General features: G+C 49.3%; 1 protein-coding gene across 2 annotated transcripts; it reads right to left on the bottom strand.

The window, feature by feature from the left end:
• Positions 1 to 302: 302 nt before the first annotated feature.
• On the bottom strand, positions 303 to 29424 carry STAM (signal transducing adaptor molecule). Of its 2 annotated transcripts, none has more exons than XM_078871151.1 (14): positions 29234 to 29424; positions 26276 to 26360; positions 22525 to 22600; positions 22054 to 22149; positions 21205 to 21351; positions 19725 to 19815; positions 19034 to 19256; positions 13817 to 13911; positions 11401 to 11492; positions 10164 to 10251; positions 8505 to 8559; positions 7346 to 7493; positions 5133 to 5314; positions 303 to 3569 (listed from the first exon to the last, which is right to left on the bottom strand). In XM_078871151.1, the coding sequence occupies exons 1-14, from the start codon at positions 29271 to 29273 to the stop codon at positions 3350 to 3352; spliced, it is 1638 nt and encodes a 545-aa protein (XP_078727277.1). In that variant the 5' UTR covers positions 29274 to 29424; the 3' UTR covers positions 303 to 3349. The 2 variants fall into 2 exon arrangements, with proteins under 2 accessions (XP_078727277.1, XP_078727278.1); XM_078871152.1 differs by having other exon boundaries at positions 5133 to 5311.
• Positions 29425 to 60948: the final 31524 nt, after the last annotated feature.

Genomic DNA, 60948 nt, shown 5'->3' with positions numbered 1-60948 from the left:
GGGAAGTCGAACTCGTGATGATACTGTTGGTTTTTGTCGTTAGGCTTTTAGTGGGATCGTTTTTAATTTTGGAGTAACTCCCATCATTAAGCAGGTCCAGGATTTTGTTGTATGAATCTTTATCCATGATGACCGTGGCATTGCCCTTGTCTGCCGAGAGGATGACTATATCATCTCTCTTTTTTAAATTCGCGAGAATATAGTTACCAGTTTCCCAGTTGTGGTTTGACAGCCCTAGTCAAAAGCTTTTCTAGTTCCAAGTGTGATTCGATGAAACTTACAAAAGCAATCGGCTGCGAGAGTAGTTTTCTAAATTTATTCGTCTCAAGTCTTTGTCAAAATGTTTCATGATGAAATTAGTCATGGATCTTAAGCGAGTTCTACATTTGTTTTCGCGAATACAAGTAAAATTATACATACAGAAGTCGGACACCCAAAAGTACACAGGCAGTCAATTCCTGGAGCTTCTTACAGAGGCGCAATTAAACACTGCACAGCGAGGTGTATGATATTCACCATCGGCTCGGACATTATGTATATACATTACATCTTTAAATACATCTCTTCAGTTGTATGCCAGTCGTTCCATCGGGATAGCTCAGGCTATGGATTAGCCCAACCGTTTCCCCACAAGGGCTTCCTGCAATTGTACAAGAGGCATTGAATTTCCACAGTATTACCAAGTTCAGATTTGGGTCACACCATCAGTGCCGGAATTAATATAGTTAGCAATGTCACCTTTCACAAATAATGGAAAAAAGCACATTCCACCAATACACATCGATGCAGCCAAAAGCTCGTCGAAATAAATGCGGTTGATAATTAAAACCTTAAAAGTCGCGATATTAATCAATGGTTATAGCTCAATTGGTAAGGCATTGTTAACTTTTGGGGGAATCTTACAAATAATAAAGGCAGAATACTACCGATACGGAGAGTGTCATGCGGTACATGGTTTGCAGGCTACGACCAGGCTGACACACGAATATTAAAAAGACCACTCAGGTTGCCAGGGGTCAACTCAAATCCCAACGCGACTTGAATCTCTTCATCTCAGCCAGGGTTTCGAGTGTCCCCATTGCTATGTCAGGGACGCGTGTCACGTAGATGCGCCACCACACAATGGACACTCGGTTGCTGTGCACCGAAGACCAAGAGACACAAACGGCTAGTGTGGCAGTGAAGCCTGTGAAAAATGTACCCACAAATCTCTCGTGGGTTTACACACAGCAGTAATCATCGCCCCTACTGGCAGACTAATGCCATAATGGGGCAGCTGCAACCTGGTGCGTCCTTTCGAATGTGTTCATGAGATGCGAGTCACTTATCATGTGTACAGCACTGCGGAGAGGCCCCGTAGTGAAGGAGGGCAGCTCTGCCAAATACAAACAAATATCATTCTCATGATTGGGACATCACCGGAATGCACCTAACCTCGTCGCATCTTAGAAGCCAAGCAGGAGCTGCGGGGTTGTGGGTGGCAGAAAGCAATGCAGCAACATCCATTGTACCGTCCTATGCCCACCTTCACCAAGCCGCACTGACCAGTGTGGTGAAATCTGGTAACATAACCCCCACGATCCCCATGGAGTAGAGAGGTCCTCGTCCAGCAGTGGTCCGCATGTGCGCATGTAGTGGTGAGCGCATATAGTGGTGAGCACACCTTCGCCAGCGCATTCACCGGCGCCCGCTGAGCAGCGTGTGCCAACACCGTGGCCACGTCACCGGCTCTTTAACGCGCCTCGTACTTTGGTAAAGCACCTTGCCGAGGTGCGGTTATGCTGCCACGCACTGAGCGCACGTGCACACTCGTCCGTGTAGAGTAGAAGCAGCGGTAGAGTTGTCAGCTTGAGCCACAACATTATCAGTGACCCAAGGTCCACAACGCAATCACAGTTTGGACAAAGCACCCAGGCGCAACTCGCGACGCTACACAAAAAACAGCGGGACGTGCAATACAGGGAAGAGGTGGAGGAGAGGAGATCGTATTCTTGAGAGCCCAGACTTGAGCAGGAGAATTGTCAGCATAGACAGCTGGGGGAATGGGAATTCAGAACTATGGAGGCAGCAGAGGAGAATAAACAACTTCCCACCGAGTGAAGTTTAACCTGCGCTCGTGATAGGAGGTCTTGGTTGCTCATGCATAGAGCGCATGAATGGGAGTAAGAGGAAGGCAAGGGGGAGGAGGTGGGGGGGTGCGGGATGAGAGAGAGAAGTAGGCAGTAACGAGGCTATAGAGAATCTTGAAGACGGCGAGTGGGAGCTGGTGAAGGGATCGGAGTATTGGGGTAACATGCTCTTGACAGCGGCATGTTGGGTCATCTGGAGGTTGCAGGCAATGGATTTACCTTGAAGATCTGCAGCTGTCAAGACGTGAAGACATGGATGAGGGACTCGGCAGGAAGCTTGAGCAGAGCAGTGGCGGACGTGGGAGATGTGGCGCAGATTGAGCAATGAGTTCAATAATTGGCATTGTGCACCAGCGGCCATGCAATGGCCATATGTGCCTCTGGCCGAACCCTGGCTGGAGCAACGTACATCAGCACTGGGAGGATAGAAGCGGGCAAGTGTGGTGCATGCACGTGGTGCTGGACAAACAGGTTGCTTGCTCGCGGCCCTACCCAACACGTTCTGTCCAAGTGAAAATGGGATTTACGAGTGGTGTGCGTGTACAGGAAACGAAGGCGCATGTTACACGGAGGTGGAGATGTGAGGCGGAGAAACTTTTACTGCAATCACATGCGAGAGGAGGAGCAGCGCAGGCTATCGTCATACTCCGAGGGCTGCATACTCGGCAGTCACTGCAGCAAGGGTCCCAACCGCTGCTCTGCAGCGCAGTGGCTATGTACAAGTTCCGTTTTAATCACAAATCGTCAATTTGCTTGCTTTTTAAAACACACCGATTCAAATCTGGCCTACAGTTTAATCAGGCATAGTGTTACTGATAGACAGGGTGCCCCGTGGTGCAGCATTCACCTGATGTGTCTTATTACACAACTGTATAACAGTGGCAACAGAGGGCTACACGCATGCACACACGCGCACCACAAACACACACATACGCACGCGTTCAGGGCATGATCAACATGGCAGCTTCAATACAAAGACTCCTTTCAAAGAAAGTGACTGCGGCTTATATACTCCCTACTTTCCGCTATCGCCATCAAACATCAACCGTCACCCTAAGGCATGCCACTCACTCGACTTGATTTCCGTGAAGACAACGAGAGGACAGAGAGAGATGTCTACACAGATGTTAACTTCTCTCCAGATATGGTGTTGCCTACAAAGAAAGCCGAGGTTCTCCCAGAGCGTGAGACAGGAGGGCTGCTGGGCCCCAGAGGGGGCTCTAGAGCAGGGGCTGCTGCTGCTGCGTATACAGGGCCTGCGGCGGGGGCTGCACCGGCTGCACGGCATGCGGTGCGTTGTGCAGGCTGCTGTAAGCGGGCCCTGGGAACGTGCCGGCCACGCCGCCGGCTGGGAGGCTCCCGGGAGGGAACCCCGTGGCCTCTACTCCGACAGGGCCCGGCTGCCCCATGTACACAACGTGGCCTGCGCCGGGCAGGGCACTGCAACAAGACGACAGCGGGACGCACACGCACACACACAGCACCCACATTCACCGTCGCCATGGGATACGCACAGCACATGAGACAAGGAACTGTGATAAAAATGTACAGAAGTCACCCGAAGCTCTCTCACACATACACCTGGGGCTTCAGGGTTGTAGAATCAAAGTGGTGCTGGTCACACAAAGCCTAGGTATTATTGACGATGATTGCTTTTGATAAGAGTGCCCTTTAAGCCAGGGTAGTCTTGGAGCGCTGTACACGTGGTAAGCGATTTATATCTCATCTCAAACATTTGAAAAGGCACACCCAGTGACAGCTGTCTCTCTGGGCATACGATGACAGCACCTGACTTGCAGATGGGCATGAGACGGCCAGTAGCGGTAGCGCATACATCGCTCATTGCAGTAATAATCAGGCAGCCCTGATTATTACTATGGGGTGTATTCGCCATAGAAATACAGTCTGCTTCACAGTGGATATTAAAGATCATTTAATGTTGTTTTAAAGAGTAGGCCATTGTGTGCTGGCGGCATGGTCCAAATTTGCCAAATATAACAAATTAGCTACAAATTACTCAACTGGAATTACACAGAGAAAAAAAATCACTCCCTACTGTCAAATTACTGCAGGCATTGTCTGTGAAACAAAGCGTCTTCGTAATAGCCTTGGGCGTTAGCAATGGCAAGAATACCAAAAGTACTAAATTATAAAAAAAAAATATTATAACAGTGCAAGGGCCAGAGTGGATATGGGTACCACCTAACATCTTAACATTTCAGTCACACCGATTACTTAGCTCGGACAAATAACTTTTGTGAACCATAATGAAATTATTTTTCATAAACTTCAAAAGCGATCCAAGGTGATTACTGAGTATGTAAACAGAGTCAAACACAACTGCAAGTGAGGTTATCGTAAAGAACCCACGGCTTAGAACTGCGATTTGCATGGGAAAGTAACCAAGGCCGTACAAAGCAATACAATTCCTGGTGTTTGGGTCATTCGCGGGGATTGAGTGAGAATCAGGTGAGTTTTGTGTCCTCGGTACGGCGCACTTTAGTGCTGTGGGGCATCTAAAATGTCGAGGTGATGTCAACAAGTCAAACAGAGGCCGAGCCAGAGCCGAGTCTCACTGAGAATATGGCCCAAGTGACGCATCCTGCACCCATGTTGAGGACTCAGTCTAGTAGACTGACTCTTCCGTCTCATCCATCACACCGTGTCCAACCATTGCCACACTGCAGGTCACAACATATTCCCTCACTCAAACACCCACCCATCCAATTACTCACACTCATTCACTCACTCCTCACCACACTGCAGTTCAATACACATCACTTGCAGCTTCTTCCCTTACACTGCTCCACTTTGGATTCCCTCCAATTATCTTTTTTCCCCAAGCTCAATTTGCTAAATGCATTACCCTTTTTGCTATTACACATATGATAGTGCTGTTTGTTACTGAACATTTGGCGTGTTGGACCATTGGACCTGTGCTCAGCAACTGTGTAAAAAAAGTGTGTGTGGTAGCCAACGCCGCCGGCGGTGCTTCACACTTACTTGGTGTAGGCGTGGCCGGGTTGGCTCCCCCCCGGGCCCAGGGTGGGAGGCAGTGAGGCAGCACTTGGACCCTGGCCGCCATCGGCAGGTCCAGGATAGTTATGAGCCGTGCCCGGCACCATGTATCCGCCACCACCGCCAGCGCCAGCAGCAGGGCCACTGTACGGCTGCTGCTGCTGCTGCTAGTGCCAAGTCACACACACACACATGGGGACAGGAACGTGGTGTCAAAAGTCAAAAGTGATTTCTCGCTCAAACGTGAGTTGAGGTGAGGCTGTGACGTGGCCCAGCGGTAGGGCGTTCGCCGCTTGTTGCAGAGGTTCGCAGTTCGAATCCAGCAGGTTGCCCTGGTTATTACTGCAGGTGAATTAACCAGAGAAAAATGCATGTCGTCTGTTTCAGTGGACCTTAAGAGATCCCCTGACATCGTTCTAAAGGAGAAGGCCATTGTGTGCCAACGCCAAGTATACAATTTGGCAAATTCGAAATATTATCCTCAAATTATTCAATTGGGATCACACACAGCAGTAATTATTGGCCGCCAGTGGCAGCGAATGAGCGTTTGGAGGCCAGGTGCCCACAGGGACAGCAAGTGACGTTTTGCATGTAAAGGGTTCTGAGACGCCCGGCCTGAAGGGCGCTCTATCAAAAACAAATCATTGTCATTTCCTCTCATGTGTACAGCCCTGAGCCAGTGGTGGAAATTCTACATTCATACGGTGGAGTGAGTCGATCCATAGGACAACCACTGTTGACAAAGTGGCACTGATTTTTCTACCCCGGAGGGATGATGGGCTGAGTCGATCCCCAATCAGAATTTGAACTTGCAACCTTCAGATTGCGAGCCGCTTGCTCTAGCGCAGAATCACGCGGCCCCTTCGAGTACGAGAGTGTTACAATAGACATGTGGATGCTATGTTCGCCCGGCCTTACGCCACAGAGCTCACAGTCAGCTCACGCGCACAATACGTGTTACTCAGCCGGAGGAACTTGACACCGACATTTTGAATGTAGCACGGAAGCTCAAAACACTTCGGAAGTGCTCTTGAACGAAACAACACAGCATCGCGAGCGAGGGGGCTGCCGTGGTGGATTCAATGGTGAGCGCACTGGACATTAATGTTGTACAGAAGCAACATTTATGAAACCCCGCCACCACCACCACCACCATCTCTACCCTCCCAGCGATATAAATGGGTACACTGTAGTCAGTTGATCTACAGGTTGCGTGTGGTGGTGGTAGAGTGTGGGTACTCTTGCAATACATCTGGGCCAGCGTGGAAGAGTAAGCCAAATACCCTCTATAAGGGCTCTCTACAGCTCCCTCTAGTGTAGGCCACTCCGCCAGCAGTGGTGTAGATAGGGAATTGCAGGGCTGCCCTCTCGTGCAGTAGAAGACACGGGCAGTGGGTGTGACACTCTGGTGGCCCTGATTGAAGCCAGTTTCCACAGCGATTCTCCCCGCCGCTCTTCCTGGCTCTGAACAATAACTCAGTACGTTTGGTTTTATTTCCATTCTTACAGCGTAATGAGATCATCGCAAAGGAGCTGCTGTGTTTCACACAGCCTGCAGTAATTTCACAGTAGGGGGTAATGTTGCTGTGTGTGATCCTAACTTAGCAATTTGCAGCTTATTCTTCAAAGTTTGTCAATTTTGACCGTGTTGCCGGCACACAATGGCCTACTCTTTATGAATGCGATCATAGGATATTTAACGGCCACTGTGAGTGAGTTTTACACACACCGCAGCAGTAACCACGGCGGTCAGAATCAGAATATCGAAATCAGAATATTTGTTTATACTGGATGAATCTGATGAGCAATGAAGCTCAGATGTTCGTCAGGAGCGAACGCACGACCGCTGCGACGTCAGAGTGACGCGAGTATGACGTCAGCATCTCCTGAATCAAGCGAGGGCCTCCACCCGTGCGCGGTGCCGAGCGCACGTGGGACCGGTGGCGAGGCCCGGTGTGTGCAGCCAGGGCCGCCCGTAAGGGTGGTGCGAGGCTCAGGGCAAATCCCACCGTGTGAGTCCCCGACGCCTTCAAACTAAACCAGAGGTATTCCATCTGGCACCACTGTGACGTGGATGTGCAGAGCTCACCAAAGCGCGGTGGATCGGGGCGGTCGCCCCGATTAGCTGCTACCCTCGGGATGCCTCTGAATGCAGCCTGCACCTCGAATTCTGCTCCTTGGGCTTTGCCCCCCCTCACCTGCGAGTAGTAGTGCTGCTGCTGCGGCTGCAGGGACGGCTGCACCTTCCCATAGACGCCATAGCCGGGGGCCTCATTCATGAGCTGGTTGTACAGCTCAAACGCTTCCATCACCTTCACGTTAATGTCCGACAGCTCAGAGTGTTTCCTGCGAACATCAAACAAAACAGTTTAACACATAGGCTTTCGCGACCAACATCATCCATAATACCTGCACAGGTATTATGGATCAAACATAACAGCGGCTCGGCTCCACGGCTCCACTGGCGGTTTTGGGGGTAGCGTTCGTGTTGCGATTGTGCCGGGTAATCGATCCGATGATTTAAATTGACTCTTGCACCCATGGCGCTTGCGCTGGATCGTCTGAAAAATAATCAATTGCTTTTTTAATTACACTGATCACGCTCACACTGTACGATAGTCAACCTCTAGACTTTGAGTGTGCTCAATACAGAACACGCGACACGGACGATAACAGTGAGACAGCACAAATGGGATGAAGCATTGATTCTGAAATTTATATTTCTACAGACCATGGAGGTGAGTGGGAGGGGAGACAGGTTAATCACTGCCATAGTTTTACAGTGAGAGGAGGAGCTGAGTTATCTGAGAAATCTCAACATCAGGCCTAGCCAGGGGAATTACAACATTTCCGAATTATACTTGTTTCAGATTGATAAAAAAACAGGACGTGACATTGATAACACAACATCAGTTTCTCCGTTCCCGACAAAAACAGTGTCATGTAATGTCTAATGACGTCACATGCATAGAGTATCTGTGTGGGTTTGTGTCTCGGTGCGAGTCTATGGGTTTCTATGCAAGTCTGTGCCTAGGTTTAAGTCTACTGGGCATCTGTGAAAAAGAGCTTTATAGAACATTGGATATACATTCCTCCAGTACAAATATATATTCTAAGTCTTCTAAATATTCTGATGTTTCTCTTTGTGAATCTATAGGTCTCTGTGTGAACTTGTGTCCACGGCTAACAATCTCTGAGGGCACAGGTGGTAGACCCTCGCTGGGATGTGATGCCAGCAGCTAGAATCCAGATATGGAATTACAGAATTAGTTGCTCCTCAATTCTATCCATGCAGGAGAGATTGATAAGAGATAGGGATTGTGCAAAGTGTATGCTTCAATCAAAAGGGGTACGCACCGGTCAATGTCCTCCAGCTTTTGGTCGATCAGAGGCCCCATGTGCTGGCATGACTCTAACGCAGAGCAGCACACAGGGAGAGCCAGTGAGAGCACGTGCGAGTCTCAGTCAGTGGTGTCAGGTCGCCATTTCATGAATATCCAAATCCACGTCACAGCTTAAGTTGACATGTAAAATTCAGCTGTCAATATCGTGGTCAATAATTGGTTTTGCCATGTGTAATTATTTGACCAAATTTGTGTCGCAAGAACCTGCCACCACCCGACCCGACCGTTACTGTTTCAGCTCACTTTCTCGCTCACCCACTCGCTCACCCACCCTCCCACCTACCCCACTCACCGATTCACTCACTCACTCATCGATAAAATTATAGAACACTTGTCACAACCACATTTAGTGATTAGATTAACGACCTTTCGCTTGAAACTGCGTCGAGCATCTCCAGAGATAAGATTCAGGAAGTAAAAAAAACAAGCCAGGAAGTCAGAACTGTGTCACCTGACCTCACAGGAATATACCAACCAATCAGATTTAATCTAGATATTAACCATTGCAAATTGATGTATTTTAATGCTATTTTGCTTTATCTGAGCTAACTGACTAGCATGGCATGCATTATTCATAGTGGATCATGTTGGCTGTGAAACCCTCCATGTCAAGGATGGTCTCACTGCACAAGTAACCTTGGAGTCTGCGTGTGGCCTCGGCGAAGGAGCTCATCACGACAGACAGACACACATCTCGGTGCCTCCCTCTCTAGAGCAGCAGCCTGAGGTGGTTCCTACTGCAGTCAGCAGCCTCAAGCTAGTGCTGGAAATTCCACATTCTTACGGCAGGGGACAGTATCTTCATTGGACAACTGCCGTTGACTGAAAGTTTGGGTAAGGTTGCCGTTTAGCTGCTGCTGCCGATGCTGTCGCTGTTTCTGCTGTAACTCAGTAGTGGTCAATACACCAAGCAATCGGATCATCCATTCAGATGACTCGCAACGGGCTCTGTGATCCACCAGCAATGCTCTGACCAACAATATGGATTTAACCCTGTAATATACGACAGACATACAGCAAAAGTGCCATCTATTGGAAGATGTTATGATGATTTAATGCATGAATTCTTAAGTCACAGATTGTTATTCGTCATTAGCCATCACGAAAATTGTTTCCTGTTTATGTTCGTGTTTGCTCTTATGAGTCTTGAGATGCACAACAAAATATTTTCTGATCAACCACCCATGGGTCGGGATCTACTGCTGCTGCTAGAGGAGTGTACTTTACCGAAAGAACCAAAGAATAATTCCTGCAGTCACGAAAGCTCCAAAATTAAGAGTGTGTGTATGGAGGAAGACTTGCGTACTGTGTAGAGCGAAGAGCACAGCCGTGATACAAAGCGTTTAAAAGCTGATGAGCGAAAATAAAGGACAGGCGCTGCAGTAGTAGCTAAAGACTACGGGCAGTGGAAGTGCTATTGGCCAAATATCCGAACGTTGCAAAATGCCCTCTCTTTACTCAATTGGGATATAACACAAGGCAACATCGCCATCCTGCGGAAATCTGGCAGGAACTTCCCGAAATAGAGAAGCTTGGTGGGGCTTTCCTAGGTAAATGAGCGTAACAACAATAATAATTAACAACAAGTGGCAGCACGGTGCCAGCGCCGTACCCTCCAAATAGAGCAGCTCAGGGGGGTCGGGGCGCTCGTCGGCCGGGTCGGCGCTCTGCAACATCCTCAGCAATGTGTCCATCTTCTCCTGAGCACACACACACAAAGGTTCCCCATGTAGCTGTTAACACGTTTTCTTGGTTCTTTCGTGACTTTACCGAAAGAACCAAGAACATGAATCCCTGCAGTCACGAAAGCTTTAAATCGAAATGTTAACACGTTGTTGGGGGGCAAGCGTGAGCAGCAATGAAGGTGGACATGGTGCACAAGGGGGTGGTGTGGTCGACACCACGCCCGGCCACCTTTTTCTGTGGACAGCAGAGTGGTGCAGTGGTAACACTCGGTGGTGAGAAGTTAACTACCTCGACTGCTTTACAGGAAGTCGTGGGTTCGATCCCAACCCTGATGCCTGTATATTTGGAGCTTGCGTGTTCTCCCTGCGGTCGCGTGGATTTTATCCGGGTCCTCTGGTTTTTCCCTCCACATTTAGAACCATTTATTCCGAGTATTTGGCTGCTATAAATTTCCACATGATAAGCTACATCGCTGAGTTGTCATTTGTGGCCAGGTCGCTTCTGGAAAAAAGAGCTATATAGCTCAGTGGGCATTAGCTGGTAAAATTAAAACAAAACATTTAGTTTAAAAAAAGTCATGGGTTCAATTCCTGACTAGGGCACCTCTCTGTGTGGAGTATGTATGGTCTCCCCATGTTCCACATGGATTTCCTCTGAGTTTTCCACTTTTCTCCAATAGCTAAACACATCCAGTGTAACTGGCATTGGACAAACATCCCAATGCTGAAAATTTACCTTGCAAATTACTCAACTGGGATCACACAACAAAAGCAACATCGCACCTACTGCAAAAAACTTGGCAGGACACGCCTGAAAGATAGTTGAGAATTAGCAAGGCTTTCTGGTAAACAATAATAATTAACCAGTACTGGCTGAGCATTTGCGTGGGATCCACGGTTGGGGTGGAGGGTGGGTGGGTAGAGGCATGACGTTCGCGCGACGCATGCACCCGGCTCAACGCTGTGGGATGCGGGTGACGACATCATGCAGATGTGTGCTGTGACGTCACCACCACGCACTTGCCTGCTCGCGTGCCAGCCAGCAATGTCTTTTTTACATATTTTACACAGTGCAGACAGGCCATCATCCATCAGTGGGCTGAGAATGGGCTGCACAAGTGCAACGCGTGTGGCAAGGTGAGCTGGCTCGGGAGAGGTGCTCACTTCATCGATGAACAAGGGCTCGGGCTCCGGCTCGATGGCTTCCACCTTCACCTCGTCGCTGAACTGTACCGTTTTCTTCTCGGTCTTTACGGCTGTTAAAACAACAATGCAGCCGCCTCACACCCTCTCACACTGAGTCACACTCACTCCATCACGATCTCACACTCACTCATCGTCTTACACTCACTCACATACTCTCACACTCAACTCATTCACGTAATTACACGATCGCTTCCGCTCAAGCTCTCACACTAACTCACTCAACAATAACCATTGTTTGCCACTAGTCGCGGTGATGTTACCATAGCGCTTGTGCCAGGCTAGGTGTACTTTGAGGGCACATGAAGTGTTGAGGATTCGCTGGCAGGTTTCAGAAAGGATCCAGGTGCCATGGGTTGACTGAGATTGTCAGTAGATGCACCACCTGTGCTCCCCACTGTGCCAACTTGCTGTGTTTTAGCCATTTGGTGCTTTGCTCTTTGTTGTGAATGTCGCTCCTCCATCCTCCATCATTGCTGGAGGGCGAGTGCCTCCAATTAGCCAGGAGGATCCTTCACGAACCTCTTACACAGAGCTCGATCTTGACACCACTGGTACCAGTCATCGGCAAGTCCAATCAGCTCCACATTATTTTGTATCACATCAGTCCATCTCTTCCTTAGCCCGTGCCATGCCCGTTTAGCCCCATCTATCCAGCCAACATGCGTGCTACAAGGGCAGCAAGGTGGCGACATGTTATCTCCTTTACCTGGTATGCAGAAAGGCGTGAGTCTGACACCTGTCTGTTTGGAGTTTGTGTGTTCTCCCCGTGGTCTCATGTATTTTTCTCTGGGTCCTACGTTTTTTCCCTCAACATGTAAAAACATGCGTTTTAGTTTATTTAGTTGCTATCAATCTCCACATGACACGCCACTTCATTGAGCTATCATTTGTGGCCAGTTTGCTTCTGAAAAAGAACTATTAGCTCAGTGGGCTTTACCTGGTAAACTAAAAATAGTTTAAAATAAATAGATAATTGTTTTGAGCTGACTTTGTTGAACTATCATTTGTGGCCAGGTTACTTCTGAAAAATACCTATCAAGTCAGTGAGCTTTACCAGGTGAATAACATAGTTTAGTTTTAGCTTAGTTCAAGACCCAGGCAATGCATCTTGCTTGCCGGAGGAACTCACCGATTGGACTGTGTCCAGATCTTTCAAGGATCCTTGAGTTCCTCACACAATCCAAGTTTGGTTAAACCCAGAATGGATCGTACGCAGACCAGTCTAAATGTTTCAAACTGGCGTAGATATTCCTTGAGGGCATAACTGTGCTGAGTAGACCCATAGTTTTTTATGAAGCAATCGACCAGTTGGCTTCCACACGGCATTAAAAAGCTGATGAAAAAATGCCTCTCGACTGATTCAGAGACCTCTACTGCCAAACTGGAGCCGGTTGTAAGCACGTTGCCCAGGTATGGAAACTTCTCCACTCTTTCCACAACTGCCCCATCACTCATGGGGAGTGGAGGGCGGGGATTATTCGATGAGATAAAATACCTAGGCAGGTGGTTTGTTTTTGTGGGGCTGATGGTAAGGCCCCTTCTCTTATAATAACATGCTTCACATTCATCAGCAGGGTCTGCCACTCCTACTTAGAAGGATTGGGGTTCTGCAAGCCTCTCCTCAGCATGTCTGACAAGGTTATGTTGAATAATCCTTGGCAGGACCGTTCCCGGCCTCACACTGAGCAGGGAGATGCTCTGGTAGTTGTTGCCATCAGTGCGATCCCCCTTTTTTCACTGAAAATCACTGACTGATTCTCACTCTCATGCTCAAACGCTTTCTCTGCAGAACAGGGGGAGAACATAAAAAAATCCTCTCACTCGGTCACTCACTCTCTCACTCACTCACTCTCTCACTCTCTCACTCTCTCACTCACTCACTCACTCTGTCACTCACTCGGTCACTCACTCTGCAGCATAAAAGGAAAACACACAAACTCCATGCAGAATTGAGTCAGGAATCAACCTCAGGCGCTTCTTGCTGTGAGGGATGAGTGTTGGGCCAGGTTACCAGCCTTGGTCTCGCAGTTTCTGGTGAGCACGTGAATTATAATCCACTGCCATTCACAGGAAGGGAGCGAGGTGACCCGTGCTGCCCCATGCTTTCCCATGCTGTCCCGTGCTGACCCGGGCTGACTCATGCTCTCCCGTGCTGATCCTTACTAACCTGCATTGATCCTTGGTAACCCGTTGCTGTCCCATACCAACCCGTGCTGTCCCGAGCCGACCCATGCTGTCCCGTACTGATCCTTTCTAACCCGTTGCTGTCCCATACCAACCCGTGCTGTCCCGTGCTGATCCTTTCTAACCCGTGCTGTCCCGTACTGACCCGTGCTGTCCCGTGGGATGGGAGAGGCGGACGCTCTCTACTCACGGGCTTCCGGCTCGGCCGTCAGGTCGGCTGAGACGAAGTTTGATGGGAACAGCCCCGATCCCTTGTGGGTCTCGCCCTTCCACCAGTTGGGGTCACTGCAGACACAGGCATGAACAATATAAAATTACTCGCCTTTTGCCCGTCCAAGGACGGGTGTATTGCAGTAAATCTGAAATTTGCAAGCGAAAAGCAGACCGCGACGTGATATTCATTGCATCCATTTGTGTACAATTTGTAAGGCCGCAGTGACACAGACTTATTTCATTTAAAGGTTATAATCCCTTGTTCATCATGACGTCCTTTTTACTTCTATGTCTTAAAAGCGTTAGGGAGATCGCATGACGTGAGGGTTCTGCCTTTGTAGTGAGGGTTATAAGTTGATGCTGAGGAGGGGGGGGGAGGCGCCTCGCTCCCCCCATGTGGAGTGACGTCACCTGCTAATTATTAATGGGGGGGTGGGGGGTGTCCATTTGGAGGACGTCACCCGTTAATGATTATTAATGAGGGGGGGGGGGGTCCATGTGGAGGACGTAACCGGTTCATGATTATTAATGAGGGGGGCTGGTGGACGTGGAGTGACGTCACGCGCGGGACACACAGACATTCTTGGCTCATTATAGTAGTAAATAATCACGTTGTGTTGTACATTTGGCATTCTCGCTATTGTTTTCATAGCGCATGGCTAGCATCACGAAGACAGGCGATGCTGGTGACCTTTTTAATAATGTATTGGGAGTAACCCCTGCTCAGCTCATACAATTTCCTACACGCCTGTCCAAACATTGAACAAATTTAGTTTCCAGCCTATCCACGAAAGTAATGTTCTGAAACAACTTTCCTATCTCAAAGGGTCCTCCTCTACCGGAGCAGATAGTATTCCCGTCTTTGCTTTGCTAACTGTTGGTCACCTAATATACAAACCTATAGCCCATATTTTCAACCTGTCCATCAAAGAAGCATCAGTACCTCTAGAATGGAAACATTCCTATGTTTGTCCACTTCACAAAGGGGGCCCTAAAGATGATCCAAATAACTACCAACCTATCTAAATTTTGTCCCCGTTAAATTATTGAACTACCAAATTAGCAGTTTCCTGTCCAACAACAATCTCTTACATCGAAACCAATCTGGGTTCCGAAAAAAATACAGCATCAAATCTGCTGCATTAGACTCTCTGAATCACATTTAATAAGCAGTAATGTGCCAGTCTATTTCTTGACTTGTCCAAAGCCTTTGATACAGTCGACCACAACATCCTGCTAAGTAAACTAAGTTGCCTCTGTTTCTCCAAACCCGCAGTGGAATGGTTAAAAAATTACCTCTCTTCTCGCACCCAAACTGTATTCATAGATGGCTGGAGGTCAAACAGTGTTTAGATAACAAAAGGGGTTCCCACAGGGTTCCATCATCGGCCCCCTCTTGTTCTCTCTTTATGTCAATGACTTGGGTACTGACCTTGATCATTCCAAGGTAAATTTTTTGCAGATGACACAATACTGATTACTGCTGGCCGCTCTCCAGATGACGTGATTGCTAAGCTCCAGGGTGATTTCAACAAACTACAACGTCTGCTAGTTGCTCTTAAACTAGTCCTGAATACCTCCAAAACCAAGGTGCTATGCTTCTCACCAGGACTAAAGCAGGAAGTATTTTTTTCCCCAATTACATTCCTTAAATAATTATCAAATAGAGCAAGTCAATATCTATAAGTATCTTGGGCTCATCCTTGAATCAAAACTGATTTTTCAAGATCACATTGATTATATTGGTAAAAATACAAAAAAAAATTCTGTATCGACACAAGCACTGCTTCCCCCCTATGTTCCGTTTGGAATTGATAAAAGCTACCATACTGTCTCTACTTGATTACTGTGACATCGTATATAAATCAGCCCCCAGTACTATACTGAAGAAGCTTGACTCAATTTATCACTCGGCCTTAAGATTTGCATTGAACTGCCCATATAGGACACACCACTGCGATCTCTACATTGGGTCAAACTTAACATCTCTTAATGATCGAAGGCTTGTGCATCAGATCTTATGTATTCACGATGTACTTACAAAAAAATCCGCAGACTACCTGCTGGATCTCCTCACTGTTTCGAAGAACAAACGTGACCTAAGGTCTTCGCTCATTTACCAGCTTCACATTCCTTATTGCCGTATAAATACTGGAGGAAGGGCTTTTGCTATTGATGCGCCCAGGGTCTGGAATGCTATCGCCAATAAACTGCAACTTGGATCACTACCTGTGAGATCTTCACTCAAAACTACTCTAGAGGAGTTGAACACCCCTAACTGTCACTGCTATTCAATGGCCTGAAATCAAATGTATCGCTGCAAAGTATGATCTTGAGTTTTGACTATAGTGTGCTTATCTTTAAAGGTAAATTGAATTTTTTTGATACTCCGACTGATGTTCCTGCTGTTGTGGAGTGACTCATGCAGCCAGCTATGGCTGCAGGGTTTGGTAGTATATGTTGTTTATGTCGTTTATTGTGAAAATTCGGTCACAGTTCCTATGATCACTGTCTCATTGCTTTCATGGCTTTATTTTGGTGATTTCGAAAAGGTTTTGGTTTAGCCATATTTGATTGTTGTAGTACAGAGTTAGACTGATAACTTTAATCTAAATTGTCGTATGGTTGTTATTGTTTGACTTGCATCCCACTGGGATTTTTGCACGCATCGTTGATATACGGTGCTTTTTCTGGAAGACTTTGCTGTTTTTTCCAGGATTTTTCTGTTGCGCGTAGTCACTTTAAGATGTTTCTTGTTCATGTTTTCGTTTGTTGCGGTTGCACCCGATTCAAGAGCCGAATGGCTCACAGGGCTATACCTAATAACTGAACTGATGTCACCAGCGACAAAGCAGAGAAAGAGCATTCACTATCGGATGATGTCGATTGAGGTGCATTTATTCATTGCGAGACTCGGCCAGCATCAGCATCAAATACAGGTGACAAAGACCTTGCTTGAGGTGTAGGGATTCTTACGGAGCTCCAAGTTGAGAAAAACACTTATTTTTATATTGTGGATACTACAATGGTTACTGCGGTAGGCGCCGTATTCATTATTGTAAAAAAATATAACAGGCTTTACACTTTCCGGCAATAATGCAGATGTTAAGATGTAGTAGTTACTGCAGTCTTGATTTAAAGCTTTCGTGACTGCAGGAATTCATATTCTTGGGTCTTTTGGTAGTCACATAGATAGGTTCAAAGAAAATAAAAATTCACAATAAACTACGACGTTTCGATCGCAACACAAGCTGTCGTCTTCAGGAAAAGGGGGGTTAGCTTCCAAGGCAAACTGTTTATACAGGTAGGAACTACAGTTCCACACTGCCCACCAGGTATTATTTGTCTGTCTGTCGTGCATGGCCCCGCCCCACCAGAGCCCTTCCATTGGCTCGGGGGCGCCGACCAATGGGAGCGGTGGGTTGGTAGAGGGGGGGGTTAGTGGTGGGGGGGGGCACCGCCGCGACTCGGGCCAATGAGGAGACGGGCGATGTTTAATTCACAAAATGGAACTGGGGGAGGGTGGATCCATTCATGAAATGGAAGCCTTGAAAAGAAAAAAGCAAATCTTTTTGCCTCGTGTTTCTTTCAACATTCCCAGCCTTAAGGTGATTCAGTTGGGGGTGGGAGGGGTGGGGCTGGGTGGAGAGGGGAGGGTGAGGAGGGGCTGGGTGGGGAGGGAGGGGCTGGGTGGGGAGGGGCTGGGTGGGGAGAGTGGGGCTGGGTGGGGAGGGAAAGGTGGGGAGGGGCTGGGTGGGGAGGGTGAGGCTGGGTGGGGGGTGGGAGGGGTGGGGGGGTGGGAGGGGTGGAGCTGGGTGGGGAGGGGCTGGTCACCCCGTGGTGCCCTTATAAAACTCAACGTATAACCTACACACTACACTATACACGATACACTACACTTATACAGGTAGGAACAACAGCTTCCACACTGCCCAGCAGGGATTATTTGTCTGTCTGTCATGCATCAATGCGCTGTCCAACCAAGTTCCTACCTGCCCACTCCGAAGGAACGTGTTTAGGGTTTGTAGTGGGCGTAGCCCAAATGTCAGCAGCCAATGATAATGTAAGTGGTGGACAGCCAACCCGACGGTGGTTGGTTTTCCACCAATTAAAGGGCTGCCAGGTGAAAATTAGCATGTTAAAGAGAGATTAGCATGTTAATGGGATATCGCAGCGCCGCAACCAAGGGGTCGGCGCGCGAAGTGACTGTGAAAGCGCAAGTTTGAAATGGGCGTAAAGCACAACTAACATCGGAAGGTGGTAGGATGGGAACATCATAGCCAAATATGACTTAAACTGGTTGATAACGTCCTTCCAATGATTGCTCAGTTTGTACCAATCTTATCAGTTGAAATTGTGTCTGTTTGATCAAATTGATTTCTTTAAGACGAAGGTACTTTGCAAGCCCACTGGCTATCAACAAAGATTCGTTCATGAAGCCATCCATATATATAGACACAGACACAATTTCAACCGAGAAGATGGGTACAAACTGAGCAATAATTGGAAGGACGTTATCAACCAGTTTAAGTTATAATTGGCTATAATGTTCCCATCCGACCACCTTCCGATGTTGGTTGTGCTTTACGCCCATTTCAAACTTGCGCTTTCACAGTCACTTTGTGCGCCGACCCCTTGGTTGCTGCGCTCTCCCATTAACATGCTAATCTCTCTTTAACATGCTAATTTTCACCTGGCAGCCCTTTGATTGGTGGAAAACCAACCACCGTTGGGTTGGCTGCCCACCACTTACATTATCATTGGCTGCTGACATTTGGGCTATGCCCATTTTAAACCCTTATAAACAGTTTGCCTTGGAAGATAACCCCCCTTTTCCTGAAGACAACCGCTTGTGTTGTGATAGAAACGTCGTAGTCTTTTGTTATTTTTAGTTATTTTCTTTGAACCTATCTACGTGACTTTACCGAAAGACCCAAGAATATAGTTACTGCAGTGGTCACTGTAAAAGTGCCTTTAATAGTGTATATGTAGTTTGTCTCTTAACTGTGATTCTTAAATGTGCTATTGTTAGTTTTAATGTTATGTCAGAAAGACTTAGTCTGTGTGCTTTCCAATTGCGTGGGTGAAAAGTGGGCTACGTTTTTTTGCCCAATCCTGGCCAGCTGGCCCGACAAACTAAATAAACAAACATGATCGTTGAATGCTCGTTGTTGTAGGTGTTGTAGGCAGTCACCTGTCATCCAGCACGGAGATGACGTCGCCGGCGCGGAACGTCAGCTCGTTGTCCTCCGCCGCCTCGAAGTCGTACATGGCACGCACCTTGCGCGCGTCACCAGCGGCGCTGCGGGCCAGCGCGGCGCCACCCAGTGCCGTCGCCGTGGGGTACAGCGAGGCCCCCGCACTCACGGGGGTCCCCACTGCCAACCCCGTGGTCTCCTTCAACGACAGCTCGATGGCTGTGGGCGCAGAGCGTGGACATTGTTTGAGCCGTGGCTGCTGCTGCTGCTACTGATGTGACACTCGTAGCAGCTATAGCAACAAGCTACATTGGCTACAACAGTAGCATCAGTTAGAACAGCATCAGCTAGAACAGCAACCACAGTTACAGCAGCAAAAATTACATTGGCAGCAACTACAGGAGCAGCAGCTACAACAGCAGCAGCAGCTACAACAACATCAGCTACAACAGCATTGTTAAACGCTCACACACCAATATATTACGAGACTATCCTCATCTCTTGAGATCTCTCCTGGTTAAATAAAATACTCTCAAATCCATTCCACTGACAGAGCTGTGACCAACAACACCCGGATACAACGGAGAAGTTGAAAAGCCGGCAGTGGCGATCATCGCGCTCAGAGCCAAGCGAGTGGTGACCTCAGCAGTGTGGGACGGGAGAGAGGCCCCAGTCGCCCGTACTCACCCTTGGCGAGGTCGTCTTCCTCCTGCTTGGCCGTGACGGTGCCGGGGTCCTTAGGCACCAGCGCCGGACTCGCCTTCGCCTGCTCCGCAGCCTGGAGCACAGCAAACGGGCACGGCCACCACACGGATCACATGGACGCAAGGGCACGGGCATGGCGACCACATGTACACGCGGGCACTGTGACCACACAGGTCACGCGGACACACTGGTACGGCAACCACACGGGTCACCTGGACACACGGGCACCGCATGGGTCACACAGACAAACGGGCATGGCCACCACACGGTTGACCTGGATACACGGGCACGGTCACTACATGGGTCTTGCAGACACATGGGCATGGCCACCACACGGGTGACCTGGACACACGGGCACGGCCACCACACGGGACATGCGGACGCGACCACATGGATCACGCAGACACACGGGCTGCTGGCATGGCCCAGTAGTAGCATGCTCGCTACTTGCTGCAGGGGTTCATAATTCATATCCAGGAGGCTGCCCTGGTTAATACTATAGTGGATAATGGGAGTATAATGCTACGCGGCGCCGTCTGTTTCACAGTCAACGTTAAAAGATTCCGTGACGAAAAATAGGCTGTGGCTGGACCCTCTTAAAAAAGTCTTGAGACTCCGTGAGGCTTTTCTGTGCCAACAAGTGTTACAAATATAATATAATAATATCATGGGACCTTTTTTGCCAATATCAAAGTATGAAAAATAAGAATAGGGTTTCCCCTTTTCTGGCAATAAAACAGGAGGTATACTCTCCTCTTTAATTTTTTCTATCTATGTGACTTTACCAGAGAGTATGGATTCCTGCAGTCCCGATAGCTTCAAATCAAAACAGGAGGTGTTAAGATTTTCAAACACCAAATAGATTATATCTTTTTGCAAAGCATCAAGTCTGCATTGACCACACGTACTTGTGGTGAAGATGCAAACAAACATGCTCTGATAAGACATACATTGTCTTTGAAACTGATTGGCCTACACCAGAGACAGCCTTCTCGATTGCCTAGTCTCACCACCATCAGACCAGAGAATAGCTGCTCAACCTGAGCTATAAATGCTCTGATACTTGCATTGTCTCTGTACTGTTCGCCTAATCAATAAAATCCCAATGTAGCGTGGAATCGGCTCTTTGGATTTCCTCTCCACGAGCGTCTACTCTGTGCCTCGTCTCTAGTCACACCCTGTGTCCCCGTATCTCACTTCACCGCAGCCAAATATTGTAAATTTATGTTTCTAAATGTGGAGGGAAAAACCAGACATGGAGAAAAATCCACGCGACCACGAGGAGATCATGCAAACTCCAAATATACAGCAGGCGTCAAGGGTTGGGATCGAACCCACAACCTTCTGTATATACCAGGTGAGGGAGTTAACATCTTGCCACTCAATCTCGCCCTGCTCTCTGTGCCCCACGCCACTGGCCAGCGACCGTGCGTGGGGGGTGCATGGGGGACGCGTGTGGGACCTGTGAGCCAGGGGCAGGGAAGGCCACGCCCTGATCCTTCAGGTTCTTGATCATGGCGGCAATGAGGCTGAGCTGTGGGTCGTTTTTGAACTCCTCGGCCCACTCCATCATCAGGGCTTTCAGCTTCTCACCCACCTTGGGGTGAGCCTGTGCACACACACGCCGGTCCAAGCACTCAGTAGTACAAAATCCAACTGAGAACAGACGCAAACGTCATGCCGTGTCGACGGCCTTCATGGGCGAGTCGCAGACACGGTCCCTCGCTTGGGGAACATGAAGCAGGTGGTCACTTGGCCCAGAGGGAGTCCGGTCGAGATTCACAGTTCGAATCGGGCAGGCCGCTCTGGTTATTACTGCAGTATGTGCATATAAACCGTCAGACATTGCGTTATGGTCCAAATTTGCCAGATTTGAAAAATAATATGGCAAATGACTTAATTGTTATAGTTGAATGGGGTGCGTTTCTCTGAAATTAGGGGAATCAATCATGCCACAACATCACATCAACACAACACCATCACACCACCATATCATACATCACATCATCAAACCACATCACCAAACTACTATCACGGTGCACCATCACATACATCATCACGACATCGCGTCACACCACACCATCACGTCCCAGCGTATATTCACATGGGGGCCATCATGTCGGTGTTATCTATATGGTGATGGTTCTGTCTGGATGTCAGCTGTTGCTGTGTGACAGCACGCAGGGATTATTGTATTTTACGTTTACAACATGTGCACATACATACTCACATCGCACCTCTGATTAACATGTTTGGCTATGTACGGTGCGAAAGAAGTTCAACATACATGCACATACATAAGTGTGCTCACCTTGTTAAGGACGTTGTTTACTTCATTTGCAAATTCCCTTGAACAGACTTCCAAGTGAAAGATCTTCCCACAGTTGGACACACAGGCCCCCAGGAGCTGCAGAGGTGCAACACACACACACTCACTTACGGTGGGGCCATGGGAGCACGGCACGGCATACGCACACACATACTCACGGTGGGGCTATGGGAACCCATCACGGCACACATACACTCACGGAGGGGCCACGGAAGCCTGCCACGGAACACACACACTCACTCACGGTGGGGACACAGGAACCCATGGCATACTTCACACACTTGTGTCACTTACTCACCTGGGCAGGGGAAAAATATTATGCATTACGCGCTATGCATGCATCACACTCTGCAGGTATTCCAAGCAGAGAGGCCCCAGAGAACGTGTCACTATATCACCGCCTCCAGGCGGTGCACACGGTAGCCTCACACGACACAGGCAGAGAGTACTCACAGTCAACGCCTGCATGGCCACGTGAGGAACCTTGTTATTCACTCTCTTCATGGTCGCCCGGAGGCAGTCTTTGGGCCTGTAAAGCAAAGACAAAAACCCCCCCTATAGACTTTAACAGACTATGAGGGCAAATGCTGTTAGGGAGCAGCTATAAAGGCCAGCATGGCACATGAGGAGGTGGGTGGCCAACACCACGCCCGGCCACCTTTCTCCCCAGTGATAATATTTACACACCGCACCAGGTACTCATTTGTGGATGAGTCAACCTAGGGGAGGCCCAGCACTGGTTCAGATAATCATCACCGGTGTTGGCCGTGAGCGGGAATCGAACTCGGGTCACTGGGTTCGTAGCACGCAAACAGCTGCATTACTGCTCCCCTGTGTGTGCCTATAAAGCAAGCGCACACACACATACAATATCTTACAGCCTTAGAACATGTATAAGGTTAGTGCCAAATACATACACATTTGAAACTGTGTTTCAAAACTGTTAACCTTACCCATGTACCAATAGTTACAATTTAAGTGCAATGTCTTGGTGTGGTATTGGATTGTTGTTGTTTTTCTGCCGTGCCAAATCTTGAGTTTGGTGTTGACAAATCTGCAGGAATGTATGTACAGTAATCCCTCGCCACTTCGCGGTTCAAGTTTCGCGGCCTCAGTGCATCGCGGATTTTTCAAAAATATTCATCGAAAAATAAAAAAATACCGCCATATCGGCAGCCGTATTGCGGAAAGCAGCGTTGTTTCATCGTGATGCGCGAGAGAAACGGTTTCCCAGGATGCCAGACATTTTATTACTTCCCTTCTACGTGACTTTACCGAAAGAACCAAGAAGAGAAACTCTCTCAGAGGCTTTGTACATACTGTACCCACGGGCACTCAGACAAGGCACGTGATTAGTTCCCGGCGCGAGATCGACGAATGAGAGCACGAGTGCATGTACAGTATCCCGTGAGCTGATTGGCTGCGCATCATCGCATCCTCTCCCAGCTTCTTCCCTTGTTGTATCTCGCCACTCTCGTTCACGCTGTCAACTGTGTCTCGCGTATCTTAGTGTTGTGTTCGAAATTAACTGGTGAGTGTAGAACACCATAATACGTATCATATGAGAGAGAGAGTGAATGTATAATATTAAGGTTTTACAATTAAATAGATTTAAGTAAAATATATGTGAGTGAGTGAATGTATAATATTAAGGTTTTATAATTAAATAGATTTAAGTAAAATATATATATAAAATATAAATATACATATTTTAAACATTCTGGTACCCACACACACATATACGGAAATTCCTAGGGGGGCCAATCCTACTTCGCGGATTTTCACCTATCGCGAGGGGTTCCGGTCCCCATTAACCGCGATAAACGAGGGATCACTGTAGTAGTTTAAGTTTAACTTGAATGTTCTATTTATATGTAATTATTTACTTTTAGTGACTTGCTTGATTTTTCTCTCTCTTACTCTCATATTGCTTCTTGCATTGTTTATTGATGTAACTTGCTTACCCACCCCTACTGGACATCTGTAAAGGAGCGCTTCATAGCTCATTAGATTCCTTCAGTCTAAAGTAAAGATTGTGATTCTGATAAACTCATTCAGGGGGTTGGCCAACATCCCATCATAAGACCACGGAGCTTTGGAAATTGTGCCATAGGTTCTGACTTCCTTCACCCGTTAAAAGTTCTACAGTTTTTGGTGATGCAAACGCATGACAGGGTTATATACAAGTTAAAATGGATATTATTATTAGAGGTTTGACATGACAGGTTTACGTAGCAATGATCTCCACTGTACCTCTGGAAATGTTATGCCACGGAACATGTGCACGTATGGGAATAGTAGCGACACCACCACCACAAAAGCAGCAGCTACACAGAAACTGCCACAATTCTTTGTCCAAGCGCTTTTCTAAATTAATCTCACTGTGCAAAACCAGCATGCGCTCCCAGACATTGGTGTTAAGCTGAATCAGCACACTCAGCAAGCAACACACATTATATGTGGTATGAACTCGGTAATGAAGCTCAAAGCAAAGAGGGCATTGCAGATGAAGATGCCATAGATGCCATCATGGTTCACAATCGCCCACTTCTGCAAGATCCCACTGCTCTGCCCACCCACCCCACTCCCCAGACATCCAGCAACCATCCCGGCAACCTCACCACCACCATCTGGCCGGCTTTAGGTCACACTAGCTTTACTACCCGGCTTCGCCCGAGACTTGGATTCTTGTCTTGGATTAATACATGGCCTACACGGAGGGTTGGGGGGGGGATGCGTGATGTCAGCAGGGACACTGCGTAACACTTCCGCATGCGGGTGACATCACAGATGTGATGTCACCGTTCACTTGCCGTGCAAAATATATCCATTATTGCGCACCCCCCCCCCCTCCAAAATACAAAAGTCTATTTTTATACTTTTTGCATTGTGTACAGTCTGGAAGCTACCCACATGCCAAATTTAAAGTTTGTTGCATGTTGGGAAGTATGCGAAACATTTCGAACAGATACACATATTCACAAATTTCCCTTTTAATATATATAGACTAGCCTTACTACCCGGCTTCGCCCGGGACTTGGATTCACCATGCCCGGCCACGATGTTCACACACCACACCAGTTACTCGTTTGAGGCTGAGTCGACCTAGGGGAGACCCAGGACCGGTTAAAATAATCGTCACCGGTGGTGGCCGTGAGCAGGAATCGAACTCGGGTCGCCGGGTTCGTAGCGCAGCGCACTAGCCACTACACTACACTGTGTTACGCTTCCACATGCGCGAGTCACACGACAGATTTGACGTAACAGCTCACTTGCCGTGCAAAAAATATATGCATTATTGAGCTCACCCCCCCCCCCCCCCCAAAAGTGTATTTTTATCATTTTTGCATGGTGTACAGTCTGGAAAGTACCCACATGGCAAATTTCAAGTTTGTTGCATGTCGGAAAGCACGCTAAACATTTTGAACAGACACACATAATCACAACTTTGCCTTTTATATATATGGAGATAACTCTGGGTGCCACTCTACTAATGCCCATCTCAAAATACCCTCCCGCATCCTGCGAACCAACCTGACCCATAGCAACCTCCTCTCCCTGGTTATATCTACAGGGCTTTCACACCACAATCTATTCTCCACCCTCCAAGTTGTTTACTCTGCGATCCCCTCTGGGTCGATTTACATTTCTTCTGGAGGAATCCTATAGAAAATTAGCGCACGTTCTCTGGGTGGTGGAACGGACTGGAAAACAGTGGAATGTTAGAAGTACGCGTGTGTTTAAATGGATTCACATCCGCATCTCAGATACAGTACGATCACACTGAGGCACTCAATGTGCCACCGCCAATATGTCCTTGTCGAACAACACACATGCCCAGAAGATATGGCTCCGTCAGATCTCTGTCCCTCAATATAAATCAGAGGTATTAGTTACAGAACCCATCGGCCGCTCGGCCTTCTGGGAGTGCATAATTTCGGAAGCATTCATTCAATGCAAACAAACTCTGGACTGGTTTCGAAAGAGTTTCATCAGCAGTCAGGTTTACCTTGAATCAATGCTAGTTGACTGGCGATGTTACAGGCAACGACCCTTTCTTTCAGGTATGCTCCTAGTTTGATGCAAAATGATACAATACATTTGTCATTGCATAGATCACTGCATTGACCAGTGAGTGATGTGGGCGGTATAATGTCGGTTACAATCCTCATGTGGAGCCCAAGGGGCCACGGTTCTCCCTCACCCTTGCGGAGAATGTCCAATCTTGTCACAGACGTCGAGAATCAGAGCCCAGTCCTCCGTTGTATTCAGTTCACTGGTCGCTTTTTCTGCACAGGCCAGAACCAGCAGCCCACACACAGTGAGACACGGTACCCATGAATGAGACAACACACACACATGCACAGCCCATTGTGCCAATCACCTGCTGGATGAGAGCATTCCCACACCACGTGGATCGTGGATTGTATTTGACCATACTTCACCACGCTGGTCATTACAGGCTTGTGAAAGTGAGGAACATAGACATTGGAGGATTGTACAGTACAACAATGGATTGTGCTGCCTACAACTTAGGCCTTTGATGAAATTTTCCTCATGTCCCCCCTGAGTGTCGTGGGTTCCAGTGGCGAAGCGGTGGTCGTGTTGGCACAGGAAGAGCGCGTTGATGGGTCTGGGTGTTTCCGTGACCCTCACAGCCCCGTGACCCTCACACCCCCTACACCCCCGTGACCCTCACACCCCTTACACCCCAGTGACCCTCACACCCCCTACACCCCCATGACCCTTACACCCCCTACACCCCCATGACCCTCACACCCCCTACACCCCCATGACCCTCATACCCCTTACATCCCCGTGACCCTCACACCCCCTACACCCCCATGACCCTCACACCCCCATGACCCTCATACCCCCCACACCCCCGTGACCCTCATACCCCCCACACCCCCATGACCCTCACACCCCCGTGACCCTCACACCCCCTACACCCCAGTGACCCTCACACCCCCCACACCCCCCACACCCCCGTGACCCTCACACCCCCTACACCCCCGTGACCCTCATACCCCCTACACCCCCGTGACCCTCACACCCCCTACACCCCCATGACCCTCACACCCCCTACACCCCCATGACCCTCACACCCCCCACACCCCCATGATCCTCACACCCCCTACACCCCCATGACCCTAACACCTCCTACACCCCCGTGACTAGGCCTCGGCAAGGTAAGGTAAATTACATTTTTTACCGGGTAAAATGGTGAAGGTAAAGGTTTCGACATGCCAAGGGGTAAGGTAAAGGGTAGGGTAAGGTAGCTCAAAAGAATTACCTGGTAGGGTAAATGTAGCGCGAATAATTACCCGGTAAATACAGTAGCTTGTTTACCGATAACAGCTCCATGGCACAGTCCGTGGCCTCCATTATAAATTGCGATAATTGATGTCGGACCAGATGGAGACGGTCCACGTTCTTGAGATAGAGGTAATAGAGGACGATGATGCCAGCAACTGCATTTTTGGGGTTGCTGCGAACAGCAATCGAAAGAGGCAGCGGCATGCGTTCCCGTGGGAGCACACGCACCATTGGATGGAGGGTGATTCCAATGTACAGCACGCACTGCCGCAAGTGGTTTTCCACCCACACGAACGCGTCGGGGTGGAAAACCCACATCAAGAAGCACAACGTGCTCGCCCCAGGCAGCGAGGTCGGGACGTCGGCATCGGCTGCCTGAAGGTTCCGTCTAACTGGGCCGGAGCGGCGCAGAATCTTATTGCCTGTCGCTCGTCCGAGGACGATGGCAATGACGAACTTGATCAGGTTGTTGATGAGATCGCCATCGACCAAGACGACTGGGATGAGGAGGTTATGGAGGACGGTGTCGTCGACAGCCTCAACGCCTGATTCGAGAGTATTCAATATGTATAAAGCGCTCTACCTAGCATTTATCGTTATAAACCTTTTTCATGTGTTGTACCCCAGTAATTTCCCTGTAAACGGGTAATTTGTATGGGATAAAGGTAAAAGGTAGGGTAAAGGTAGGTTCGTTGCTTTTTACCTTTTACCTTACCTGCTAAAGGGTAAAAGGTAGGGTAGAGCGATTGTATTGTGGTAAGGTAAAAGGTAGGGTAAAGTTTGTCTTGTTTTTTTACCGTTGAACTTTTACCTTACCTTGCCGAGGGCTACCCGTGACCCTCACACCCCCGTGACCCTCACACCCCCTACACCCCCATGACCCTCACACCCCCTACACCCCCATGACCCTCACACCCCCCAGACCCCCATGATCCTCACACCCCCCAGACACTCACACCCCCTACACCCCCATGACCCTCACACCCCCCAGACCCTCACACCCCCTACACCCCCGTGACCCTCACACCCCCGTGACCCTCACACCCCCCACACCCCCGTGACGTGGGTCTGCCCCTGTGCATCAGAGGCTGTCACCGCATGCGTGATGCAGTGGCTGCTGTATCCTAAGCAAGGTCCGGGTGTCTACGAGTCTGAGGGTCGGGGGTTCTGGAGACAAGGGAATGGTGGGGCCGATATGGAAGATTTATCCCATCCACAAGACGGTCAGCCCCTCGTAGACAACTGCCAGCACAGAAAGGCGCCGAGAAATGGAGAAACACAGAGACGTGGAGACAACCACACGGGGACACGGAAACATGACGAGGAGACATGGGGACACGGGAGAAATGAAGCGAAGACATGGATACTAGGGGATGCCGGGAACAAGGAGACATAGGGATACGGACACACGGGGACAAAGGGGACACGGGAGACGTGAAACGGAGACACGGAAACATGGCAAGGGGACCAGAGGACAGGGAGACACGGACACATGCTGCCACTATCGCACTGTGCATAACACAGCATTGTGCTAGGACTGTTATCAATATTGCCGTGGCTGTTGTTGTGGATGGCGTTGTTACAAACGCCACTGCAGTGGTGCGAGTGGAATCACCCTGATTATGAAGTGTGAGTGTACACGTATGGGGGTGGTTGTTGGTGTTGTTGCTGTACACGTATGGAGGTTGTTGGTGTTGTTGTTGCTGTACACGTATGGGGTTGTTGTTGCTGTACACGTATGGGGGTGGTTGTTGTTGCTGTACACGTATGGGTGGGTGGTGGTGGTGTTGTGCTGCTCTCCACCCCCTCCACTCGCCAGGATCCGGGCCCGTCTTGTTCTTACCCACGTCCGCGTCGAACGGGTTGGATGTGAACAGCGGCATCTTCTCCTCGTCTCCTCCTCCCCCCCCTCCTTGTCACCCCTCCTCGTCACCTCGTCTTCTCTCCTCCACGTCTCCCCTTCTCGTCCTCGTCGTCGTCGTCTCCCCTCTCGTCTCCTCCTCCTTGTCTCGCCAGCCCCGGGTCTCCAGGCGCGATCCGCGAATCGATGGCGAAACAAAGCCCCGACTCCACTGTCGATTCCCAAGCGAGTGCAGGTTCCCCATTGAAATCGTAACGATCCGGCCGCGCGCGTGAGCCAATCGTCCGATTCGAGAAGCGCGTTCGCGTGAGCCTCGGTTTTGTTTTCCCCCCCCCCGCAAAATCGATTCCCGATATGGTGTCGGATCGATTGCCGCCCACTGTAGGGTTTGTCGTTTAGTGTATCGATTCTGTTATTCCTTCAATCGATGCACATGTCATCGCGGTTTACGATTCGATTCGCACATTCTCTACTGCTGGACGTTACACTTGCATCGATTCCCATCACGATCCACCCGGTAGACCAAACACGCGAATCGATTCCCGACGGGTGGCGTAGCATCAGGGGGGCGTGGCATCCCCCACGGTTTCGATTCACTCCAACTTGATTCCATTCCTCGCGGGACTGCATTGCTCCCCTTTAAACTCGCTGATTCATCCCACTTCGTTAATCGACTGCGCGCCGAATTCCAGAATCGATTCCTCGCGTGGCGTTCCATAGTGCAGGGCTCCGAGCGGGCCCAGCAACAGAGACAGCAAACGGCTGAAGACGCCGGTCAATAACAATCACAGGACGATGGCCCTTGTACGTGCGATAGATTAGGGCCGTTGCCCACGAAACGTTGCCCAGTGTACGTGCTAAGGCCACTCGCTCGATGTTTTTTCAGACTGAGTCACTGACCACTCCTGGATATCACGCAGACGACCTCCAGCAAGTCTACCAAAACTGAAATACATGTACGTTAATTTCCTTCTCCCCTCCACCCTGTCCTACACCTCATTCCCTTCCCCCTCACTCCTCCTGTCTCCTCTGCCCGCGACCTCGGGCTCATCTTCAACTCTCCCTCTACAACTGGATCTCTGCTACTGTCCGCACTCGTCACTGGCACCGATTCAGCATTGGCAAATCCGTCCCCTCATCTCGCTCTCTGCTGCTAAACTCCCGGTTCACTCCCTCGTCTTCACTCACCTTGACTACTGCAACTCTTGATAATTGTTTTTTTACCCTTTTATCTGGCAACAAAATTGACACCTTTTTTTTTTACAAAGAGTCATGTTTGCATTGACCACAATACCTGCAGTCGGAATGCAAACAAAAAACACAACTCTGGTAATGTATGCACTGTCCTTTAAATTGATTGGTCCACACCCGAGACAGCTTTCCATAGAGCCCAGTCTCACATGGTGTTGGACCAGATGACGCCAAAAGGCGCACAACTCAAAGACTGCACCATCAGAGTATGAGAGCTCGGGGTTAGCATTTACACCATTGGAACCTCATTTGCCAGTAGCAAAATATGATCATTGTTTTTTACCCTTTTATCTGGCAAGTAACTATATACACTTGGAGGGGTGAACACCACAGGTGACTTTACATACTGGATGGGATAACTACTACAGTGAGGGAAAAAAGTATTTGATCCCCTGCTGATTTTGTACGTTTGCCCACTGACAAAGAAATGATGAGTCTATAATTTTAATGGTAGGTTTATTTGAACAGTGAGAGACAGAATAACAACAAAATCCAGAAAAACGCATTTCAAAAATGTTGTAAATTGATTTGCATAAATATCGATTTAAAGCTTTTGTGACTGCAGGGATTCATCTTCTTGGTTCTTTCGGTAAAGTCACGTAGAAGGGAAGTAATAAAATAATAAAAATAATAAAATCTCACGATGTTTCGGCCACAACGCAAGCAGCCGTCCTCAGGTGAAAACCAGGTCTGTCGAGGCGACAGCGTCTGAATGAAACAGCACACGTGCTTGGAGCATAAGCTGGGTTGGAAGGGGGGAAAAGGGCGCCTTGACAAAAGAATATGCATATCAAGAGGAATTTAGCATATTTATGGGAAATGCAGGTATGTGATTAGTACTACTTATGCCCGTGCATTATGCAGGATTAGCAGCATCAAAGGGAGGGGATATGGGAAATGAACTGCTCAACGATGGCAGCTATACAAAAATAAAAAGAGACCCCACCAACAGCCTCGTCTCTAAAACCAACCAAATAATTTCTGATTCAACCACATTAATTGATCAGACCAAACAGTTCTCGTTGAAACCTTCTGCAGCCAGGCCACCAAGATTATATGGCTTGCCAAAGATACATAAAGAAGATACAGCTCTTTGTCCCATTGTCTCTACGATCAACTCCCCCACATACAAACTGGATCGTTTTCTGTCTGAAATCCTACTGCCTTTCACTGGAAAAACCACCTCTGCGGTACTAAACTCTACTGACCTGGTATCGACAATCAAGGGGATTTCCCTGTCCCCAGACGACCTGCTTGTCAGTTTTGATGTGATTTCCTTATTCACCAAAGTTCCTGTACCTGACACCATCGCAATCATTGAAGACTTGGTTCATCAAAGACTGAATGCTGGGGTACCCCCCCTGGTGAGACACTGCTTAACCAATACATACTTCACCTTGAATGGAACTTTCTACAAGCAAACTGAGGGAACCCCAATGGGCTCCCCCCTATCTCCGGTTGTAGCCAACGTCTTCATGGAGAAATTTGAGACTGACGCCATCCAGACTGCCACTCTACGCCCGACCTTATAGAAGAGGTACATAGATGACACTTTTGTCATCTGGCCACATGGCCGGCCTGCTCTGGACCAATTTATCGACCACATCAATTCCATACACCCAGCCATCAGATTCACCATGGAAGTCGAAAAAGATGGCAAGCTACCCTTTTTGGATGTCCTAATTAAAAGGAGACCTGATGGTTCAATGAGCCACTCTGTCTACAGGAAAGCCACCCATACGGATGCTTACCTAAAACCGGATTCCCACCACCATCCATCCCAGAAGAATTCCCTCATCAAGACTCTATACCATAGAGCCCAATGCATTTCTGACCAGGAACACATTGCCAGTGAACTCAAACACGTACGCCAAGCTCTTAAGGCTAATGGTTACTCCGACTACACAATCCGCAAAGCCATCACTCCAACCATCAAGAAGGATCCTGTTGAGGAGCCTCTCAAGACCATCACCTTACTCTACATTGCTGGGGTCACAAAAAAGATCTCCAAAATCCTGATTAAACACAAGATCCAGGTCCGATTCAACACAGTACATAAAAACTGTGATCTGGTCCCATCAGTAAAATATGTGGTTCCAGACATACAATACCCTGGCGTCTACAAACTAAGTTGCCTCTGTGGTAGCAGTTACATTGGAGAAACCAAACGACATGTCTCGGACCGCATCCGTGAACATAAAGCAGACTTGAAACACGGTAAGACAAACACCTCAGCCGTGGCAGACCACTGTTACAATTCAGTGGGCTCACATGATATTGACTTCTCCAAGACAGAGGTTCTCTGCAAGCCATCTGGCTACCATGAGAGATTCGTTCATGAGGCGATCCACATATACAAACACAGAGACAATTTTAACCGAGAAGATGGATTCCGGCTTAGCAATCATTGAAAGTACGTAATAAACCATTTCGGATCTTAATTGATTGTGTTCACGTTTACGTTGACTTTCAGACCGCGTTCCACTCACTGGCATTGTATTCTCCGCAGGGAATGGATTCTTTGCTCCGCTGCAAGTTTCCCATCGATACTCACCCATTGACATATTTCGTTGCTTCCTCTTAGTATCTTTCACACGACGGTCAATGGTACAGTGTATAATAACAAATAGTATAACATTTATATGCTTAATACAATGTACAAAGTAATATATAGTATCGTAATTGTATAGTCAATATACAGCAGTGTGATATACATTAGGGGGGTAGAATAATACATAGTGTAATATTACAATGTATAAGGTATAGGGTGGTTTATAGCAATACAGTATATAATTTAACGTTGGGTTTATCTATGGCAGTATAGAGTACGGTGTAGACTCGTGTGATGTAAGAGAATAAAGTTTAGATGAAAGCATATTATATATTTATCACGACGCAGAATTGTAATGTATTACTTACTGTTAGTAACTCAGCTTATTGTAGAGTATATTTAGTATACTGATGATACTATGTAGTTTATACTTTAGTTGTTTACGTGGTGGTTTTAGTTACTGCAGCTACATACTATTAACACCCCTTCCCTTTATTAATGCTACCCCTATCCCCCTCCCTTTGATGCTGCTAATCCTGCATAATGCATGGGCATAAGTAGTGTAATACCGTTGAGGACTCTTGGACACCCGGGGTTGAGGCACACGTATTTATTCCGCAACAGTTGTCACAACCGCGGACATACAATACTGGAGGGGGTATCGGCCCCCTCACCCGGCTAGCTGGGAATACACTGCTAGCTATCTCTGACCTACCTCCTAGTCCTCCACTAACGGGCTAGGGGAGGCTGTCTGGCCCGACACTGGTAAGTCGGGCTACGGTACCCGGAGTCCCAGAGCACTAGCTCTGGTTCTCGGGACCACGCCGCTGGCTCGGTCCTGCGCGGCCCTGACAAGGGCGGCGTCCCAGGGGAGTCCAGGGCTCTAGCTAGACGATCTTCGGTCTTCACTGGTTTAGCTTTAACATTCTGCCCCGAGCCCTCTGATACATCCCCCTTTATACTCAACCCCCGCTGAGGGGTGGGGCCCCGGGCTGCCTGGTGCGGACGTCGTTGAGAGCACCCCCCCCCCGTGCACTCACGTAGCCCCGCCCACTGTGTTTGTTTCCCATAAGCTGCCATGCATAACGGCTCTCTCTCTAACACCCCTACATCACCCCCCCCCCCCCCCCCGCATAGCTTGCAGCCGTCCCGGCTGCCAACATACAAAAAAAACGACAATAAAAGCGCATTTACCCCCTGACCGCGCGTGTGCCTCACTATTTTTCAACAATAACAAGAACAACACAACAAGAACGCAACAGCAAGAAGAGAAAACAACCCGACGCACCCCCCCGATTAAATACGAATTCCGTAAAAACAGTCTATACACAATTTGCAGGGAACCCACCACACACACAACACGCAATGAACACAACCTATGTACACATCTTCCAGCCTCACAACAGTCTGCGCATTTTAGCGCGTGTCCGTGCAGCGGGCCCCTCACACGGGGTAACCCCGGGTGGTGGACCGTCAGGTGGCAACTGTCCGTCTCGGAGTGAGTCCTCATCCGACGCCGCGTGACCCTTGGCATCCCCAGGAGGGGTGATCGGGCGTGAGCCCGTCATTCCTGATGCACCTGGAGGTGGCACAGCCGGCAAGGCATTAGGTGAGCGCGACGGAGACGGACCCAGTGAGTCGGTCGACCCCCCACATGTTTGGCCACGCGTGTGTGAAGTGGGGATGTGTACCGCAACGAAGGGTTTTAATCTAGAGGGGTGGACGAACCACCGCCGCTTCCCCCATTTGATGCGCACGCACTGCGGTCGCAAAACCTCGACCACCTCCACAGGGCCCCGCCACGGCCGCACCAGCTTAGAGGAGGTTGCGAGTGGCACCTGGGGACAGTGCAGCCATGCCTTGTCCCCCGGCTTCCACTACAGCATGTGCGCCCGACCCAGTCTGAGCCGCTCATTCGCTTTCTGACGGAGGTCAGAGTTTTGCATGGCAGCATCCCGTGCCTCTGTCAATTTGGCCAAATTAAATTTTACATGGTCAGCCAATTGAGTTTTTCCCTGAGGCGCGGGGATCTGCAGCTGGGCACGAACAGGCGGGTCAGGTTCGCGGCCGTACATGAGGTAGAAGGGTGAAAATCCCGTAGCTGCGTGGGGGGCCATCCGGTACGCCGCCAATACCCCTTGAATTTGCAAGTCCCAATCGGTCTGTGAGTCCGACACCTGCTGTGACAACATTGACGCGATGGTCCGATGCAGACGCTCGACCATCCCGTCAGTCTGCGGGTGATACGGGGAGGTACGAATTTTCTTCGTGCCCAGGAGCTCACAGACTTCTTTGAGCAATTTACCGGAAACATTTTTGCCCTGGTCGGTCAGCAGCCGCTCCGGAGCACCTTTGTCCAGGACATAACCCTGAACAAAGGCCTCCACGATGGCTGCTGCCGACTGGTTGGCAAGGGGCCAGGCCATAGGCCAGCATGTAAAATACTCCACACCAGTTAACAAATATCTATTGCCCCTGGGTGTGGCGGGGAATGGGCCCAAAATATCCAGCGCGACGAGTTCGTTAACTCTGGACACTTTGATTGACTGCAAGGGTGGGTTAGACACACGTGCTGGCGGTTTTCGTTGCGCGCACCGAGGGCATGACCCCAGTAAATCCCCGACATCCTTCGTCATGCCTGGCCAAAAATAATCGAGTTGGAGTAAGGCGAGGGTCTTTTGGGTCCCCAGGTGTAGGAGGCGCTCATGTGCGGCCCACACCGCCTTGCCCCACAACCCCGAAGGGACCACCAGCCGATGTCGATGGGATTTTCCGTCCCAGTGCATCAGCAGACCATGCACCAATTCCCATGCGTCGGCATCACCCCTGCCCTGCCCAGCACAGCCGACGCGACGACGCAACCCGAGGAGAGAGGTATCCTCCATCTGGAGGCGCCCCCATTCATTGACGGGCATCCCCAACAAGGAATCTTTTCCCTGTTGTGCGATTGAATTTGGAACCAATGTTTCGTCGTGGCCGGCGGCCGCCAGGACCGGAACCGGTATGTCCCCTGCTGGCCTGCAACGTCCCGACCCCAGGAGGCATGCACATTCGGAGGTGGTTGGCATGCGCGACAGAGCGTCAGCATTTGTGTGGCGAACGCCCTTACGGTAGGTGGTTTCAAAATCAAAATCCTGGAGGATCTCCAACCATCGGGACAATTCTCCCGATGGCTGTTGAACTCGCAGGGCGTACTGCAGTGCCGCATGATCTGTGCGGACGGTGAAATGCCGACCGTACAGATATGGGCGATACTGTTGGATGAAATAGACAATTGCCAACAGTTCCCGACGGGTGACACAATATCTTTGCTCCGCCGGAGACAACACCCGACTGCCGTACGCAACCACCCGTTCCACGCCGTCAACCACCTGGGAAAGCACTCCCCCAATACCTGTGTTGCTCGCATCGGTGTCGAGCAAAAAAGGCTTAGAAAAATCGGGGTAACTCAAGGGAGGAGCTTTTACCAGGGCGTCCCGAAGGGAGCAGAAAGCAGCCTCCTCCTCCTGACCCCAGTGGAACCGAACCCCTTTTGATGTTAAAGCGTGTAGGGGTTTCGCAATCGTCGCAAAATCTGCGACGAAACGTCGGTAATACGATGCGAAGCCAATAAAACTCCTGACCTCTCCCACCGAGGTGGGAGTCGGCCAGGAGCTGACGCACTGCGTTTTGGCGGGATCGGTAGCAATACCTGAGCGCCCCACAATGTGTCCCAAATAACGCACCGAATCACGTAACAGATGACATTTTTGGGGTTTGAATTTCAAATTAGCAGCCCGCATCTTTAGGAAAACCGCCCGCAACCTCTGGAGATGTTCGTCAAAAGTTTTACTAAAGACGATAACGTCATCCAAATAAATCAGGCACGAATCCCATTGCAATCCAGCCAAAACCAATTCCATCAAACGCTGGAAAGTTGCCGGCGCTGAGTGGAGTCCCATCGGCAACCGGTTGAATTGGAACAGGCCGTGCGGCGTACGGAAAGCAGTTTTAGGCTTTGAATCATCGTCCAGAGGAAGCTGCCAGAATCCCGAAAGTAAATCCAATGTGGAGAAGAATCGCGCTCCCGCCAAGGCGTCCAGCGATTCGTCCATCCGTGGGAGCGGGTATGCGTCGGCAACCGAAATTTTGTTAAGGCGCCGAAAATCAACGCAAAACCGCAACGAGCCGTCCTGCTTTTTAACCAGGACGATCGGCGCTCCCCAAGGGCTGGTGGAAGGAGAAATGATGTCGGCGGCTAACATGTCATCAATAGCCGATTTGACATGGTCCTTTTTGGCAGGACTTAACCGAAACGGATTCTGGCGTATTGGCGCGCTGTCACCCGTATCAATATGGTGACGCAGCAGATGAGTGCAACCCAAATCGTATTTGTCCCGACTGAAAACGTCGGAAAATTCCCGCAGTAGCGTTTTAAGCTGTTGACGCTCTGAATTTGACAGGTCCGTCGATCCCGCACAAAGCGCCTCGAGCCACCCTTCATCGCTGTCCGAATGTGGTCGCGGCGCAGGGACAGCACTCACGTGATTCGCGACGGGTTCCTCACAGGGCACCGGCGTCGCGTGAGCAAGCACGGTCCCCTGCAGGACCACCACCGTCTGCGAGCCCACATTGAGGACCGCGATGAAGGGGTCTCCGTCCCCTCTTACTATGGTCGGGGCCGGAAGTAAATGAGGTCCACTAACCCCGGCCCTAGATGGCCCCAGCAGAACCCCTTGGGCCCCAATGCCCTTAGCGAAGGGCCGCCGAAGTTTCAAAGGAACCAACATTTGTGCCCCCGGAGGAACGCGCACCGTTCTATCTACAAACGCCGGCACCGTTGCGAACGCCGTCCGACTCGTACCGGGGGATGGCAGAAACGCCATGCGTCGGCCCGACGGGAGCTCAATGCATCCCTGGTCGATTAATATCCTAATCGGCATTTTGGCCAGGAAGTCCGTCCCCAGCAGGCACGGAACCGCCAGCGAGGAGGAAACAAAAATCGGCCCAGACAATTTAATATCCCCGATACAAATTAGGGCTCGAATCTGTCCGATGATGCCAAGTGAGCCCCCGTTAGCAGCAAAGAATGACACGTTAACAGGCATCAAAGGACGGCTCTGGGCAGGGAGAATATTGTAAATTAACTCCGAAATAATGGTCGCCGATGCTCCTGTATCGACCAGGATGCGCACCTCGACCCCGTCGATGTGCCCCACAACGGCCGACGACCCCGACGACGCGGCTACAACGCGATGGGCCAACACGGACCACTGGCTGGGTTCAATCTGAGTACCCAGAGCGGTGCGTGTTGGTGCGATGGTGCGCGATATTGGCCCCCCAATCGGTGCGGTGTATGAGTGTGTGGCGGGTGTGTGCGTGGGCCAAACATGTGAGGTGCCGCGACTCGCCGGGTTATGATGATGGAGCTTGGGAAGAGGGCCGGCGTCCCGTCGAGGTGTCGTCCCGCGCTGCCGAGGAGAGCGGCACCCCGAGGCGACATGGCCCCGGATGCCGCAGTTGTAGCAGCGCGGGAGCGCTGGTGACGACGACGGATGATCGGGATGGCTCGAGCCGCCCCGGTCCGCCCGTACTCCCGCTCCCTGCCGCCGTTGATGGTCGATGGCGCAGATCTCCTCCGCCGGGAGGGTGGCTGCGGCCACGGTACGCCCGCTCGCCGCCTTGCTGGCCTTGCGTCGTTGCGCGAGCAGGTTTGCGTGGAGGAGTCGTGCTGCTTGGAGGGAGCACATTTCCACGTCGTCCTGTGCGACGATGACGATCTCCAAGTCGTCCGCCAGCAGAAGTATCTTCTCTGTAACCATGGCGTCGACACCTTCGTTGTCCATCCGTGGAAAGACCGCCTTTGCCAGTGCCAGGAGGCTTGTGCGGTACGCCAGAGGCGACTCCTTTGCCCCCCGCTGGCGATCGTAGAAGAGTTGGCGACAGTCTGACGGCGGACCGTAAACTGCAGCCAGCACCTGCATCGCCGTCTGCAGCGTAGAGCGCCTCTCCTTCGGTGCCGATGTTAAAGTGGCGAGGGCGTCGCTGTCGAGGAGTGCTGGCAGCGCGCGGAGAGCCTTGGCGTCCGTCCACTTCGCCATCTCCTGGTGAGCGAGGAAGCGCCGCTGGAAGCCGCCCCAGTCGCCTTCCTCGCCCACAAATTCTTTGAGTGGAGGCAGTCGCTGATGTAGCGCAGCGGCTGCCGCAGAAGGTCGCCCTTCCTCGTCCCCCTCACCCGGCTCTGCTTCGGCGCGCACGACCGATGGCATCGCCGGTCGCACCCGTGGTGACGTCCCGTCTGTTGGCGATGACGCGGCAGGTACTGTATGCCCGCCGTTAGACGCGATGCTCAGGCCGGCCACGCCCTCAACTGCAGCTGCGGTGATGGCGGGATTTTCAAATTGGTGTTCCGCCGAAATGGCAGGAAGGCGCTGTGGTCGTCGGCTTTCGTCGCCCCGTGGCGGTCCAGCAGCCCCCAGCTGAGTGATGTGGTCCAGCATGCTAGCAGCGGCGTGCAGCAGCTCCATCAGCTTGGCGTGCGCCTGCCTCAGCCCCTCTGCCGACACCTCTCCACCCTCCTGTTGCTGCGGCGTAGCCGTATCTGGCCCCGACTGCTCCGTGCTCTCTTCACCCGTCCCGGGCTCTCCGACTGCAGCGGTGTCCTCCGCCCCCGGTATCCTGACCCGAGCTGACCGGCGCGTGTCCATGTTCATAGATTTTTACTTCTGACACCAGATGTAATACCGTTGAGGACTCTTGGACACCCGGGGTTGAGGCACACGTATTTATTCCGCAACAGTTGTCACAACCGCGGACATACAATACTGGAGGGGGTATCGGCCCCCTCACCCGGCTAGCTGGGAATACACTGCTAGCTATCTCTGACCTACCTCCTAGTCCTCCACTAACGGGCTAGGGGAGGCTGTCTGGCCCGACACTGGTAAGTCGGGCTACGGTACCCGGAGTCCCAGAGCACTAGCTCTGGTTCTCGGGACCACGCCGCTGGCTCGGTCCTGCGCGGCCCTGACAAGGGCGGCGTCCCAGGGGAGTCCAGGGCTCTAGCTAGACGATCTTCGGTCTTCACTGGTTTAGCTTTAACATTCTGCCCCGAGCCCTCTGATACATCCCCCTTTATACTCAACCCCCGCTGAGGGGTGGGGCCCCGGGCTGCCTGGTGCGGACGTCGTTGAGAGCACCCCCCCCCCGTGCACTCATGTAGCCCCGCCCACTGTGTTTGTTTCCCATAAGCTGCCATGCATAACGGCTCTCTCTCTAACACCCCTACAGTAGTACTAATCACATACCTGCATTACCCATATCCCCTCCCTTTGATGCTGCTAATCCTGCATAATGCACGGGCATAAGTAGTACTAATCACATACCTGCATTTCCCATATCCCCTCCCTTTGATGCTGCTAATCCTGCATAATGCACGGGCATAAGTAGTACTAATCACATACCTGCATTTCCCATATCCCCTCCCTTTGATGCTGCTAATCCTGCATAATGCACGGGCATAAGTAGTACAAATCACATACCTGCCTTTCCCATAAATATGCTAAATTCCTCTTGATATGCATATTCTTTTGTCAAGGCGCCCCTTTTCTCCCCTTCCAACCCAGCTTATATATATGCTCCAAGCGCGTGTGCTGTTTCATTCAGACGCTGTCGCCTCGACAGACCTGGTTTTCACCAGACAGACCTGGTTTTCACCAGGTCTGTCGAGGCGTTGTGGCCGAAACGTCGTGAGAATGATTTTATTATGTTTTATATTTGTTTTTTTATTACTTCCCTTCTACGTGACTTTACCGAAAGAACCAAGACGAATTGATTTGCATTTTAGTGAGGGAAATAAGTATTTGACCCCCTCTAAATCAGAAAGATTTCTGGCTCCCAGGTGTCTTTTATACAGGTAACGAGCTGAGATTAGCAGCACATTCTTAAAGGGAGTGCTCATAATCTCAGCTTGTTACCTGTATAAAAGACACCTGTTCACAGAACAAATGAATCAGATTCCAAACTCTCCACCATGGCCAAGACCAAAGAGCTCTCCAAGGATGTCAGGGACAAGATTATAGACCTGCACAAGGCTGGAATGGGCTACAAGACCATCGCCAAGCAGCTTGGTGAGGTGACAACAGTTGGTGCGATTATTCGCAAATGAAAGAAACACAAAAGAACTGACAATCTCCGTCTGCCTGGGGCTCCATGCAAGATCTCATCTCATGGAGTTGCAATGATCATGAGAACGGTGAGGAATCAGCCCAGAACTACATGGGAGGATCTTGTCAATGATCTCAAGGCAGCTGGGACCATAGTCACCAAGAAAACAGTTGGTAACACACTACGCCTTGAAGAACTGAAATCCTGCAGTGCCCGCAAGGTCCCCCTGCTCAAGAAAGCACATATACATGCCCGTCTGAAGTTTGCCAATGAACATCTGAATGATTCAGAGGACAACTGGGTAAAGTTGTGGTCAGATGAGACCAAAATGGAGCTCTTTGGCATCAACTCAACTCGCCGTGTTTGGAGGAGGAGGAATGCTGCCTATGACCCCAAGAACACCATCCCCACCGTCAAACATGGAGGTGGAAACATTATTCTTTGGGGGTGTTTTTCTGCTAAGAGGACAGGACAACTTCACCGCATCAAAGGGACGATGGACGGGGCCATGTACCGTCAAATCTTGGGCGAGAACCTCCTTCCCTTAGCCAGGGCATTGAAAATGGGTCGTGGATGGGTATTCCAGCATGACAATGACCCAAAACACACGGCCAAGGCAACAAAGGAGTGGCTCAAGAAGAAGCACATTAAGGTCCTGGAGTGGCCTAGCCAGTCTCCAGACCTTATGCCCATAGAAAATCTATGGAGGGAGCTGAAGGTTCGAGTTGCCAAACGTCAGCCTCGAAACCTTAATGACTTGGAGAAGATCTGCAAAGAGGAGTGGAACAAAATCCCTCCTGAGATGTGTGCAAACCTGGTGACCAACTACAAGAAACGTCTGACCTCTGTGATTGCCAACAAGGGTTTTGCCACCAAGTACTAAGTCATGTTTTGCAGAGGGGTCAAATACTTTTTTCCCTCATTAAAATGCAAATCAATGCATAACCTTTTTGACATGCGTTTTTCTGAATCTTTTTTGTTGTTATTCTGTCTCTCACTGTTCAAATAAACCTACCATTAACATTATAGACTGATCATTTCTTTGTCAGTGGGCAAACGTACAAAACAGCAGGGGATCAAATACTTTTTTCCCTCACTGTAAATCGGACCAGGACAGCCAACACGCTGCCTGGTCCACGTGCGTGAAGACCGGAGACCGAGGACCTACGAAGACAGGATTTCTTCCCAGAAGTGAACAACCACGATCAAAGACGGGATTCGGATATTATCCGCTGCGGCGTAGCCAGGACCGCCCTTGGCCACGCCCCTTTTCCAGATCCTTCTCGAAGTCAGTTCATTCTGTATAACAGGACAGTTTGAAGGGCATCATATTTTGGCAAGCCGTTTGTTATTTGACTTACCATAACTAGCTATTCCTTTATTTTAGCTAGTTGCCCATTTTCCCTAGCTAGCTGACCATATGATTCAGCTTGTTAACAGAAATGAGTTAGTTAGCTGCCATTTTTTGCCAGCTAGCTGCCCTTACAACCAAATAAGCTGCACTAAAAAGCCAGAGCTTAGTTAGCCGTTGACAAATCAATTATAAAAAATACACCGCGGTTTTGTGAAACGTAAAAAAAAGATGCCAAAAGCTATATTTTTTCATACACTAATGCATATATAAGAGACCCAATCCATACTTAAAGATTAAGGAAAATCCCATTCATTTTGTCCATAGACCGTCTGTTTTTAGATCCACAGAAGTAGATAATGTTAACGTTGATATGCAAATTGTCGAGAGCTCTTACGAGGTCTTTTTTACCCTTCCCCATCGATGGGGGTGTGGCATATGTGCATATTCTCCACCAAATCATTTCACTGACTTATCAGAAACATTTGTTGGTTGTTCAGCCAATGAAAAAAAAGTTATCTTTTGAATTTCAAGCAACATTATTCTCTCTGTGTCAGGCAGGTATATAAGACATTTCTTGGTAGGAAAACAAGAGCCTTTTTAAAGGCTATTTCAACATTCCCTCCGAAGGGCTATCTTCATAATAGCCTTTTTAAAGGGTTAGTGTCTTTTATGTGCTTTTCTATTTTTTTCTTTTATCTACTCAAAGTTGCCTTTAGGACTATAAAATACTACCACTCGATTGTATTTTCCAACAACAGTGTTTGAAGGGTGTTGTCATTATTAATATATTAATTTAATTATTATTTAATAACTATTGAGATATGCTATAAATATATTCATACAAATGGCATATTATTTCTGAAATATAAACCACAAACGTTGGAATAGTGGTGCTTCCAAAAGGAAAGCCAAAAAAGAAAAGACAAGAGAGGCAGTTTTCCTTAAAAGTGTTCCACTCATTGCCAACTTCTTTCAAAAACCCTCTGATAGTAATAATGATGACAGCAGCACTATTGTCAGCTGTGAGGAAGGAACTAGCACGAGTTCAGTTTCCGGTAATGTCACTCCCCCAGAGCCATCCTTTGAAGGCGAACCCTCAACAGCTAATGGTATACAAGAACCATCATTTCCACCTCAGGAGCAGTTGGGCAGTTCACAAGAATCAAATCAGCAACCAAGCCATTCCTGGTGCTATGAGGTCACTGACCCTGCATTATGGCAAAGCACTTCCAGTGACATTGTTAAGTCAGTGCTTATTGAAAGAGGAGCAGTCCCCTTCCAAAACCGCAGTGAAAAATACCCAGCTTCAGACTATAAGTTTTAACAATGAACGTCTGAACTATATGTTGCCAAATGGGCAGAAGGTTTTTAGACAGTGGCTCTTGTACTCACTCTCAACAAGTTGTGTGTACTGTTTTGCATGCAAACTGTTCTCTAGCAAGCTCGGTGGCTTTAGTCAGGGGTTTAGTTACTGGAAGCACTCTGAAAGAATAGGGGAACACGAAAAGAGGGCAGAACACAGATCATGCATGCTTGCCTTGCACCAGCGGACAAAGGGCAGTGCTATAGATGCAGATCTCATGCAGCAACTTGATGGGGAACGTAAATACTGGAGGGACATTTTGAAAAGAGTTGTAGCAGTGATTAAGTTCTTGTTTGAAAGAGGACTTGCGTTTAGGGGAGATGATGAATGGTTTGGGTCAACCCATAACGGTAATTTCCTTGGCATCCTAGAATTGCTATCACAATTTGACCAATTCTTAACTGAACATATTAAATAGTTTGGCGGAAAAGGAAGAGGCACATTGTCCTATTTGTCATCGACAATATGTGAAGAACTCATTGAGCTAATAGGTCCGAAAACTCGCCAAACAATAGCAGATGAGATTCGGGATGCCTAATATTTTTCAATAATTGTTGACTACACCCCAGACCTGTCATATGTAGACCAATTGACGTTCATATTCCGGTTTGTTAACAGCAGCAGATATGTGGTGGAGCGATTCCTGGGCTTTGAGCCAATTGAGAGCAACAGTGGTAAAAGTTTAGCAGACTGTGTGACTTTGATGGTGGAGGGCCTTGGATTTGACCTCTCAAACTGTAGAGGTCAGTCATATGACAATGCAAGCAACATGTCAGGAAAATGCAATGAGCTACAGGCCCACCTGAAACAAAAAAACCTCTGATAAAGTATGTGCCTTGCGCAGCGCATTCACTTGACTTAGTTGGTGTTAACACCTTAGACGGCAGTAGCCCAGAGGCTGACGAGTTTTTTTAACATGTTGCAGTTACTGTACACATTTTGCTCTTCATCCACACACAGATGGGGGAAAGTTTTTCGGAAGACAGATGTCAGACTGACATTCAAATCGCTGTCCAGTACTCGGTGGAGTGCTCGGGCAGAGTCAACCAAGGCACTGTGGAGAAATTAGAGAGGCCTTCGGTGGTATGTGCAATGATGATAATGAGAAAAGAGATATTCCAATTGAGGCCACTGGACTATGTGCTATATTGGAAACCATAGAGATGGTGTTCATGGCACATTTCTGGGACGTCATACTTGACCAGTTCTACGCTACAAGCATGCACCTACAGAAAAGTGACATTGACATCTCTATAGCAGTACAGCTTTTGTCTTCGTTGAAGGATTTTGTGGCGGGACAGCGAGACCAGTTTGATGCTTTTGAAAGGGCAGCCTTAAATGTGACAGGTGTCTCTCAGTCAAATAAGCACGATCTTCAGCGAAAGAGGAACCACAAAACATTTGCAGCTGAGAGCTCAGAGCCTGGTGTGACACTTGAGGGGACGGGGAAGTTCAAAATGTAAACATTTTATGTGGTCATTGATAAACTAGTGGATATTGAATATCGCTTGAACGCTTACAAGCGTTTGACCAGTCTCTTTGGAGTTCTGTTTATTTCAGATCAGGTGTCTAACATACTCTTTGTTTTTTTCGGTAAAGTCACGTAGGTAAAAAATAAAATAAAATAAATGAAAACTAAAATTTTACTTACGTGACTTTACCGAAAAAGCCAAAGAGTATGAATCCTTGCAGTCACGAAAGCTTCAAATCTAGGTGTCTAACAGTGATGCCATAGTGGAAAAGGTAAATGCACTCTCCGCTGCATATCCATCAGACCTGGACATTAACTTTTCCAATTAACTCATCCAATTCAAGTCTTTCATGTCTGACTCTGAGGGTGAGAAGTGCCCAACTAAATTGCTTGAGGCGTTGCAGGCACTTAATCTGCAGTCAGTGTTCCCCAATGTTTTCGTGGCACTTCTGATTTGCCCGGGTCAAAAAGACACACACACATCGACTTACACACACTTACAGACATCGACCCACACACAAAAACACAGCGACTTACACACACACATACACACATATGGACTCACACACACAGACATCGACTTTAACTACACACACATGGAGTTACACACACATATCGACGTACACGCATACAGCGACTCACACACACATACGTAGGCAACCACACACATCGACCTAAACACACATATGGACTTACACAGGGCGTTGTGTGTGTGAGTCTGTGTGTGTGTAAGTCGATGTGTGTGCATGGCTCCCTGTGTGTGTGTGTAAGTCGATGTGTGTGCATGGCTCCCTGTGTGTGTGTGTAAGTCAATGTGTGTGTGTCTTAGTCGATATCGACTCGCACACACACATCAACCTACAAACACATAAACATCGAGTTAAACGCACACATGAACTCACACACACACATCGACTGACAGACGCATCGACTGACACACATTGACTCGCACACACACATGGACTTATGCACACACGTGGACTTACACAACAACAACCGCCATTTGCCACTAAGAGGCGGTGACGTCACCACGCTCTTGTACCACATTCACATCGACACACACACACAAACGTCGACGCGCACACAGACGCATCGACTCGCGCACACACACACACACAAAGGACTCACACGGACACAATGACATAGGCACACACATTAAAAAAACAAGTAAATTGTGAAAAATGAGTTGTCTGCACACAAACATAATGATTCTTATAAATGCACACAAACAATATTATGTGAATATTTCCAAGGTTATGTAAATGATACGTTTTTTTACGTACGTGTGTTTAGCAAAAGAAGCAAGAAAATGAAATAATATTTGTCTGCACGCAAAAAAAGTAACTTAGTGTTTCCAAGGTGATTAATTAAATAATAGGTTTCTAGCTACGTGAGGTTAGTGAAAGAAGCAATACAAAAAAGGTGTCTGCACACAAACAAAATGATTATTATATTTCCAAACCAATTTGTTTTAATATCATTGTTCTATGTACGTGAGTTTAGCGAAAGAAGCACTACAATTGTACTTAACATTACCGTGGTGAGGCCTAGTCCCGTGCAGAACCCGGGTGGAGTGGGCTGGGCCACTCCACCCGCCCGCGCTACAATAATTACTATCGAAGCGCTATATAATATTAATGTAGGGACTCTATAGCAGTAACTGCACGCAATGGGGTGGGGGGGGGGGGGGTACCTACTTGACTTTACCGAAAGAACCAAAGAGTAGGGGTACATAACATATTGAAGAATTAACCTCAGCGTTTTGCGTGAAAATGTCCCCCTCACCCAGACCGACTTGGTAAAAGCCGTCCCCCCCACCGAACGCGTGTGACTTGGTATGATCGAGCGTGTGCCATTTAGTACATAAATAAACGCAAACTGCATAAAATCGTAATTAAAAGTTGATAGATGGGAAAAAGGAATAGCGCTTGCTCACGGCGGGGCTTACGGCATGGTACCTGGCTATTTTTTTACATGAACCCCACCGTTGGAGAGCCAAGCGCGCGAACCACACAACAACAGCCATTCGCCACTAAGTGGGGGTGACGTCACCACGACGGTTGTGTCTTTCCATGTGCACCTTGAGGCCACGTGAAGTGTCGAACGCCCGCTGGCAGGAGGTCATGGGGCAAACCCAGGTGCCACGGGTCGACTGACTGAGATGATCGAGATTACTGGCTGATGCACCACCTGTGCCCCCTACTGTGCCAAATTGCTGTGCTTTAGCCACCCGGCGCTCCGCTCGTTGGTGTGAGCGTCGCTTCTCCACCCTCTTGTTGTTGGACGGTGACTGTCTCCAACTGCCCAGTAGCGTCCTTCACGAACCTCCTCCACAGAGGCCGATCTTGACACCGCTGGTACCAGTCATCGTCAAGTCCACTCAGCTCTACATCCTCCTGTACCACATCACTCCATCTCTTCTCTAGCCCGTGCCGTGCCCGTTTAGCCCCCTCGATCCGGCCGAAACAAAGCTGTTTGGGCATGTGGTGATTGGGCATGCGGGCTACATGGCCCAGCCAACACAGCCTTGCCTACCGGAGGTGCTCACCGATGGGAATTTGTCCAGATCTTTCGAGGATTTGTGAGCTCCTCACACAATCCAGCCTGGTTAAACGCAGGATTGATCGTAGGCAGGCCAGCCTAAATGTTTATAACCGGCGAATATGTTCCATTAGGGGGGGTCCACGTTTCGCAAGCGTAGAGAATGGAGGGAATGACTGTGGCCGGGAAGACCCGAAGCTTCGTGCAAAACGACAGACCAGGTAGCGTCCACACAGCATTATGCAACCGATGAAAAGATAATGCCGCTCGACTCATTCGGAGTAAGACCTCTGCTGTTAAACCGGAGCCGGTCATAAGCACACTGCCCAGATATGGGAGACTCTCCACTCTCTCCACAACTGCCCCATCGCCGATTGGGAGTTGTGGGGGTAGAGTTCCCGATGGTACAAAATACCCAGGCAGGTGCTTCGTTTTGGTGGGGCTGATGGTAAGGTTCCACCTCTTAGTGGCACACTCCAGTTTCAGCAGCAGTGCCTCCAACTCCTCCTCTGAGTGAGCCGCAATTACCAGGTCGTCGGCATACATAACGTGGTTGACCAATAGGGAGCCATCCCTTGACCACACCCGGGCATCGATCAGCATCCCATTGTATTTGTATCAGATGGAAATTTCTCCGGTACAGCTACTGATGGCTTCACGAACTACGTGGTCGAAATAGATGTTAAATAATGTTGGAGCCAGAGGACATCCCTGTCGCACCCCGACCACACACCAACCCATACACTTATGTCAATAGAATCAGACCTTGTCAGACAGCTAGATTTTGACGATCTAGTGGATGATTTTGCAACGAAGAAGGCAAGAAACACACCAATATAGGAAAGCGGGGGGGGGGGGCTCCAAAAGACATGTGCCCGGGGGCCTCACGGGACCATGATCCGGCTCTGCATGGCTGATGTAGATGCAGAGCATCAACTACAATTTCGCATTCAAGTGGTCAAGCCCATATAACTGTGCTAGGAGCAGTGGGGTGTTATCATTATGATATTTCTGGATTGGGAATTGCGTCATCATATGTTAAACAGGTCTGTTCTGGATCACCACAGTCGCACCCTGAAGAGTTTTTAATTTACCATTTGTGCATCAGGTTTCCGCATCTGCTGCCATGGTTTGTGAGGTTTAGGGTGGACCATGAGCATCGTGGAAGATCAAACCCAGGCGGGATTCATGGTGCGCATGGTGGGGATGCCACTACGCACAGCTGCGTGATGACATCACAAGCTCCCCAGTGTTGATCCGGGTTCACGATAAAGTCACGCCCCCCTCGACCCAGGCCATGGATCACATTACTCTAATTTCCCATAGACATTATGTTAGAATCAGGGGTTGTGACTAATTGTCATGAAGCGTACAAAAAATTAATATGATAATAAGTTCACATTAATTTTGACCATAGGTTTGTCTTCTATTTTTGGTTTGGTGGGGGTGGAGGGGCAGAGGCTCGCTTTGTCCCTCACATTTGAAATCGCGAGTGCATATAATTTATTAATTTTTAATCTTAATTGTAAACTACTGAAATAAGTACATTTAATTAGATATGAAGGGCTACGCTGATTTTGATCTTTAATCCATATTAGGAAAAGTTTTTATATTCTTTTTAGAATTACACATCTTCTACTAGTTACTATAGTGGCAGTTAAAGGTACCACATTTTGAGCACATTCTAGACTTTTTCCCGCATTCCCTGGAAAAGTTTGTGTGTAGGCCAAGCATTGGGCAGATGGAGGTTGGCAACATCTACTGCTTTTTCACGTGTTTAAAGCTACTCATTTAACCTTTAGTTTAATCATTTTCCTTTGCATTTCTAGCCAGAGGCACTATCATAATTTACTTTGCATTTTGCACAAATGTTTCAAAGCCATTTATATTTATTTTTACTATCTCCTAACGCTATATTTCTACCTAACACGTGCGCGTCATCACTCGAAATGGCGGGCGGGCAGACGGAGGCTGAGCACGCGGTAAAGGGATATTTGGCGGTATGCACTACGTGCGTACCAGTGACGTGCGGTGAGGTCAATGGCTGGGGAGGCACTGGCAAGTGTCAGAGCCAGATTCACGCACTGAGGGAGGTGTGGCCTCACGGAGGGGGGCGTGGCCTCACTGAGGGGGGCGTGTCGTCACTGAGGCAGATGTGATAGCTGCCTCCCCTGGTGCTTTATATTGCAGTTTCATGACGAGACCAGCGAGCCTAAATTTCATTATACACATACGTGAAATAAGTTACCTGGAGTATGGAAGGCGAGGACATGAAATGAAGGGGTCTACAAACATTACATTGGTGACATACAGAGATAGTAACAGGCACGCGCTTATTGCCTGTGTAATGGGTTCCGGAGACACTTGTAGAGGTAACTTCTTTATTACAATCAAACAGCACTCCAACATTATTCTTTGGTTCTTTCGGTAAAGTCACGTATAAAGATAAAATAATAAATTAAATAATAGCATACGACGTTTCGATCGCAACACAAGCAATCATCATCAGGTATAATGAAATAGCGACATAAAATCTAACCAGAAAACTATAGACAGACATATAAGCAGACATATATCACCAAGATACATAGAGCTTGTGTTGCGATCGAAACGTCGTATGCTATTATTTAATTTATTATTTTATCTTTATACGTGACTTTACCGAAAGAACCAAAGAATAATTCCTGCAGTCACGAAAGCTCCAAAATTAAGATTGAACCACTTCTACGGGGAAGTTCCAAGTTTACCTTTTTTCTCTCTCTCTCTGTGTTTTTGTTCTCTCTCTCTCTCTGCCTGTATATTTAGTGTAATTTTTTCTGTCTACACTCGTTTTTTGTCGGTCTTAGGTTCTGCTCTGTCTGTGTGTCTCCGTTCCTCTTGTTTTTATCTTTTGTCTTTCTTTGGAATTTTCACACTTAAATTCTAACTTAGCAATCTTTGAAATACGTAATCGACCAGGCTATGCGTTAATTGTGTGTTGACCGACTCTCTGTGTCGTTTTACATAACATTTCGATACTTTGCTAGGTTATTTAATTTTAGTGTGTTTCTTTCTCCCTCTAAGCCTGCGTACTTCTCTACGCGTCTCCTCGTACTCATTGACATGTAAATTTTGTCTCTAACCCCTCCCTCTCGCTGCCTCCGCCCCCCTCTGTCTATTTAAGGCCACCCCACAGAGACGATCACCCCTCTCTGTACCTGTGTTGCTCGCTCTATGTATCTTGGTGATATCTGTCTGCTTATATGTCTGTCTATAGTTTTCTGGTTAGATTTTATGTCGCTATTTCATTATACCTGATGATGATTGCTTGTGTTGCGATCGAAACGTCGTATGCTATTATTTAATTTATTATTTTATCTTTATACGTGACTTTACCGAAAGAACCAAAGAATAATTCCTGCAGTCACGAAAGCTCCAAAATTAAGATAGCACTCCAACAGTCCAACAGTCCTGATACTCTGTAACAACTCCCAGGTACACAGCCTAGGTACACTACTCTGGCTACGCTCTGGAACTCGCCCTCACAAGGTCGTAGAGTCGGGAGTTCCAGAGTCCCACCACTGGCTCTCACAGCATCCCAGGGTCCTCAGATGGCTGGTCTTGGGTCTCGGGTCTTGAGCTACGACTGGTGTTGTATCTATACCCCCTTTTTATTTATTTATTTTTATTTTAAAGAATTATTCGGCCAACATATATAATATTTTTTTCTTAATAGACACGGGGCAACTTGGGAACGAACACGCTCCCACACTTCCACAGATGCGCGCATACCTCACTTCAAAGGCTAGAGGGCATGAAAGAGGGCAATAAATGTCATAAAAACTCCCCTAATTTCACACAAGAGGAACAAGGGAGGGGGGAATTGCAAGCGGGGGTTAGGATGACATCCTTTCGTTAAAAAGCCTTACAAAAAAAACCAGGCACCACGGAGAAAGATATAATTATATTCTTAACAAAGAAAATAGCATCGACAACCAAAAAAAAACACAGACGGGTTTGGATCCTCATGTATTAATCCCATAGGGACATTATGTACACTTGGTAGTTTCTACGCAGCCGGGCCGAAGCATCAAAGAATAATTACGGCATAACTTGGGTCGCTTGCAATCAAATCACAATGGAACTAAGCAGCAAATAAATCACGTTCAACTTCCAAACCAAAGAAAACTTAAGCTGTGTGAGACAAAATATATAACGCCCCGAACAAGGGAGGGGATCATTAAGCTCGCTTAACGTGTAGGTTTTCGCGACAATATTATTCATAATCAAGGACATGGAGTATGATTTATAACTCAGTGCGAACGCGAATCGTCGGTCTGGTTAATGGATAACTTAGGTGTCGCCGTCGCGAGGCCCCCACCCCTCCTTCCAGAATAATTACACAGTTGTGTCTTCAAAGCTAATAAATATACGGACGAACACGCACACAACGCACACGAACAAAGAGAAAAGTTATATGACACAGCCTTTGAACAACTCGGAAAAACTAAGTGGATTTTCCCGATATAAGCAGAGGCAAAATCCATTCAAAGCATCTCGTCTCCGGGCCACGGCCCCCACCAGAGATCGTCAGGGCTCTGGCCCCCACCTCATCTCAACGCCGACAACGAAGAAGCTCTTCCGTCATCCAGAATGACGAGGTTCGCGGGGTAGCGACGTGCAGCAACAAGCCGAGGTCTGCACCACCTGAGAAGAATCGCTACCCTGAGTCGCCGAGCTGCGAGTGAAGCTGATGGAGACTCCAGCTATCACTCCCGAGCCAACAAAGACACCCATCGTCCACCCTGCAACGAACGAAGCATCGCTCCTCGTCAGAGTGACGACCAGCGAACAACCTGCAGGAAGGGCGGAGATCGCCGAGCGTCGACCAAGCGAGCAAAGCAGGAAGCAGTACAGCAGTGGAGAAAGCCTGATCGAATGGCTGTGAGGAGGAGGACAGCGCCATCGCATGCGCCGTGTGTTTAATTCGCACACCCAGATCAACCAGCATCAACCAAAACCGACTCGTCATCCCGCAGTGGAGAAAGAGAGTCAAGGTCTTCCGAACGAGCGCCGCCGTCAGAGCTGCAGAGAGGGCGCCACCACGCCGTCAGCTACCGAGGACCGCCAAGCGCCGCCGCTCAACTCCCTGCGGAGAAAGTCGCGTCTGCAATCCGCACGGGCTGTGAGGAAATCTCCGAACAGGGTCGTATCACCTCCTCCCCTCACAGACTCAAGGAAGCACATAGTGAATATCTTGTCAAACCGGTTTCTTTGTCATAGAGTCTCGCCGAAGAATTAATTAAAACAGAGCCAGATTCGCTCTCCCACAACACACACGCCCTCACCCACCATTGTCTCAAACATTCCGTTAACAGATATAATCTTGCCGACGAATCGATTGAAGTATGCTTCGCTTTCGGGGTACAATAAGTGCTTTTATTACCGCCATATGAAGTGTGTCATGCTTGTTTTCAAACACGGCCAGTCGCCGATTGTGATCGATACATGGGGGAACTAATGAGATGCCTGGTGGAAAGGTAGAGGTTACGATGGTTAGAAGTGTTTTTAGTCATTCATTTTAGTTAATTGCATAATCTCGCAAATGAATAAGAGTTTTAGTCATCCATTTTAGTTAATTGCATAATCTCGCAAATGAATAAGAGTTTTAGTCATCCATTTTAGTTAATTGCATAATCTTGCTCGTGAATTTATTGACGCATGTTTGACCTGTATGCTAGAATCCACATGTTTGTTTAGAATAAAATTGTTATCACAGAAGCATATCGAGTGTTCCTTCCAAGTCCATGCAAAACTGTCTTATTCATAAAAACTGTATCCTGTGATAAGATACGAAACTGGAGACCTAAAATAACATAACACACACTAGGATAATCGGTAAATGTTTAATCAATGATAATCGTGTTATCCTGATTGATATAACTCTGGATAAACGAAACTAAGCCTAATTATCTTAACTGCTCACATTAACATAATCGCAAGCATCCGCATAAATTACTACGATTATCTCCGTGATTATCATAATTTATGCATATTAATACACACATTAACATAATTAATGCAATTTGCGCATTTTTCGGAAATTATTAATTTTTCTTATTTTTATCAAAATTTCATAACCCAACACATACAACACTGGCCCTGATCGTCCAGGGAGCTCCCCTTTTATGCCTAGTCCCCAACGAGGGGTGGGGCCGTGTGCGCCCCCAGATATCCCACAGAGCACACACAGCCCCCCCCTTTGGCGGCGCCAAGGGGCTTAAGCGCCTGGGAACCCAACGCCTGGCGCCAAGAGGCTTAAGCGTCTGACCCACCTGGGAACCCACGCCTGGCGCCAAGAGGCTTAAGCGCCTGGCCCGCCCAGGGTCCCAGAGCCCCCAGCAGCCCCTCCCTTCTTATGTCACTACACCTGCACTAGGCTGAGCTCGTCGCTGCCTCACCTCTCGTCTCTTCCTGTATTTGCAGTAGAGCTGCGCAAATTTGGCGATTTTGACTATGAAAATGATTGGAATCATACAGAAATGACATTTATAACACAGATCAGTAGAAAAATCTTAACATATATTTCATTTGATTATTCTTTTCTTTTACTTTTCGTAACAGCTATTTTCATTCGAGTATGACAGGTGAGGCTCTGCCTTCCCTGCCTCCCCTGACTGCACGTCCCTGGCGCGTACAGTACAATATGGTATTACAAGGTAAAATAGTCCGTTTTCACCACGTACGTTCCTAGTAAAAAGAAAATGCTCAAAACCGGCATGTCGTCCCCTCAGCTCATGCACCTTGGCCATATGGGCCTCCCTTTCTTTCCATAAACCTCGACGTCAGAGCCGTCATCCGGTGGATCATCGGAACTGATGTGACATCCCCCCCGCCGCCCGCACCACCTCTGCAACTCCACCCAATTTCACCCCCACCCCATATTACTATCCCACTCAACTTTCTCGCCACTACCTCACCTGCCATAAACCTCCATTATTTTTCATAAAAACAGTTTTATTATAGTGTAGGGGTTATTACGGGAGAAAAGGCGGACGGGAAACACAGGGGTGTCTGCACCCACACACACGGGTGTCTGCACCAACGTCTGCATCCGTTAACCACTGGGGGGCCATAGGGGCTCTCTGATCCCCCATAACCCCGCCCCTCAGAGAGGATCCCTATAAAAGGTGGGGAGCCAGAGAGCTCGGCGCCAGTTGAACAAGAAGCTGACCAGTGAAGTCTGAAGACCGGCAGATTAGGCCCTGGGACTCCCCTGTCTCGCTGCCCTTGTCAGGGGCGATCTGGGTAAGCCAGCAGCGCGGCCCAAGAGCTTCCGGACCTCTGCTCTTGTAAGGGCAAGGCCAGCTTAGCTGGGTGCCGGGATCTGTGCTTACCAGGGCCAGATCAGACAGCCTCCTGTAGCCTATTAGAGGAGGACTGGGAACAGGACAGGGGACTTAGTACTAGGGGTGGTTTCCCAGCTAGTACTGGTGAAGGGGCCGTTACCCCTTCAACTATTGTGTCTGTCCCTGAGTTAATAAAAAGAGTGTGCCTCAACTCCGTCGTCGTCTCCCTGAATTCACTACATCTGGTGTCAGAAGTGGGGTAATAAGTGCCTGCTGGTTGGCGTGGAATATTTCACGCGATGGCCTATGGCCTGGCCCCTCGCCAACCAGTCAGCAGCAGCCGTTGTGGAGGCTTTTGTTCAGGGCTATGTCCTCGACAAGGGCACTCTGGAACGGTTGTTGACCGATCAGGGAAAGAATTTCACTAGTGCCCTTTTACACGAGGAGTGTGAGCTTCTGGGTACGAAGAAAATTCGTACTTCGCCTTACCACCCACAAACGAATGGGATGGTAGAACGCCTGCATAGGACTCTTATGTCCATGCTATCCCACCAGGTATCTGAGTCCCAAACCGATTGGGACCTTCAGATCCCGGGAGTCCTGGCAGCATACAGGATGGCTCCTCACGCGGCGACCGGATTCTCGCCGTTTTTTTAATGTATGGCCGCGAAGTTGACCCGCCTATCGTGACTCAGCTGACAATTGCCGCACCACACGCTAAATCCAAGTTGGCGGACCATGTCAAGTTTAACATCCTCCGGTTGGCTGAGGCACGGGAGGCGGCCATGCAAAACTGACTCTCGCCAGAAGCAGAATGAAAAGTTGCGATCGCGCCGGTCACACACGCACGAATGGCACCCGGGCGACAGAGCGTGGCTGCACTGCCCCCAGGTGCCATTGGCCACCTCGTCTAAGTTGTTGAGACCATGGAGGGGCCCCGTGAAAATTGTACAGGTTATGCGGCCTCAATGTGTTCGCATTAAATGGGGGAAGCGTCGGTGGTTCGTGCACCCTTCACGTTTGAAGCCGTTCTTTGCTCCACATGCTTCCTCTCATGACTATGGCCGAACATGTGGGGGGTCCACTGACTCCTGGAAGGCGGGGTCACCGCCTGCCTCTGATCCGCTGCTAACTGTTCCGTCATCAGGGGCCCAAGGACTGACGCCCTCTCGGCCGCCAGCCTCCCCCGAGGGGGTCGACGCTGGCTCGTCCAGGAAGCCGGAGGGCCGTGCACCTGAAAATTCAACACCTGCCGCCGACCCTACCGGGTCGGGCCTTTGTGACAGGCCCGCTGCACGGACACGCGCCAAGACGCGCCGGTTGTTGTGAGTTGCTTTCCGCGCGTGTTCCGCTGCTGGAGGGCTCGCTCACCTTTTTCCTTATTTTTTTTTTGTGGGTGGGGAACCACGTTCTGTACATATGTTGCATTTTGGGGCGGTGGGTATTTATAGGGGACCGTCGGTTGTTGTTACACTTGTTCTTGTTATTGTTACTGTTACGAGGCACACGCGTGTTGACTGTGTTAAGTCTTTATTCTTGGGTTTTGAGGGATTGTTGCAGCCGGGACGGCTGCGAGCTGTACAGGGGGGGGGGGGGTGATGTAGGGGTTATTAGGGGAGAAAAGGGGGATGGGAAACACAGGGGTGTCTGCACCCACACACACGGGTGTCTGCACCGACGTCCGCATCCGTTAACCACTGAGGGGCCATGGGGGCTCTGTGATCCCCCATAACCCCGCCCCTCCGAGGGGATCCCTATAAAAGGCGGGGAACCAGAGAGCTCGGGGCCAGTTGAACAAGAAGCTGACCAGTGAAGTCTGAAGACCGGCAGATTAGGCCCTGGGACTCCCCTGTCTCGCTGCCCTTGTCAGGGCCGAGCTGGGTAAGCCAGCGGCGCGGCCCAAGAGCTTCCGGACCTCTGCTCTTGTAAGGGCAAGGCCAGCTTAGCTGGGTGCCGGGATCTGTGCTTACCAGGGCCAGATCAGACAGCCTCCCGTAGCCTATTAGAGGAGGACTGGGAACAGGACAGGGGACTTAGTACTAGGGGTGGTTTCCCAGCTAGTACGGGTGAAGGGGCCATTACCCCTTCAACTATTGTGTCTGTCCCTGAATTAATAAAAAGAGTGTGCCTCAACTCCGTCGTCGTCTCCCTGAACTCACTACAATAGTATTGTGTTGGCAGAGCACTCTGTAAGGGGATGCAAGGGGGTTTGTATTTATGGTATGGAATTGTAACCTCGTCGGTCAGCTTGGTAATTTTCGGTGAATTCACGTTGCTCGCCATGCCCCCCCCCCCCGCCTATACTCATGTATCTCGGGCCCACAGGACCCTGTCTAGAATATATTACTTCTTAATCTCCAAGACCCTCCTCCCTTCAGTCTAAAAAGTAAGGGTACTTGACCAACAGCTTTTTTACCACTGTCCTATTCTTACGCAATTTATTCTGGACCCCACTGAAAAATCCCATAGCACATGGTCCCTGGACACCAGATTACTGAAGGATGCGGGTCTATTAACGAGAATCAGAAATTAGGTCACTAGTTTCATGGAAATAAACTTGAGATCATACCCCCCAAACTCCATCCTGGTGGTCTGGGATGCCATCAAAGCTACCTTCAGGGGCATTTTAATATCAGAATGGGGTCTGGAGGAAGAAAGAAAGGGCCAGAACCATCCTAGAACTGGAGGAGAAACTGAATGAGAAACACCTCTGATTCAAGACAACCCAATATCGTGCGGTCTAAGGGGAGGTCAATAGACTAAAGCTGGAACTAGACAAGGTGTTAAATGGCCAAACCTCCTTCCTCTTTGAGGGACAAGATTTCCTTCTACGACCCCTCTCCCTCCACGACCAAGCTTTTAACCTGGCTGGTCAAGGGCAAGCAAACTCAGAACCATATTTCTGGGATTAAGGATGCCGATGGGCTACTCAGGATGAGGGTCATGCAGGATAATGAGAAGTTCTACAGCTTATTCAAGGACCTGTACCGGGCGGACCTTCCGTCCAGCCCTGACATAGATAAATTCCTACTTAAGACTCCCCAACCCATATCCACCCGGATTGGAGGGAAGATATGGAAGTCCCGATCAAGCTCCCTGAACTCCTGGAGGCTCTGGATGCCTCCCCTGCAGGGAAGGCCTCAGGCCCCGATGGCTTCCCATTGGAGTTCTATAGAAGCCTGGGCCCCCCAATCCTAACACACCTCCTTGACACTTTAAACGAGTCTGTTAGACAGGTGAAACTCCCGTTACTCAATGGAAGAGGCGTGGCACCTTGAGGAAGACTTTCCGGAGGTCATCGACCCTGCCCAGATGGGGTTCCTCAAAGGCAGGGATCCCTCAGACAACATCCGAACCCTGGTCAACTCGGTTGATATTGCCTCCAGGTCAAACACGGAAGCCTACGCCATTGCACTAGATGGGGAGAAGGCTTTCGATCGGGTAGAGTGGGGGTTTCTTTTTGGCACCATGCAGACGCTACCCCCTCGGTTTATCAAAATGTGCAGACTCCTTTAAGCTCATCCGACTGCGACAGTTACTACTAATGGGTTTGTCTCAGAGAGGTTCCCCCTCACTAGAAGCATGGGACAGGAACCTCCTCTATCCCCCCTCCTCTTTGCAATTGCCATTGAGCCTCTGGCAGCCAGGATATGAAGTAGCCAGGAGATATTAGGTATAAGCTATGGGCAAGTCGAAAATAATGCCAGTTTATACGCGGATGATGTTCTGCTTACAAAAACTAGAGACCTTAATGCATGTCCTCCTGAAGCTTATTGTGGAGTAAGGTGCAGACTCAGGCTCAACATCACAAAGTCAGAAATCATGCTTCTGCCCCCAATTTCGAGAAGTTCTCCGCCCAACGTCTCCCACTTCAGGCAGTGCCCCTCCCAAATCAAGTACCTTGGGGAGAATTTAATTTCCAACCTAGCGGACCTCTTCAAACAGAACTCCCCCCCCCCTTTTTTCTGGAGATTGAGGTCTCCCTAGCCATTTGGCATGATATCCTGCTATCACTCCCCAATCTAGTCCACTTAGTCAAAATGATTACCCTTCCTAAGGCCCTTTACCATATCAGGATGATCCCGACAAAGATATCTCAGAAATTATTCAGTATGTAATGCGGGCGTAAGCGACCTTCCGGATGTGACGTCACGGGGGGTGGAGTCATGTGACGTGGGTGGAAGGTTCGGGTCCTTAAGCGGGTAAACCGGAAGGGGAAGTCAGTCGGGGTGTGAGCGGAAAAGAGTGAGGCCACGCGGGCGAGTGAGAAGAGGGGGGGCACCGACGGCCATCGGGAGCCAACCCCGAAGAGAAGAGGAAGCTGCGGAGTGGTGTGCAGCTGCAGAAGAGACAGCCAGAAGGGCTGCGTGTTAGAGGCAGCGGTGTGGCTGCCAGGAGGAGCTGCGGAGAGAGAGAGAGAGAGAGACAGCACGAGGCTGTCAGAGCTGCGGAGGGAGAGAGGGAGACAGCACGAGGCTGTCAGAGCTGCGGAGAGAGAGAGGAGTTGCAGCGAGTACAGCCAAGGGGGGCTGTGTGAGAGAAACAGCAGCGGGGCTGCTGTTGTGGATCGGGCCGACATTGGAGTCAGCACCGTGGAGAAGCTACAGAGTAAAGACAGCCGTGTGGGTGTACAGCACGAACCGAATAAAGGACACTGAGCCAGACATCGTGGTCCAGTCGTTTATTACACTGGTGTCGGAAGTGCAACGGCATGTCGAAACAAGTGAGGAAGAAAGTTAATCCGGCGCCTGCATCGGCTTCTTCGTCCGACGACGACGAACTCCCTCCAACCACGGATCCTGTTGGGGTGGTGGAGGAGAGCCCGGCTGAGGCGACCACGGGAACGGGAGTGGAGGATGTTGGCGCGGTGGCGGGTCCGTCGACATCATCAGACGCGGATCAACGATGGCAAGCGATGGCGGTACAACTGGAGGCACTTAAGGACGTCCTGGCGCATCTATGCCATCTCGTCGCGCCAGGGACGATGGATGATGCAATTGGTGCTCTGCGGGCCGCCACGTTGCCTGTCCTGCCGCCGCCATTGCCCACGCGGCAAGAGGCCGCCATTTTGCGCGCTCCGCGGCGCCAAACCGCCATCTTGGCCACGCCGCGGGCCGACGCCATTTTGAATTTGCCATCACAACCACCACCATTGGAAGACGGCGGGAAGAGGAGTCGGAGTCGCCACCTTACAACGGTTAAAGAATTTTCCGTCGGTGGGGACTGGAGCGCGTTCGCCTGCCGCTTCTTGGCGGCGGTACGCACAGCAAGATGGACCGATGCGGAGGCTTTGGAGGTGTTGCCGACTCTCCTGGACGACGAATCTGTCCGATTCTTCCGTTCCATGACGACCGATAAGAAGGCAACTTTATGTGGTGTTTTTCAAGAAATGGCCGATGCTTATGAGCCACCAGATGATGCGCATCGGCGATTCGCTCAACGACAACGAGCACCAGAGGAGTCGCCCGTGGCGTTCAGGGGTGCGGTGCTGGAGCTGGCCATGGCAGCTTATCCTGAGACGCCACAGGACCTGCTCGAGCCTCTCATATTAGGGAAAATGTTGGAGCTGTCTCGGGATCTAGGGATCCCCATGCCTGTGTGTGGGCATGAGAAGCTAACTTCCCGGACGGCTGCTAAGTGTCTCGATGCGCAATTCAACCTCCGTCGCTGGAAACAAGTGACGGCGTGGACGGGGG

The sequence above is a fragment of the Lampetra fluviatilis genome, chromosome 31 (assembly GCF_964198595.1).
Source record: "Lampetra fluviatilis chromosome 31, kcLamFluv1.1, whole genome shotgun sequence".
Classification (NCBI taxonomy): Eukaryota; Metazoa; Chordata; class Hyperoartia; order Petromyzontiformes; family Petromyzontidae; genus Lampetra; species Lampetra fluviatilis.
Note: the sequence above shows the minus strand (reverse complement) of the source record. Positions and strands in the feature narration are given on the sequence as shown.

Coding starts and splice junctions, on each gene's coding strand:
- STAM (XM_078871151.1), bottom strand. CDS start 29,273: ATGCCGCTGTTCACATCCAACCCGTTCGACGCGGACGTGG. Junction 21,352..22,053: donor TAAACAACGTCCTTAACAAG/GTGAGCACACTT, acceptor GTGTGTGCACAG/GCTCACCCCAAGGTGGGTGA. Junction 19,257..19,724: donor GGAAGACGACCTCGCCAAGG/GTGAGTACGGGC, acceptor CTGCGCCCACAG/CCATCGAGCTGTCGTTGAAG.